Below are 67,181 nucleotides of genomic sequence, written 5' to 3' on the forward strand. Positions count from 1 at the left end.
GGATGTAGAGGTCCTTTCTAGGTGCTGATCCACCATCTGGTCTGGATACGTATTGGACCCAGGTGACTGCAGTGACCCTCTAATCTGGATACAGCCTGGATTTGGTGGCTACGGTGACCTCGGAATAAGAGAGTAACAGAATAATATTAGCGTAGATGCCATTCTTCTAATGATGTACATCAATAACAGCATAATATAAGATATTAGGATTTTGCGAATGAGACAGCCCTTTAAATGGCCAACTCCCTAAACAGTGCCCTGTCTACTGAACAAGGGAGCTGATTGAGATGCAAGAAAAGTGTTGCTAGTAGGTTTTAGTATGTTTCTAGCACATTGCCAGCATATTTAACACTTGCTGATGCTTTTTATTATGAGTCTTTACTCATTTTCAAGAAACAGCTAAAGACTCATCTTTTTCGCCTGCACTTAACCAACTAACACTAGCACTTTTCCTTTACTTGTCTTTTAATTAAAAAAAAAAAAACCTACCTATGCGTTCTATACTAGACTAACTGAGACTTGTCATGGCACTTGTATACTGTTGTTGTTCTCTTGTTGACCTGACTGCTTCTATTGTTCTCATTTGTAAGTCGCTTTGGATAAAATCGTCTGCTAAATGATTAAATGTAAATGTAAATTAAATGTTAACCATAACACTTCCTTTTACCAGGAGATGGCGCTATGACTATAACTGAATATGGGCATGGGTATGTGTTCAGGACTGAGCTCCTTTCAAACGTGTGAGGTTTGGAGCAGATTGGACATTGCTTGCCTGAGTTTGCACTTGTCAAATCTGCATCAGACTTCACATGTTTGATAAGAATCCTGTCCTGAAGACATCTACATGATCATATTCGGTAATAGTTATAGCGCCACCTACTGGCAAAAGGAAGTGACATGTTTGTGCTAAACATGCTATAAACATGCTTAAACACTGCTAGCAACACTTAGGGTGCATCTCAATAAGCTCCTTTGTTCAGTATTCAGGTCACTGATCAGGAAGTCTGCCATTTTAAGGGCTGTCTCAATTGCGAAATCCTTCCAATGCAATGGAATGTTTGCTCCCTGAAAAATCCGACAATGCACCTTAAAAACTAGGGAGCATCGGAGCTCACTATGCTCCCTTACTGGAATTAATGTTACATTTCTGAAGTGTAAAACATACAGTAAATCACACGAGCCAACTCGATAAATATAATGACACACTGTAGAAGATTTGAAAAGATCAACCCTTTTTTTGTATATTTCAACATAAACACACATCCCTATACAGGTAATGAATACAATTATTTAACATTTATAATTAATATTTGGTTGAAATGTTGTAAGGACGTTCTACTATGTTGTCCGTTGACGCTGTACATACATAGTCATGTCACTGGAATTTGAGTGATCACTGACCCAACATGCAGTGAGCCAGGGAACTTACCAGTGACCAAATTTGTGTACACAATCTATTGATTCACGAGTTTGGGAATTAGGAAGCTGATTGAGATGCACCCTTACTAAGTGCTAAAGCATGCTATTTATTTAATTAACAATAGGCTACATAATTGTCCTGTTGTATGCTATTTTGTAATGACAGCGAGGAGTGCTATAGGTGCACAATAATTCTTCTTTAAACCAAAACTATATATATATATATATATATATATACATGTTATAATAAAGATTTTAGCAATGATCAGTGATGCGCACTTACTTCAATATTATGGTGGACACAGCTGGATTCAGACCCAGCTAGCGGGGAATGTTCTCAGAACTTTGGCTAACATTCCGTAAAAGATTTGTAAATGTTTGAAAGAAAACATTTGAATGTAATGTTTAAATAATGTTCTAAGCATGTTTATAATTAAGAAAAAACCGTTCCTATAACGTTAAGTGAAAACTAAGCTAGAACATTCTTCCTGCAACATTTTGAGGATGTTTTGAGGATGTAGTTGAGGTAACAGATTATAAAATGTTCTCAAAAACATATTGGGACAATGTTAGTAGAACATTATAAGAACATCATTGATGCTTGAGGTGATGAAATGTTTTCATAAAATGTTCTTCTAATGTGACGGTTTAACAAACATAGAACATTTTATCCACAACATTTTGAGGATGTTTTGAGGATGCTGTTGAGGTAACAGATTATAAAATGTTCTCAAAAACACATTGGCACAATGTTTCAAGACAACAAATGAAGAACATTCTCTCAGCCACATTAGTAGAACGTTATACTGTAAGAACATCATTGAGGCTTGAGGTGATCAAATGTTTTGTTTAAAACGTTCTTCTAAGTGACGGTCTAACAAAGCTACAACATTTTATTTGCAACATTTTGAAGATGTTGTTGAGGTAACTGATTATACAATGTTCTCAAAAACACATTGGCACAATGTTTCAAGATAAAAAATGAAGAACATTATCTCAGCCACATTAGGAGAACGTTATATGAACATCGAGGCTCGAGGTGATGAAATGTTTTAATAAAACATTCTTCTAATATGATGGTTTAACGAAGAAAGAACATTTTACCTCCAACATTTTGAGGATGTTGTTCTGATAATAATAATTATACAATGTTTTCAATAACACATTGGCACAATGTTTCAAGAAACAATGTTCTTTTTAAAACACTTTGTCAGTGATGAGCCAAATCAGACAATTGTATTTACACTACAATAAATATGGGCCAATCTGTTTCCGCTAAAAATAGCTAAGAGATGTACAATAGCAAAACTGCATACATTTGAATTTAATTGTTTAAAACAATTGAAATACTATATGGCCAGTGTAAAATAATGCAATGAACTCTATTCTAAAATATATCTGAGAACAACTTTAAACCATTTTGTTTTAATGGATATTTTTATATATTTATTATAAAACATAACAAGGATACTGGATCATTTTTAGCTATAAAAATGAATGTGTATGCCACAAATGGCATTATAGTCCCCATCTCATATTTCCTTAATGTCTCGGTGTAAAATATGGTGTCGTGCATGTGAATATGCATGGAAATTATATGCATAGTGATTATGCACAGTGAAACAAGGCGTTGTGTTATTTTCCATATGTGGTTATTTCTGGGAGGAATTGGGGTGGAGATACACAGCCTTCCCCTGACTGGGATTTATAAATGGATTTTTGCTCAGGTTCTGGTGTATACATGGCTTTATAAATCTGAAAACTTTTGTGCGTACGCAAAATCTAGCTTTTGTACCTATGTACACTTTTAGGATGAAATCTACAGAGAGTTGTATAAATGAGACCCCTGGTCTGAACACAAGACCAATATTCTGTTATAATAATAGCGCCACTTCCTGGCAACAGGAAATTGCTTGTTTTACACTAACTTAAACATGCATGTCCAATCTGCACCAGACTTCACATGTTTGTTAAGAGTCCTGACCTGAAGTCATCTAAAGACCAATATTAAGTTATAATCATGTTGCCACCTGTCAGCAACAGGAAATGACTTGTTTTACACTAATTTAAATATACAATGTTCGAACTGCACCACACTTCACACTCATTGAATGTTGAATTTTCAATACAACTGAAATATTTGAGAGAACATGACATAAGATGACTTCATAAATAGATGTTGATTTTGCTAAATTGTGTTTGTTTTTTTCACCCTTACAATGACTAGCTTTCTGTTTGGTTGGGCACTTTGAACTTCATTTGGATTATTTTGGATTTATTTAGTTTACTTTTAGAAAGTGTTCTATCTTTGAATTAAATAAGTATTTCAACATAGACATGTGGGGGTGTGACAAGGCTTTTTAAGGGGGTGTGGACGAGTCTTAACTTTGATAAATATCTCTTGACTTCAGCCTTTGCAACTTACAGATCTTATATGACCCCTATAATTGAATTAAGGCAACAAGTTTGCACAATTGAATTAAGTAAACTCAACAAATTACTTTTAAAGTTAAGATTACTTAATTGAATTAAGGCAATGAGTTTGCACAATTGAATTAAGTAATCTTAAATTAGTAAGCTTTTTACAGTATACATATTCCTCCTATATTAACAATTTTAAATGTATATTGTCCACCTTTTGCTGTTTTCCTAAAGCCATCGGATGGTGGTAATGGCCGAGGAGAACTCCACAAAGAATGTAATGTACTTTCAAAGGCCTTTAAAGTTTGCTTCCTTTTTTAAATAGTGATAATATTGCTTCCAAAGTTTGGATCAAACCACTGGAGATAACCTTTCACATAACTTTTATGTCCTTTTGGGGGTTTGAAACTTTTGGACCCCCCTGACATTCACCACATGGACAAAAACACCTGAGAGTTCCTTTAAATATCTTGTTGTGTTTTGCAATAAAAAAAGCAATTAATTAAATGAATAAATCACAATAAAAATGCTTGACTCTTTAGATTAAGTAGAAATTAGAGGAAGTCATTTCCCTCTCATTTCTTTTTTGTGCTCTGACCCAAAATTACCTTTAGCTGTTAACCCTAAAACATCCTGACTGATGACTAAACTAGGTAGTTCTGCCTCAGTAACCTGCAGATATGACAGTTTCAGTCTAACTGTTAAGCAGTTGTGTGTGCATTTTTTGTGCATGTGTTGTTTGTCTGTGTCTTAGACCCTTGACTGATTTTAGTGTTCACTGGAAAATACGTTACATATCTGTGGTTTGGTCTAACATTTCCTTGAATCAACAGGCCTCTTCAGATGATGCATCAATGGTGTCACATATCTGAAGATCTGATGAGGGTTCTTGAGATGAGAGTTCAAAATGATGTGGGTATTAGTGCAGACCTTTACCACTGAAATCAGTTTACAGTGAAGTCCCAACAAAAGCCTCAAAAATCTAGATTATTACAACTCTGCGCAACTAATTCAGGTACAAATATGTTTAAAGTGATCAATTGGCAGTTTTTATGTTAATGCAGTGCTAATACTGGATTATAAGAGTATAACCATGTAATGGTGAAGCTTCAAGGCATGCCATGTAATCATTGTCATCCAAGCAATTTTGTGGATTTTTTTTTCTGCATTTATTTGTATTTTGGTATATATATTCATATAATTTAGTGATTATGTTTACTTTCAGTGGATACCAGCTGTAGCTAGAGCATTTGAAGGGTTATGTGAATGGTTTCTATGGTGTTGCTTTGTATTTCTAGATAGTAACTGGTTGCTTAAAAAGCTGATCGAAGCTGACCTTCTGATCTCAGGCTCAAGTCATCAGATACTACAATCTTGAATTTGATTCTTGCTTTGAAATGATCTGTATAAAGCTCCACATATGTATAGGTGACAACTATTGTATGTATTATTTTCTGTTGTTTTTTATTTAGTTAGTTATTCTATTTATTCAGCAGTGCATAGTTAGCAAATTAATGTAGTATAAATGTTCAATTTTGATCAGGAAAAATTGCACTGGTGTGACGTCGGTATCAGCAGGTTGCATTATCACTATTTGTGTTGGACATGAAATGAGTGCTGTTTGTGATCGCATCATTGTATACAAACCTTTTAAGTTCTATGTGAATGCATAGGTGAACAATTTGTAATCTAAACCAACCCTCTGCTAGCTGCCTAACGTCACAGAAGTCAGTTAATTCTCAGCACATAGAGACTCCTTCACCTAGATATCAAACTACAGAGACTGTGTCTGTTCCCCGAACTGGAAAATACAAAAAACAATGCAATACAGATAAACAAATGATAAAGCTTGACTTATTGAATATCAGGTCCCTTTCTACAAAAGTACTTTTTGTAAATGATATGATCACTGATCATAACCTAGATGTGTTCTGTTTGACAGAAACCTGGCTAAAACCTGATGATTACATTATTTTAAATGAGTCTACCCCCCAAGATTATTGTTACAACATACATATCCAGAGAAACAAATGTTAATGATAAAATCGGTGATGTTTATACTGGCTGCTGTATACAGGCCACCAGGGCACCATACAGACTTAATTAAAGAATTTTCTGATTTTAATATCCATGAAATTATAGACATTCTGAACTATATTGGGGTTAGACAACATGTCTCACGACCTACTCATTGTCGAAATCATACTCTATATTTAATACTGTCACATGGATATGCAGCCAAGTGATGATATCTCAGATCATTATTTAGTTTTGTGCAAACTTCACATAGCTAAAACTGTAAATTCTACTTTTTGTTACAAGTATGGTGGAACCATCACTTCTGCCACAAAAGACTGCTTTGTAAGTAATCTTCCTCATGAATCCCAATTCCTTAGCATATCCAAAACCTCAGAACAACTCGATGATGTAACAATAACCATGGACTCTCTCTTTTCTAGCATTTTAAATAAAGTTACTCCTTTACGCTTAAGGAAGATTAAGGAAAGCAGTCTGACACTGTGTTATAATGAGCACATTCCCACCCTAAAGAGAGCAGCCCAGAAAAAGATTGTATCAAAGCAGCTTCACAGAAACCACAGAAAAATAGCAGAATTAATGGAAACTCAACTATGGAGGCAGTTCAGATTCGGCTGTAAAGCGGATGTCAATGGTGTCAATATTAAGCACAAGTTTAGCATTAGTGGTGGTTTACTCCTGAACAAGGTTACAAGGAGAGTCATGTCTAGTCTTGAGATCATGAATGAATGAATGATCTTTTCTGAATTTGGAGTTTCAGAGCATGTGTTATAATGTAGAGATAATTATAAGTATTATAAGTGTAAAACCAGCTTTAGAAATGCTGGAAATATGGTTTGTAAATGACAGCTTGCTATAAAAATAGCAGGCTGATGTTTCTAACTGACGATGAAGACTTGACAGATAATCCATCAAGAGTTAAAGAGCATTTGAGATTATTTCATGTGGATGTTTTTGGTCTTAAAACCCCTGTTAAGTTAGAGGGAAGTGACTTTAGTTGAAGGTTGCTAGTCATCAATTTATATATATATATATATATATATATATATATATATATATATATATAGTACAGACAAAAAGTTTGGACACACCTTCTCATTCAAAGAGTTTTCTTTATTTTCATGACTGAAAATTGTAGATTCACACTGAAGGCATCAAAACTATGAATTAACACATGTGGAATTATACATGGAATTATATACATAACAAAAAAGTGTGAAACAACTGAAAATATGTCATATTCTAGGTTCTTCAAAGTAGCCACCTTTTGCTCTGATTACTGCTTTGCACACTCTTGGCATTCTCTTGATGAGCTTCAAGAGGTAGTCACCTGAAATGGTCTTCCAACAGTCTTGAAGGAGTTCCCCGAGAGATGCTTAGCACTTGTTGGTGCTAAACACCCTTTTGCCTTCTGTCTGCGGTCCAGCTCACCCCTAAACCATCTAGACTGGGTTCAGGTCCGGTGAATGTGGAGGCCAGGTCATCTGGCGCAGCACCCCATCACTATATATATATATATATATATACATACACACACACACACACACACAGGTGCTGGTCACATAATTAGAATATCATCAAAAGGTTGATTTATTTCACTAATTCCATTCAAAAAGTGAAACTTGTATATTATCGTTATTCCTCAAATAAAAACCGGGGCCTTTATTTACCTGAACTGCAGAAGGTAACAGGCTTTTATTAGAGGCAGGCCTTTATTTCTAATTCCATCTGTTTGATAAGTAATTGTTTAAAATAACCCGTTTTAAATTAAAAGCGATTCCAGTGGACAGAGATCATAACATTACCACAGAATCAGTTCAGAATCAATCATTAAAACAATCAGTTCGGTTCAGATGCTTGTGTGTCAGTCTGCTTCACGCTGAATCACGCATGCGCAGTATCATCAGCTCCTCGGTTCTCAATCAGATGCGTCCGACAGAAACAGTTCTCGGTTCAGTGTACAGCTAATTTGAAAACCGATGCAACCGGTTCTTGACTCGAGAACGAGAACCGCTCCGGCAGTGAGCGTGTACGTTCGTTATCTGGCTCTGCTCTTTATTTAAGACCAGCCTTTATTTGTCCGTGTTGACCATGCCCCCGGTAACTATCAGAGGCCCGGCGTTTATTTGACTACTGTTTTTACGGTATATTCATTCATTACACACAGACTGATATATTTCAAATGTTTACTTCTTTTAATTTTGATGGTTATAACTGACAACTAAGGGAAATTCCAAATTCAGTATCTCAGAAAATTTGAATATTGTGAAAAGGTTCAATATTGAACACCTGGTGCCACATTCTAATCAGCTAATTAACTCAAAACACATGCAATGGTCTTTAAATGGTCTCGCAGTCTAGTTCTGTAGGCTACACAATCATGGGGAAGACTGCTGACTTGACAGTTGTCCAGAAGACGACCACTGACACATTGCACAAGGAGGGCGAGACAGAAAAGGTCATTGCAAAAGAGGCTGGCTTTTCACAGAGCTCAATGTCCAAGCACATTAATAGAGAGGTGAAGGGAAGGAAAAGATGTGGTAGAAAAAAGTGTACAAGCAATAGGGATAACTGCACCCTGGAGAAGATTGTGAAACCCAAAACCCATTAAAAAATGTGGGGGAGATTCACAAAGAGTGGACTGCAGCTGGAGTCAGTGCTTCAAAAACCACTAGCCATAGACGTATGCAAGACATGGGTTTCAGCTGTCGCATTCCTTGTGTCAAGCCGCTCTTGAACAACAGACAGCGTCAGAAAGACAAAAAGGACTGGACTGCTGCTGAGTGGTCCAACGTTATGTTCTCTAATGAAAGTAAATTTTGCATTTAATTTGGAAATCAGGGCCCCAGTGTCTGGAGAAAGAGAGGAGAGGCACACAATCTAGTTTGCTTGAGGTCCAGTGTAAAGTTTACACAGTCAGTGATGGTTTGGGGTGCCATGTCATCTGATGATGGTGTTGGTCCACTTTGTTTTCTTGGGTCCAATGTCAACGCAGCCATATACCAGGAGGTTTTAGAGCACTTCATGTTTCCTGCTGCTGACCAACTTTATGGAGATGCAGATTTCATTTTCCAACAAGACTTGGCACCTGCGCACAGTGCCAAAGCTACCAGTACCTGGTTTAAGGACCATGGTATCCCTGTTCTTAATTGGCCAGCAAACTCGCCTGACCTTAACCCCATAGAAAATCTATGGGGTATTGTGAAGAGGAAGATGCGATATGCCAGACCCAAGAATGCAGAAGAGCTGAAGGCCACTATCAGAGCAACCTGGGCTCTCATAACACCTGAGCAGTGCCACAGACTGATCGACTCCATGCCACGCCGCATTGCTGCAGTAATTTAGGCAAAAGGAGCCCCAACTAAGTATTGAGTGCTGTACATGCTCATACTTTTCATGTTCATACTTTTCAGTTGGCCAAGATTTCTAAAAATCCTTTCTTTGTATTGGTCTTAAGTAATATTCTAATTTTCTGAGATACTGAATTTGGGATTTTCCTTAGTTGTCAGTTATAATGCCATTGATAGGATTGCAGTTGACTACATTCCGGCAACTTATTTTTAATAAGAGTATACCTATATTTTCACCATTTATTTATTCTCAAACAGGGGTATGTGAGCAGGTTCCAGGGCGTACACGAAATGATTTAGTTTTTTTTACTGTGTGTTTAGGGCTGTCCCATCATATAGGCAGAATATGCAAATGCTAGGAGTGCTGTGCATCCATTAGCAAGCAAATGAGTGACTATTTTAATACAATTAAACCATTATTTTCTCTGTTCTCACAGCATCATCCTAATCTGGCAGTCACTGCAAATGTGTCTATGTGATTTTGCATCGCTGAGTATTGTAGCTAATCACATGCATGTCTGTTGAATGTAATGGCCAATTAGAGGGGTTCAAGTTACCGGTAGTAAAAATCTGCTCGATATTCTTCAAAATGCTGAATGAGTTTCGGTTTAGCGCTGGTTTACTAAGTCTTAAACATGTACAAGTTCTCTTTTTATCTGTAACAAAGAGTAAACACAAGCTAAATAAGAGATTTAGGGCCAGATTTACTAAACAAGGTAAATTTCACTGATATGACTGAAACACTGTTAATCTATGACAGTTTGCAAATTAAAGAACACAGGCACAACATCTCATTTAATGACCAATTTACCAAGTACAGGTATGCTGAAAATTTGAGTACGGTCACAAACAAGCAGAGAGATTAAAGATAACATGGTTTGACAAACAGTATGTTCGGATAATGCCTTTTCATCGCTATTTTATTTCTTCATATATTTAGTTAATCCTGATCCGTGTTTCGAATAACGCCGTTTAAAAGAACGGCGTTAGGTAACGACGTTATTTTTTCAGTAACGGGGTAATCTAACTAATTACTTTTCCCGTCGTTACAACGCCGTTAACATTACTGGACGTTAAATGCGGTGCGTTACTATGCATTGATTGAATAAACTGTATAATCCGAACGCAACCCTGGCTCAAACAGTGAGTGAGGAGGTGGGTTAATAACGAGATAAGCGATTATGATTGGCTAAGGCAGAGTCATGTGTTTCATGCTAGCCAATCAAAGCCAGTGTTTTTACACACATGCCAGCACACATGCCAGCAGCGCCACACACACACACAAGCAACAGCTTCGCAGCAGCAGCAGAGATGGCGAGTCAGGAGCAATCCGATGAAAAGTTGACATTTTTAAAGTTGGAGATATAAGCACTACTTCAAATTCATTGTGGTCAAAGGCAAGAACGTACATGTAATGTACATTATGTCCATGAGCGAAGACTTTGTCGACATGCGTTGTAAGCAACTCTAATTTAATGAAGCATCTCACAACAACACACGCATCTACAAAGCTAGTGGCCAAAAACAATTTTCTTACAAAGATAATATTTGAAGTGCAGGATAAAACTCTTGCTGTCTGTTGACGTGCAATAAATATCGAAAGTTATGTACGAACACCTGTCTGTTCTACTCATTTCAACTGACTTGTTAAAACTGCTAAAAAAATACAAATTCTTTGACATATAGCAACTTTTCTTTTTTTAAACAGTAACGCAAATAGTTGCTTTACCTGGTAACGAGTTACTTTTATTATAGAGTAATTCAGTTACTAACTCAGTTACTTTTTGGAACAAGTAGTGAGTAACTATAACTAATTACTTTTTTAAAGTAACGTTCCCAACAGTGATCCTGATAGTATTTTTTTTAAACCATGAAAGGGTTTGCGCTGTTGCATCTGCTAGTGATTCTTATTATTAGATGCATAGCCCATGACTGATCTAATATATCCATATAGAAATTATGTTGCCCATTCTCAATGATAAAGTGCCAAGCAAAATTGCTCTAAAAAAGTTGACCAATTAAGTAAGAATTGCACTAGTACAATAACAAGTAAACTACTAGTATATTTAGTTTAGTATAACTATTAAATCAAATATATGTGGAAAATATACTTGAATATAAGTTTACTTAAAATAAACTTTAAGAGTATGCCTACTTATTTTTTGCACGAAAACACAATTTGGAGAGAATCACATTAAGTCCCTTTAAAGGAGTATTTATGTACTCAGAGCCTGTAATAAATAAATAAATAAATCAATAAATAAGTAAAGAAAGAAAGAAAGAAAGAAAGAAAGAAAGAAAGAAAGAAAGAAAGAAAAAAAAGAAAGAAAGAAAGAAAGAAAGAAAATGCATGATGATTCTAATATATATATACCAAGTTTTTTTTTTTATTATTATTATAATTTTTGGTAACACTTTAGTATAGGGTCCAATTCACACTGATAACTAGCTGCTTATTAGCATGTCTATTATTAACATATTGGCTGTTTATTAGTGCTTATAAAGTAAATATAATGCATGACATCCATAATCCTACCCAATTCACTAAACTTTACAACTACCTTATAAACTATAAGTAAGCATCAAATAAGGAATTAATTAAGGCAAAAGTTATAGTTAATGGTTAGTTAATAGTGTGAATTGGACCAAAATAAAGTGTGACCTATTTTTATTTAATACAGTTTAGAAGTTTTAAACCACAGTGAACCAGATGGTTTACTCAAATGGGGGTGTTATCTCATCTGTCTCCGACTAGGCCAGTTCCTCTGTGTAGATCATGAAACATAATTGACTGTCCGCAGAGAAAGAAAGAGTTAAAAGCTATGCAGCACTATGGATACAGGTGAAAGATGAAATAGATCTGATACTACTGTGGTTCTTCATGCATGTTCATTCTCAGACTGCTGCAAAATTCTCCCAGGAGCTCAAGGCTAAGGAAGGAAACAGTCACAAGCAGATGTGCCATTTCTGTCCACAACACACTTGACAAAGATGAAAAAAGTGAAAGAATAGAGAAGAGGAAAAAGGAACCATATAAAATGGTTAACATCCACCCACACACCGATTCTCAATGTTTTTAGTTCCTGACACTCACGTGACATGGGTATATCCGCTGTGTATACTACAGACAGGTCACACTGAAGCCTGCAGCTGCATACAGTGTGGTTCAATGAATAAGGAGGCACGATGACATCCAATAAAAACTTTAAAGCACCTTTAAAACAGCTGAGCAGCCTGGACAGCTACATAATCGAAAACTCTCAAAAGAAGAAAAACATACTGTGGCGACGGTGTTCATTCAACAGTACCAAAAATTCGAATACTGAGGAGATCAAAGATGGGACATTATCACGCAGAAAGGTGGGACAATCATTGATAAAATTTTGTTATATATGTTTATGGCAACATGAATGCTGAGAGATTATAATTATATAACCTGACAGGTGTAGGTCTAACATTCATTTGATCAAAATATTCTAAAGGAATGTTAATGGATTACAAAAAAAATCAGATGCAATTTTTGAAAACTTGTTCAGACATTAAAAACATGCATTCAAGCAGGTTCCTTGCAGTTTTAGAATTGCAGATGGTTTCTCATTAGTAGATTATTGATTTCATCTGAAAATTACTCTTTTGCAGCTGCACAGAACATACTCTGCATCTCTAGTGGATTACACTGATCCTCAGAGGTAAGAATGATTTACTGATTCACTTCATTGTGAATATCTGATGACCCTCATTCAAATTTTCAATGCATATTTCTCCTTTTGCACAGAACCGTGGTTATATTGGAGAAACAAGACAATGAAGCCTATGGATTCGAAGTTCAGGTATGTTTTATACCCATAACCAATGTTTCACACAGCATCAAATGTTTATTTATTTATTTATTTATTTATTTATTTATTTCACACAAGTGCAATTTCACATTAATAAGTAAACTTTTGTCTCATGAAGTATATGTAGGCTAATTTCTGAATTGAATTGCCATAGCAATATACCACAGAAATTATTTGCAAACAAATTACTTTCACAGAACAAATTTCTTGTTGCAATTGCCCTTTTATCTAGTGTCAATAATTTTAGTGGGTGTATAAAGTTTACATATTGTGTTCTAGCTGAAAACAATCACAGGTCTTATATCATTACATTACTCATCATTAACTGTGGACCTGATCCGCTAACTTAATGCTAAGACAAAATCCTTCTCTGTCCATTTTGAATGTTATATATTGTTTTTTTTTTTTTTTTTCAATATGTATGTTTTGTGTCATTTTTTTTAATGGTTTAATTGTCCACATATATTTTGGGGCAATTGTACATACACAACCACAATCAATATAACAGGCTAATTTTAAATGCTCCATTGGGATTTATGTCTCTTTGTGCAGACGTATGGTCTCAAGGTGAAGAACAGCAGTATTGTGGAGATGTGTACATTTGTTTGCAGTGTGCAGGATGGCAGTGCAGCCGAAACTGCAGGTTTGACTGCTGGTGAGCTGGTTTTCCGCTTCCTCTACTTAGAGTGTTACTCACTCCACCCATCTAACCTGACCCTGTTTACATGGCACTTTCCCACAAGCCTACATGCCATCTATATTTAACACAGCTGATGCATTGCTCTATTTGGTCTTTACTTACTGTTATTTCATGTTCTCTCATATATTAATTATTACTGAAAATAATATTTCTAATAGATAACACTATAATCTTTTCACTATTGTTTTTTTTTTTGGTTTTTTTTTTTTTTTTTACCTTGTTTTGGACCCTGTTTTAAACAGTCAACTCTCTTTTAAGACTATACTGTTGTTATTTCATATGTGATACTGTCATGAAAGTGTTGCTTACATTCACTTCTCCCATTGCTGAAAAGGTTGCAGTGCTGAGCAATGTGTCCATGTGTATGCATTACATTTGCATTGGTTTCTGTTCGTGCGTGTGTGTGTGTGTGTGGTGTGACGTTATTGGCAGCTCTAAGTATTAACTGATAGCTCTTTATTTATTTATGTTTATTGCTCTCCCTTGATAGGTGACATTATATTGTCAGTAAATGGAGTCAGTATTGAGGGGTCTACCCACCAGCACATTATTGAGTTGATTCGAGAATCCACTAACATGCTGAAGTGAGTAAAAGTATCAGAAATAGGATGTTTCTGCTATGGTCAAAAATGATGCCTTAAATAATGCAGCTTGTTAATAAGATATGTACTATTAAGTGATCAGACTCATGTAAGATAAAATAGATGGAAAACAAATTCCTAGGAAAACCTAGGTCCAGTGGCACAAATACCCATTATTTGTGAGTATAGTTAGAATCTATTTTAACAGGATAAACTGAAATACATGATATTTCAACATAACTTCTGCTCACAAATGTGTGGGCTGCATTGGATCATTGTAAAAAGGTAAGGTAAAAATCATATAGAAAAAATAAAGCTTGCACTACTAGCTATGGAAAATGTAGGTCAACTGTGATGTAACCAATATTAATAAAAATAAATAAATGGTAACACTTTAGTATAGGGTCACACTAATAACTAGTTGCTTATTAGCATGTCTATTATTAACATATTGGCTGTTTATTAGTGCTTATAAAGTACATATAATGCATGACATCCATAATCCTACCCAATACCCTAAACTTAACAACTACCTTATAAACTATTAATAAGCAGCAAATAAGGAGTTCATTGAGGCAAAAGTCATAGTTAATGGTTAGTTAATAGTGATAATTGGACTCTAAAATATAGTGACCAAATAAATAAATAAATAAAAAAAGTTACAAACTAGCTAGTATTTACTAACTCTCTACTGAGGAATTTACATTTACTTTTAATAAGAAATTACAAATGGCTGGTGCAACCCTGATCCATATCTAGAGACACAAATATCACTAAGACTAGAACTCTTTTGACTTGCCAACGTGACTTTTCCAAAGACTCGTTTTTCCAGTCACTTAGCAACCACCCAGAACACCCAGCAACCATCAATTAACAAATTACATATTTATTTTAATAATCCACTTTAGACATTCTATTAACTTAAGTAACTACATGTCAACTAGTAGTTAGTAGACTATTAGTAGACTGTCTGCTTAATATCTTCTAACACTTTCTTTGTCAACTTATTGTCAACTTATACTAAATCTAAACCTAACCTAACAGTCTACTCTGAGAGTTAGTAGACATGTAGTTGACATATAGTTACAAAGTTACTTATAGTTAGATTAATTTCTAAAGTGGACTATCGAAATAAAGTGTAACCAATTAAACAATTTATTTATATTATGTGTGGGTCTGATGTAACTAATATAACAGAACTGTAAAACATAAATAAAACGAAGAAACAAATAAATACCTTTTGACCCACTGCATGTTAATTTTAATTTTTCGTATGTTAATTTGTGTTTTTGTGTCAAGGCTGGAGACGGTCAGTGGGAATGTTGTGAAAAGAATTGAATTAGAGAAAAAGATGCGCTATCTTAAGGTGCGTATTTGTGCATAATTGTGTGTTTACCACATGTACACAAAGCTGAAACTTTACTTAGAAAAAATCTAAAGCATGTATTGTGTATAATAGTGTATGTGTTTCTATGAATGCTGAAACATCTAAATGAATGCTGATCAACATACTGTACATGCACGTTTACCAGAATGACTCATAGATGCTGATCTAGTTTCTGTGTTTTCTCTCGGCACAGCAAACTCTTCGTGAGAAATGGGTGGAACTGCAATCTCTCACACTTCAGGAAAAGCGTCTTACTCGAGGTGAGAAAAAAAGAAAGAAAAAAAAACCCTCTATACAGCTGTTTAGACAGTTAGACGCCAGTGTCTTACAGAAAAGTGTATATCCCCCTGAGAGAGTTAAAATTGGATTTACAACATGAATTTAAAACAAATTAATTTACATGAATAATACACAAATGAAAAATGTTTAAAGGTTTACATCCACTTGGTTCTATTTATGATGTTGCAAACAGTGATTATCCACAGTTTGTATGGTTTGTGATAGTTGTGCATGAGCTCCTGTTATGTTATAAACGTTGTTTAACAAACTGTTTAAACAAAGTTGTTAAGAAACCCTCACTGTGCCCATCTGTGTCCTTTGTCTGATACTCTGATGCTGAACAGGCTGAAGTTTTAGCTGATGTTGAATAACTCAGGTGTCTCTGTCTGTGTTCCAGGTAATCTGAATGAGAGTGCTCAACATCTGTCTGTTGACTCTCTGCTGTCTCTCTCATCTCCAACTGGCCACTCTGGGCATCGTTTTTCCAGTGACAGCAGTTGCCGCAGCATAATGACAGATGATAGTGAGGATGCAGCCTTCATGTCGTCAGTATTTGATGTCTCAAGTCCAATTAGCCCAACTGAGCCAAATGAAGACTTCTTCCGGCTGGAAGGGGGAGCATTGCGACCCTTGACAAGAACACACAGCATTAGCCTGACCAGCAGTAACAGTTCACTCTCTCCGAGCTGGGAAAATTCATCTTCATCCATGTTTGGGACAATGCCAAGGAGAGGCAGAAAAAGTAGCGTCCGCAAGCACATTCTAAAGTTCATACCTGGACTGAATCACTCCGTAGAGGAAGAAGAGGGTAGCTAAAACATAATTTCTACCACAACTGACTGTTGATCTGATGAATCCTTTGTAAGGACCTTCAGCGGTGGGAGATTCATACTAGTTTGAACTCTTCTGTTCTCAAAACATTCTAGAATTCATGCCATACAAGAAATCAAAAATTTCATGACTTTCTTGCTTAAAGTGTTCATGAAAAGAAGGGTTGAATCTCACTGAGCATTATGGACTGCATGGCAGCAATCTTTGTATTATTTTCTGCCTCTTTTTTTTGTCAAGGGACCAAAGCATTATGACTTCCCCCAAGAAATAAACAACTGGCATTAACCAAGCCTTGGAAAGTGTATGCTGGAAAGCAAATGCATTGAGAGAATTGTGCACATTGCGATTTAGATTTCAGTCCTGCAAGCTCATGAACGTGTCCTAGTTCCCACTTGATCTTGTAACTAATCAAGAACTTATAGTCTCATATCTAATATGTGTATTTCATACATATAGATCTGTTGTAGCATGCAAATGTGTGGTTTAAGATATACTTAAGGGTGGGAGGAAGCCCCAACTCTGCAAAGGCTTGATGCTTCTTAATGTAATTTTATAATACACTCCAAAATGTCTTAGACCTAACACAGTTCAAGCGTTCTTTACATTTGCAGTCTTCAAAAGCCAATTTTCTAATATGGATTTACTACAGTGTTGATGAAGCAAGAATCTGAAAATAGAAAATAGGCTACATGAATAGGCTACACATATTAACATATGTGGTTTACTACTGCCTATGGATTTCAATGAATACTCTGAACCCATTAATTTAAAACAGGACAGTGCATTGCAAGATATTTGAAGATAACTCCGAGATTTGTTACAACAACATCAACATATAAATGAATGTTATGTATATCAGGGAGTCCTTCAGAACATATTTCTGCAAAATATGTTTGTAGCTTAAGTGTCTACAAAATGACAAGTAACCATTATGATTCATTATGCCTGCATGCTTACTCTGCCTAGTAACCAGATTTTACAGCTACTGTAGGTTTAGTGTTAAGTTTAAAGCGTCTTGCATTCATCTTGCAAAGTTAATGCAATCTTATCGATCTCAGTCAAGTATTTTTAGGTAGTTAATATTAAGGTTTGACAGTGTTGTTTAAGGACCAACAGAAATTTTCAAAGTCCATAAATTTTTCACCAAAAACAGAGACAGTAAAATTACACGACAATTGAATAATGCACAACATTATTTTGCTGCACATAAAAATATCATAATTAGAACAATAAATTATATAACATATTAAGACAATTTATAGTCAATGCTCTCACAGAGTATATATTTTTATTTATTTATACTCTTTCAGAATTTAATCCTAATCCTAATCTCAGATTAGATTAGATAAAATTTTTAATCATTGACTGCATGAAAAAAAGACTGCTCTGTAGTGAGTGTGTTACATTACGTGCTGACTTGAAAAGACTGTGATGGCATGAGAGACAGAGCTCCAAACCACAGCAGGTATAGAGAAATGAATAACAGGATGTGGTCTGATGGAGGTGCTACCATACCACCCTTTTTTTTACTTTCGTTCTTAAGTGATCCCTGTAACAGAAAATTTTATTTAAACTAAATTTAAATTAAATAATACAAATAAGTATTAATAAATAATATATTTAAACTAAATTTGAATATATATAAAAAAATGTTAATTATTTTCAATACATAATAAATGTGAAAACCAATGTATGGCATGTGTTTTTCTTTCTTCTTTCTCTTTTCTTTCTTTCCTTTTATTTATTTACCTTTATCGTATTGAGGGGCATTCTCTTTAAAAAAAAAAAAAAAAAAAAACACCTCTCTTGATGCTGCTGCTTTCACCTGCATATAACATAGGAAATGTGCTTGAAACAGAAAGACTTCTTTATTCTCTATTTTGTTTAATTTTTTATTATTTTTTTTTTATTGAATTTCAGCATTATGTTGTCCACATTTAATTAGTTGGCAAGTTTTTTATTTTTATTTTATTAGAATCAATAATCAAATTACATATTTGTATTTTCACAGTTCTCTCATGTTTAAGGTCTGCACAAGCTCAGCTGCCACTCTAGGCAAAACACAGCCATGCCACTCCCACTTTACATTCAAAATGAAATGTGCAAGTGGAGGCCTGAAGTGGCCATTGGAAGATTTTGGGAAAATTCCTGGTAAGCAGCTCGACATAAGTGCTGTTCAGTATGCGGAAAGCACAAGCCTTTGTAGCTCATTTTCAAAAAGAGAAATAGAAATCTGTTCGTCTATATGCAATTGGACCACCTGTGGACCCCCTTGAACTCAACCTGTTAACCAGCACCCCCCATTATGGGACTCACAGCTGAAAGTGCCCTACCTAACCTCAAAGTTGCAACAGTTCCTTACTTCAGTGTGTTACACACATAATCTTAATAAAGAAGACCCTTTGGGCTTTACTTTTCATCATCCAGAGTTGATAATGCTCAAAAAGATTAAAAGTTATAGACACTGAAGTGCCTTGAAAAAAAACTGTATCACACTGATTTTTTTTTTCTATTTGATATAAAAATACATGAAATCAGTCCTGGAGCTAGCTAGAAAAGTAATGGGTTGAAAGTCACATGTGCCATGAGTTTATATTTCAAATCTGAAGAAGATACCATGAAAAATGAGATTCCTGCAACCATTTTTCCAAAACTATGTCTAGTCCCCCCCTCCCCAAAATATAAAAAAAATTTACCGACTATTTTAGTCATTAAACATACCACTGCATAGTTTTTCAATTATAAAAAAAAAGAATCTTAAGACTTCATATAAGTGATAGCACTAGAAAAATACAATAAGAAAAAAATGATTAATAAAAATAAATAAGAAAGAAATATATATATTTTTTAAACTATGTATGCCAATTACAGAACATCCTGAGATTGCTAGAAATGCAGTATTTACAGTTTTCTGCATATATAGTCAATTATCACGTGCTGACATGCTGATGGCCATTTATAGAGATGGTAATTATACAAATGATGCTGTTGCCTCTGGATTGCTTAGTTGGGGTCATTTCATCTTCAGCAATATCGTTGATTTGATTGCAAATTAATGCAAAGACACTATTTAAACTGAACAGAGATGACATCACTGAATTCAATGATGAACTGCCTTTAACTGTCATTTTGCATTATTGCACTGTTTTCCTAATGAATGCTGTTCAGTTGCTTTGATGCAATGTATTTTGTTTAAAGCACTATATAAATAAAGGTGACTTGACTTGACTTGACAAATGTGCCATAAAGTTCATAATCACATTGATAGATGTGATTACACAGTAATAGCATGCTGATTTGAGCTCAAACAAATGGTAATCATGCAGATGCAGCCACATTCCCCATAAAAGACACTTCTCCTTCTAGCCTGATGGGGGCCGTGTTGTTGTTGTTGACTTTGACGATCTTCCTCTTCCCTTTGTGTATAATGAGTCCAAGGCTTGCTGAATGAGTTGCGATGATATTGGTCTTCTCCTGCATTTGTTGCTGGGTGTGGGAAAGAAGTGCCAGGTCATCAGCAAAGTCGAGGTCATCCAATTGTGTCCAAGGTGTCCATTGGATGCCGTTTCTCTTCTGGGTAGTTGATGTCTTCATTACCCAATCTATTGCCAACAGGAAAAGGAAGGGTGACAATAGGCATCCTTGTCTCACCCCTGTTCGCACTTTGAGGCTTAGATCTTTATAATGATATATAGTTTGTCAAGATTAATTTCGTCCCGTTTCATTTAATCTATTCGTAAACATTGACACGTGCAAAGAGCTCAGTGTGTGGGCGTCCAGGTGCGGGTTAACAGGTTAAAAGACTGTAAAGCTAGATACCAATGGGTGATCTGCGCATTGGTATCCTTCATATGGTGGAGCCACTGGTGGGGTGCATGGTCCAAACAGAGAGTGAATTCCTATACACACCCCTGGAATCTTTTGTGTGTTTTTGTCCCTGTGACTCAGTTTCTGTCTCCCGTGTTTGGCTGATTAGTTCCCAGGTGTGTCTAGTTTCCTTCCCCATGTTTTCCATATCCCCGTTAATTAAGTAATTCCTTGCACCTGTCTGCCCTTAATTATCCTGACTTAATAAGCCTTGTCCTTGCAGTCTGTGTTTGTTGGGTCTACAAGTTACATGCATGTGTCTTCCTCCTGTTTCCACGTTGGATTTACCGTGTTGGATTTACCACTGTGTTGGATTATCCCCTGTGTTGGATTTACCCCCGTGTTGGATTAATAAATTCTTATTTCATTTATCCTCGGCTCAGTGTTCCTTCTGGGCAGCATAGCGTAACAGAAGACCCGACCACAAAGATGAGCAAAGGATGAGGGTGAGAAAATATGGAGGGCTGAAAGGGCCAAAAGGAGGAGGTGGATTTTATAGACTGAGACTCTGATCTGGAGGATGAACTACCCCCCCATCCCCCCCACCCCTCCGACATCTCGTCTGGTCCCGTCCAGCCTTCATCCTTTGTTTCCTCATCCAGCCCCTCTTCGTTTCCTGTGCACCCCGAGTTAAGCCCACGGCAGGCTCCTGTTCCTGAGTTAGTCCCACGGCGGGTGTAAAAAAGGTGTAAAAAGTACTCAAAAATGTTACTCAAGTGAAAGTAGAAGTATCAGGTCAAAATCATACATGAGTAAAAGTAAAAAAGTACAACTTTTAATTGTACTCAAGTATTAAAAAAATATAGAAGTACTTTTTTTCTGACAGAAGAATGGTTAAAGGGAGAGAACAAAAAACAATGCAATGGCACAGATCAAACATGAATATATTTAGTTCAACATCAACAATTAAAATGAAACACAGCGGAACACCCAAAAAAAAATAAAAATACAGGGAAAGGGATTAAAAGTAAACTCCATCATTTCCACCCTCATGCCATACTATATGACTTTCATTTATCAGATGAACACAAACTAAGAGTTTTAGAGAAAAAAAAAAAATCTTTATATAATGCAAGTGTATGGGACATCCAAAAATGGCACTTCAAGAACTATACACAAAGAGAATATGACAGTAACTCATGCAACCCCTGTTAATGAATCACTGTCTTCTTAAGTGAAACGATATATAACGCATATGTAAGAAAAATACAAATAACAATATTTTAATCTTGACCATCAAGTTCACTTTGTGTGGTTTCTGAAGTGGTCCTGTCCCTTTGCAGGGCCGGCCCTGACCAATTTGCTGCCCTAGGCAAGATTTTACCTGGCGCTCCATGCATCACAGCCCATTTCACCCTGTCATTGTGTTCATGATTTAGCATATATATATATACACACACACACACACACACACACACACATTACAGCAGAACTGTTTCCAACACTCATAATAAATCATCATATTAGAATGATTTCTCAAGGATCATGTGATAGACCGGATGTCACATGTGACACTGAAGAATGGAGTAATGATGCTGAAAATTCAGCTTTGCATCACAGAAATAAATGATAATTTAAAAGTATAATAAATTGAAAACAAATTATTTTAAATTGTAATAATATATCACAATATTACATTTTTTTCTGTATTTTTGATCAAATAAATGCAGGCTTGATGAGCAGAAGAAACTTCTTTCAAAAACATTAAAAATAGTAATGTTTCCAAACTTTTGGCCTGTACTGTATCCCCCCAAAACTGCACAACTGTAGAGTAAAACATTAATAAAAAAGTGATAATAAAAAATGCGTCTTAAAACTGACATGATTGTACAAAATCACAGTCTGGGGACTCAGAACTCAGAACAACTGCTAACTTTAAGTTTAAGGTAAAAATAACTGCCATGAAATTATAGTATCTTACTCCTATGCAATAAATTGTTCTTTTGTAGAAAATACAAAAAACGTCCAAACCAAGTTAAGATTAACAATTTAATTGAGGTTCAACAAATAAAACAGATGCAATATGGATAAACAAATGATAAAGCTTGGCTTATTGAATATCAGATCCCTTTCTACGAAAACACTTTTTGTAAATAATATGATCACTGATCATAATATAGATGTACTCTGTTTGACAGAAACCTGGCTAAAGCCTGATGATTACATTATTTTAAATGAGTCCACCCCCCCAAGATTACTGTTATAAACATGAGCCGCGTCTAAAAGGCAAACGGGGAGGTGTTGCTTCAATTTATAACACCGATTTCAGGATTTCTCAGAGTGCAGTCTTCAAGTATAACTCGTTTGAAGTAATGGTGCTTCATATAACATTATCCAGAGAAACAAATGTTAATGATAAATCCCCTGTTATGTTTGTACTGGCTACTGTATACAGGCCACCAGGGCACCATACAGACTTCATTAAAGAGTTTGGTGATTTTACATCTGAGTTAGTTCTGGCTGCAGATAAAGTTTTAATAGTTGGTGATTTTAATATCCATGTTGATAATGAAAAAGATGCATTGGGATCAGCATTTATAGACATTCTGAACTCTATTGGGGCTAGACAACACGTTTCAGGACCTATTCATTGTCGAAATCATACTCTAGATTTAATACTGTCATATGAAATTGATGTTGATAGTGTTGAAATTATTCAGCCAAGTGATGATATCTCAGATCATTATTTAGTTCTGTGCAAACTTCATATAGCCAAAATTTTAAATTCTACTTCTTGTTACAAGTAAGGAAGATCCATCACTTCTACCACAAAAGACTGCTTTTTAAGTTATCTTCCTGATGTATCCAAATTCCTTAGCATATCCAAAACCTCAGAACAACTTGATGATGTAACAGAAACTATGGAATCTCTCTTTTCTAGCACTTTAAATACAGTTGCTCCTTAACGCTTAAGGAAGGTTGAGGAAAACAGTCTGACACCATGGTATAATGAGCATACTCGCACCCTAAAGAGAGCACCCCGAAAAATGCAGCGCAGCTGGAGGAAAACAAAACTAGAGGTATTTCGTATTGCTTGGCGGGAAAGTAACATATCCTACAGAAAAGCATTAAAAACTGCTAGATCTGATTACTTTTCTTCTCTTTTAGAAGAAAACAAACATAACCCCAGGTATTTATTCAATACAGTGTCTAAATTAATGAAAAATAAAGCCTCAACAAGTGTTGACATTTCCCAACACCACAGCAGTAATGACTTTATGAACTTCTTTACTTCTAAAATCGATACTATTAGAGATAAAATTGCAACCATTCAGCCGTCAGCTACAGTATCACATCAGACAGTGCACTATAGACCCCCTGAGGAACAGTTCCACTCATTCTCTACTATAGGAGAGGAAGAACTGTATAAACTTGGTAAATCATCTAAACCAACGACATGTATGTTAGACCCTATACCATCTAAGCTCCTAAAAGAGGTGCTTCCAGAAGTCATAGATCCTCTTCTGACTATTATTAATTCCTCATTGTCATTAGGATATGTCCCCAAAACCTTGGCTGTTATTAAGCCTCTCATCAAAAAACCACAACTTGACCCCAAAGAACTAGTTAATTATAGACCAATCTCGAATCTCCCTTTTCTGTCCAAGATACTAGAAAAGGTGGTATCCTCACAATTATATTCCTTCTTAGAGAAAAATGGTATATGTGAGGTTTTCTAGTCAGGATTTAGACCATATCATAGTACTGAGACTGTTCTCCTTAGAGTTACAAATGATCTGCTCTTATCATCTGGTCGTGGGTGTATCTCTCTATTAGTTTTATTGGATCTTAGTGCTGCGTTTGACACAATTGACCACAACATTCTTTTGCATAGACTTAAACACTTTGTTGGCATCAGTGGAAGTGCATTAGCATGGTTTAAATCATACTTATTTGACCGCCATCAGTTCGTAGCAGTGAATGAATATGTATCATATCGATCACAAGTGCAGTATGGAGTACCTCAAGGCTCAGTACTAGGGCCGCTACTCTTCACGCTTTATATGTTACCCTTGGGAGATATCATCAGGAAACATGGTGTTAACTTTCACTGTTATGCTGATGATACTCAGCTCTATATTTCTTCGTGGCCCGGTGAAACACACCAATTTGAAAAACTAATGGAATGCATAGTCGATATAAAAAACTGGATGACGAGTAAATTCTTACTGCTAAATTCTGCAAAAACAGAGGTGTTAATTATAGGACCTAAAAACTCTGCTTGTAATAACCTAGAACACTGTCTAAGACTTGATGGTTGCTCTGTCAATTCTTCGTTGGTTAGGAACCTAGGTGTGCTATTTGATCGCAACGTTTCTAGCATTTGTAAAACATACTCGGTTACTAACGTAACCTCGGTTCTCTCTAGAAGAGGGAACGAGTACTGCGTCTTAGCTAAGACGCTACGGGAAAAGTCTCTTTTCACGAAATACTGAAGCAAAAAATTATCCTTAATTTTGAATTTTTGTAAAGCGCATTTGCAGCAGTACACAGCCATAGGCGAGACGGCTTGCTCGCTCATTGGCTGCTCTGCGGCAACTGCACAGCCTATCGAGCACAGGCTGATGCAACGCTTCACGCCCTTAATGCCACTTCCCGCCGAAACGGGTGTGGCCCAACCCTATAAAAGGAGCTCGAAAAGGCTGACTCACCTGATTTATTTCATCGCCAAAGCGAACCAGAGTGAATCGTACGCACGGCAGAGAACGCAGTACTCGTTCCCTCTTCTAGAGAGAACCGAGGTTACGTTAGTAACCGAGTACGTTCTCTTACGAGAGTTCTCTCGTACTGCGTCTTAGCTAAGACGCTACGGGAACCCCATGTAAAACGCCGTGCGTGCAGGGATCACACACCAATAAACCTGAGGCGACGCCCAGGATTTACAGTGCACAGTCACCCGAGGGACTCCCAGAGAGTCCAGGAAAGGGGGGGGGGGGCCCTCCGTCCCATATCTAGCAGCACCCGTAGATGCGGCAATATGACATCACACAGTCGAGGCAAGGCCTGACCAATGTGGCAATGCGAGTCTTACGCAATACTGCCCATATAACAGTCGGCAGCGCATAATGCTCATGAACTCATAATTCCCATCAGGGCCCTGATTCGACTATACCGACAGCAGCCTTGCTTGCAAGGCGGGAACCTCCAGGTTATAGAACCTGATAAATGTAGATGGCGAGGCCCAACCTGCCACCATACATATATCCTGCAAGGAGATCCCAGTAGACCACGCCCACGACGAGGCGACGCCCCTTGTGGAGTGTGCTCTGATGCCCAGTGGGCACTGAAGGCCCCTGGAAGCGTAAGCTAACGCTATGGCGTCAACTATCCATCTGGATAGAGTCTGTCTCGAAACAGCCATTCCCTTGGAACGTCCACTGAACGAGACAAACAGCTGCTCAGTCTGTCAAAAAACAGCGGAGCGGGACACACAAGCTCTTAAAACCCTAACAGGGCAAAGAAGACTCGAGTCTCCATCCTCTCCTGACACCGACAGGGCAGACAGGGCAATAACCTGAGCCCGAAACGGTGTGTTGAGGGACTTCGGCACATAACCGTGCCTAGGTTTGAGTATGACCCTTGAGTCATTAGGCCCAAACTCCAAGCACGACTGGCTCACCGAGAGCGCGTGCAGGTCACCCACACGCTTCACTGAAGTGAGAGCCAACAAGAATACTGTCTTGAACGACAGATGCTGGAGGCTAATCGATTGGATAGGCTCAAAAGGGGGACCATTCATGGCCTCCAAAACCGCCGCGAGGTCCCATGTAGGGACTGACAGAGGTCTGGGAGGATTCAGCCTCCTAGCTCCTCTAAGGAAGCGGATGACCAAATCGTTCCTTCCTATTGACTGACCGAGCGCTGTTTCAGAAAACGTACGATGGCCGCCACATAAACTTTGAGCGTGGATGGGGCTCTGCCCTTATCCAACAGCTCCTGTAGGAAGGAGAGAACCTCCGTCACATCACAACTAAGGGGTGAACATCCCGAGCTGTGCACCAGCTGAAGAACATCGACCACTTCGAGGCATACAGCCGTCGTGTCGACGGAGCTCTAGCCTGAGTGATGGTATTTAGCACTCCCACTAAGAGATCAGCGGGTAACCGTTGAGCGCCCACACATGGAGGGACCACAACTCCGGTTGAGAGTGCCAAATCGAGCCCCTGGCCTGCGAGAGGATGTCCCTCCTCAACGGCACTGGCCACGGGGCGATGACTGCTAACTACATCAAATCTGGGAACCATGGTTGGTTCTTCCAAAAAGGTGCTACAAGCAGTATTGAACATCTCGTTTCTCTCACCCGTTCTATCACCTGCGGAAGGAGGGAGATGGGAGGGAAAGCATAAAGCGGGCAGCACGGCCATCTCCGTGACAGCGCGCTTTCGTTCTTGGAAAAGAATGCGGGGCAGTGAGCGTTTTCCTGGGACGCGAAGAGGTCCACCTCCGCCCTGCCAAATCTCTCCCACAACAGCCGGACTGTTTGCGGGTGTAGAGACCATTTACCCGTGGGAATGTTGTTTCTGGACAGAGTGTCTGGACCCAGATTCTGTAGCCCAGGCACATGAACTGCCCTCAGCGAGCACAAGTTTCGCTGAGCCCAAACCAGGAGGCGTTCCGTCAGCCTGTACAGGTTTCGGGACCCGAGACCGCCCTGGCGATTTATGTAGGACACCACAGACATGTTGTCCGAATGGACTAAGACGTGGTGGCCCTTGATTCGTGGACAAAAGCGCATCAGTGCGTTCTCCACTGCCAGCATTTGCAGACAGTTGATATGTTGGAGCTTTTCCCGTTCTGACCACAGGCCAAAGGACGGTCTGCCCTCGTGCAGCGCTCCCCATCCCGAAGTGGAGGCGTCCGTCGACACCATCTTCACTTTCGAGGAAGTCCCCAGACTCACACCTGATTGGTACCAGTCGTTTGCTGTCCAGGGTTTCAGAGCTGTAACGCAGCCCTGCTCGACCTTGAGACGCAGTCGACCAGATACCCGCGCTTTCAGCCAGAACTGCAGGGGGCGCATGCGGAGCAGGCCCAACTGCAGAACTGGAGATGCTGAGGCCATGAGACCCAGCATCTTCTGACATTCTCTGAGCGAAACGGTCGCGCCGCAGCGGAGAGAACTCGCTGCGCGCTGAATGGCCAACGCACGCTGTGGTGACAGCCGCGCCGTCATGGAACGTGAGTCCAGAGCTATACCCAAAAACAGTATCGTCTGACTGGGGTTCAGCGAACTCTTCGTCCAGTTGATACTGAGACCGAGTTTCTCGAGGTGATCGAGTATGAGCTCCGCTCGTGATTGAGCCAGAATCAGCCAGTCGTCCAAATAGTTCAGCACTCGCATGCCTCTGAGTCTGAGAGGAGCGAGCGCTGCGTCCATGCACCTCGTAAACGTACGAGGAGCTACGGACAAGCCGAACGGCAGGACTGTAAACTGGTATGCCTGGCCCTCAAAGGCGAATCTCAAATATCGCCTGTGACTTGACGCTATCTGTATTTGAAAATACGCGTCCTTCAGATCTATTGACATGAACCAGTCTCCTCTGCGAATATGAGCGAGGAGCTTCCTGGTCGTAAGCATTCTGAAACTCCGTTTCACCAATGCTTTGTTCAGCTGTCTTAGATCCAGTATGGGCCTGAGACCCCCGTCTTTCTTGGGCACTAGAAAGTATCTGCTGTACAGCCCCACCTCGCTTTGAGCTCGAGACACAGGCTCTACAGCCCCTTTGCTCAACAGTTTTGATATTTCGGCCCGAAGTATGTGTGCTACTTCTGTTTTGACCGTAGTTTCGACGCGCGCTAAAAAGCGCGGAGGGCATCGAAAAAAACTGTAGCGAGTAGCCTCTCTTTATAATGCCTAGCACCCAATCCGAAACCCCTGGAAGCGCTGACCATGCATCTGCATGAATGGCTAAGGGCTGGATGCGAAGCGCGCTCTGTTGACTGGGCAACGGCGGCGCTTGGGTGCACTGCACCATGGGCGTTACGCCTGTGGCATTTGAGGCGGGGAGCGCGCTGATCACAGCGGGCAGATCGCTCCTCCTCGACCCCGTCCCGGCGCTTAACCGATTGAGGGAGGCTGAGCGGGTCCCGTGGGACTCGTGATGTCTGCGAGTAACTGTGGGCTGCAAGTGTGCACATTTACCGCTTTCGACTCGCTGTCTGCCTGGGCAGAGCGTACGTGCACGGGTTTCGTTTTTACAGAAACCACGTGCCGTGTGTGACATAGTGTTTGTTGGCACTGAGGAGTGGGCACGTTTACTATGTGGCGCGCGCATCTTATGGGCGCGAGCCCTCTGTGCAGGGCTGTGCTTACATGTGGAGATGGGCACTGAGGAGTGGGCATCGTCACTACATTTATGGCAACATCGGCCGTGGCCGGAACACCAGAAATAACACTCTTTTCGGGAAATATCTGGGTAGCCGTGATAACGGCTTTTGTGTGCAGGCAAGCGGGCACTCGTGCAGGCTTGCGCGTTGCAGAAGACGCTGAGACAGTCACAATTCTTGGAACTGCAACAGCGGTGCGCTTGGGTGAGAGCTCGGCCGCAGCGGAACTCGTACACCGGCGCTTTCCTAGCAGTGCTAGGATGACTTTGGGGCTTCCGGCTTCACCGTAATCCTCTGCCGCGGCTCCCGCGGCGCGGGGCGACGGCTGGAAGAGCGAGAACGGGGTCCCGAGCTGCGTGCGTTGCTGACGCTGTCGCGATGAAGCAGCTGGAGTCGGTGGGTGTGACTGAGAGCTTTTTGTCGCTGCAGAACCGGAGCACTTTGGCAGGAAGTGCTTAAGCGCTTGTGACGCTTTCTGATCCTCGACGAATCTCTCGACAAACTCGTTGACAGACGATCCAATGAGGCCAGCAGGACTCAGCGGCGCGTCGAGGAACACAGCGCGCTCAGACTCTGCGATGTCCGAAAGCGTTAGCCACAAATGCCTCTCAGCCACCGTAGCGGAAGCCATAACCCGTCCCATGGCCTGTGCAGCGGACTTAGTAGCGCGGAGGGAGAGATCCGAAGCACTCCTCAGATCCGCGAGACAGATCGCTTCAGGTCCCATCTCATCCAGCTTGCGGAGGAGATCGCCCTGGAAAATCTGCAGCGTGGCCATGGTGTGTAGCGCAGACGCAGCCTGCCGAGCAGCAGAGAATATCCGTGCGAGAAGCAATGACGTCATGCGGCAGGCTTTAGATGGCAACGCCGCCTACGTCCGGCAGAGGGCGGGCAAAGGTGCGTTGCTATAGCCTGTTCCACCGGCGGAAGTAAATGGTAGCCTCTGTTTTTAGCATCGTCCAGTGTGGATAATGCTGGTGAAACAGATAAACGAATTCTCGCCGAGAATGGAGCGTTCCAAGCTTTCGCCACTTCTTCATGAAGCTCAGGAAGAAACGGGGCGTGCTTCGAGCTGGGAGAAAGACGCTCATCCAGGAGAAAGCTACCATCCAGCCGAGAATGAGAAGGGGGCGCTGGTGCAGACCACTCGAGGCCGTGGCTCGCCGCGGCCAGCGTGAGCACTCGCATCAGCTCCTTGTCGATATCAGCCCATCTGCTGGGCCTCTGAGCAGAAGGCGCGAGATCCGCGGAGCTCGCCCAACTGCCCGAAGCTAGCAGAGAGCACGTGTCCTCTTCCTCCGACGCGGCCCTGAGATCCACTTCCTCGGAGGACGTGGCAGCAGACTGCGGGTGCTGACCATCGGGAAGCGATGCAGGGGAGGCCGGTGAAGCGGGGAGAACCGGCGAGCTCGGTAGAGCTGGAGGCGGTTCCGGTAAACGCTTAGAACGGCGCTTTTTACGGCGCTACGGCGCAGCGGAGGATGCAGGCTTGGAGAAGAATGCCAGGCGAGTCCTCAGAGTCACCATCGGCAGTAGCTCGCAGTGAGGGCAGCCGCCATCAGCGAGCGCGAGCGCTGCATGATCCTCACCCAGGCAGGAGACAGAGATGACGTGACGGTCTCCTTCGCTGAGCGGGGCTCTGCACAAGCCGCACGAGGGCATTTTTAAAAAGACGCAGCTCTTTTACGAGTGTGCGTCGCAGGGCGAACACACACAAGGATACAAAAAGGATATAGGTGCCGGAGAGCGCAGCAGGAACGGCAGTGGAAGGCGGCGAAGGCCAGCAGCTTCAGAAGTGGCTCGTCCCGCTGAGAGACGATCAGAAAAAAAGAGACTTTTCCCGTAGCGTCTTAGCTAAGACGCAGTACGAGAGAACTCTCGTAAGAGAACTGCATTTTTCCATCTCAAAAATATATCTAAATTATGGCCTATGCTCTCAATGTCAAATGCAGAAATGTTAATCCATGCATTTATGACCTCAAGGTTAGATTATTGTAATGCTTTATTGGGTGGTTGTTCTGGACGCTTAGTAAACAAACTACAGCTAGTCCAAAATGCAGCAGCAAGAGTTCTTACTAGAACCAGGAAGTATGACCATATTAGCCCGGTCCTGTCAACACTGCACTGGCTCCCTATCAAACATCGTATAGATTTTAAAATATTGCTTATTACTTATAAAGCCCTGAATGGTTTTGCACCTCGGTATTTGAATGAGCTCCTTTTACATTATAATCCTCTATGTCCGCTACGTTCTCAAAACTCAGGCAATTTGATAATACCTAGAATATCAAAATCAACTGCGGGCGGCAGATCCTTTTCCTATTTGGCGCCTAAACTCTGGAATAACCTACCTTACATTGTTCGGGAGGCAGACACACTCTTGCTGTTTAAATCTAGATTAAAGACCCATCTCTTTAACCTGGCTTACACATAACATACTAATATGCTTTTAATATCCAAATCCGTTAAAGGATTTTTAGGCTGCATTAATTAGGTAAACCGGAACTGGAAACACTTCCCATAACAACCTATGTACTTGCTACATCATTAGAAGAATGGCATCTACGCTAATATTTGTCTTTTTGTCTCTTATTCCGAGGTCACCGTAGCCACCAGATCCAGTCTGTATCCAGATCAGAAGGTCACTGCAGTCACCCGGATCCAGTACGTATCCGGACCAGATGGTGGATCAGCACCTAGAAAGGACCTCTACTGCCCTGAAAGACAGCCGAGACCAGGACTAGAGCCCCAGATACAGATCCCCTGTAAAGACCTTGTCTCAGAGGAGCACCAGGACAAGACCACAGGAAACAGATGATTCTTCTGCACAATCTGACTTTGCTGCTGTCACACACCTGGACTCATTTTGTGTGTTTTTCCCCCTGTGACCCAGTTTCTGTCTTCCGTGTCTGGTTTGATTAGTTTCCAGGTGTGTCTCTTCATTTTCCCATGTGTTCCATGTCCCTGTTAATTTAGTCATGCCATCCACCTGTGTTTCCCCAATTATCCCTTCTACTTAAGCCTTGTCCTTGCAGTTCTGTTTTGTCGGGTCTACTCGTCTAAATGTCAACTTGTCTACTTGTCACCTGTTACTTGCCACTTGCCTCTTGCCACCTGTTATTTACGACTTACCTTGTTTATGTTTTATTTAATAAATCCTTGTTTCGTTTATCCCTCGGCTCCGTGTTCCTTCCAGCAGCATAAACCGTGACAGAAGACCCGACCTGAAAAAGTTAAAAACTGCGTGTTTTCCCTCCGTTTTGTTTTCCGTTTTTTTTTCACAGTCTTTTTTCTTTCCGTAGTGTTTCATGGATCCCCTCTATCGCCCCGAATACCTCCTCCTCCCGCTGGAGCAGGAGGGACTGTCTCTCGAGGACCATACCAGACGGTTTCTCTGGCTAGCTAATGCCACCAGCTACCCGGACCACGCGCTCTGCACCTTTTATCACGCTAGCCTGAACCCTAGGTGCAGAGCGTTGTCGCCCGAAGATGGTCCTCGGGAGGATTTTGCCGCATTTATAGAGTGGAATCTGGTGAGAAATGGGTCCCCTCTCACGGTCGGCCCAATGGAGGATCTCGCCAGGTCCACTCTGGACCCAGAGCCCAGCCTACAATCTCCCCACGGTACGAGGCATAAGCCCGAGCCCACCGATGACGGAGAGCCAGAGAGCATCCCGTCAGACCAGGTGCGAGAGCCGGCGACACTGCCCACCACGAGGGAGCAAAATATGGAGCGCCAAATGGGTCAAAATGAGGGGGGTTCCAATTCACCTATGCCTGATCCTCCGTTAAGCCCAGGACGGGCTCCTGATCCTCCGTTAAGCCCAGGACGGGCTCCTGATCCTCCTGTAAGCCCAGGACGGGCTCCTGATCCTCCTGTAAGCCCAGGACGGGCTCCTGATCCTCCTGTAAGCCCAGGATGGGCTCCTGATCCTCTGTTAAGCCCAGGAAGGGCTCCTGATTCCCCGTTAAGCCCAGGACGGGCTCCTGTTCCCCCGTTAAGCCCAGGACGGGCTCCTGATCCTCCTGTAAGCCCAGGATGGGCTCCTGATCCTCTGTTAAGCCCAGGATGGGCTCCTGATTCCCCGTTAAGCCCAGGACGGGCTCCTGTTCCCCCGTTAAGCCCAGGACGGGCTCCTGATCCTCCTTTAAGCCCAGGACGGGCTCCTGATCCTCCGTTAAGCCCAGGACGGGCTCCTGATCCTCCGTTAAGCCCAGGACGGGCTCCTGATCTTCCGTTAAGCCCAGGAAGGGCTCCTGATCTTCCGTTAAGCCCAGGACGGGCTCCTGATCCTCCTTTAAGCCCAGGACGGGCTCCTGAACCCCCGTTAAGCCCAGGACGGGCTCCTGAACCCCCGTTAAGCCCAGGACGGGCTCCTGATCTTCCGTTAAGCCCAGGACGGGCTCCTGATCCCCCGTTAAGCCGAGGACGAGCTCCTGAACCCCCGTTAAGCCCAGGACGCGCTCCTGAACCCCCGTTAAGCCCAGGACGGGCTCCTGATCCTCCGTTAAGCCCAGGACGGGCTCCTGATCCTCCGTTAAGCCCAGGAAGGGCTCCAGCCCCAGAGCTTACTCCAATGCCTGCTCCTCCAAAATTCCCACCCTCCCACCCACTCCTGCCTCCTCCTCCGCTGTCGTCTGGCTGCCCCTCTGCTCGCCCTCAGCCTACCATCATTGTGGTGCGAGCTCAGCGGGACCGCCATCCTCCAGCGACGCCTTGGTCGGCGTCTCCCTCACCTCCGCCTCCAGCCTCTGAGGCCTGGACTCCGCCTCGGCCCGTTGACCCGTCGGCTCCATCATGGCTCCTAGCTCCTTCCTCTCCGCCGTGGCCCGGCAGTCCGCAGGCTCTGCCTGGCTCCCTCGTCCCTCCGGCTCCGCCTTGGTCTGGCGTCGTCCATCCTATGCCTCGGGACTCCACTCCTCCGGCTTCGCCTCATCCCTCCGTCCCTCCGGCTCCGTCAGGCTCCTTCATCCCCTCGGCTACACCTCAGTCCTCGGTCACTCTGGCCTCACCGCGGCCTTCCGGATCCACATCGCCGCGTCAGTCACCAGAGCCATCTGTTCCGCCTAGGACCTCCGGCTCCTCCCCGTCACCCTGGCTCTTCGGCTCTCCGTCTCCGCCTCGGGCTCCTCCTCCACTTGCTCCGTTGCCGTGGGTCGAGTCCCTGGAGTCAGTGACCATTCCTCCTCCATGGCTCCTTCCACCGTCGGCCCCACCTTGGGCCGTTATGGCTGTGGCCTGGGTCCTGCTGGGTACCTCCTGCTTCACATCCTTCCTGGCTCCTCCCTCCGTCATCTCCTCCCTGGCTCCTTCCTCTGTAGTCCCTGTCTGCTGGCCCCCTCCTGGGAGGCTGTCCTCCACCGGAACCTCCTCCCAAGTTCCCACCCACGCCTCCCTTTGTTGTTTCTACGGTGCGAGGACGCACCTACCGGGAGGGGGGAGTACTGTCACACACCTGGACTCATTTTGTGTGTTTTTCCCCCTGTGACCCAGTTTCTGTCTTCCGTGTCTGGTTTGATTAGTTTCCAGGTGTGTCTCTTCATTTCCCCATGTGTTCCATGTCCCTGTTAATTTAGTCATGCCATCCACCTGTGTTTCCCCAATTATCCCTTCTACTTAAGCCTTGTCCTTGCAGTTCTGTTTTGTCGGGTCTACTCGTCTAAATGTCAACTTGTCTACTTGTCACCTGTTACTTGCCACTTGCCTCTTGCCACCTGTTATTTACGACTTACCTTGTTTATGTTTTATTTAATAAATCCTTGTTTCGTTTATCCCTCGGCTCCGTGTTCCTTCCAGCAGCATAAGCCGTGACAGCTGCAGCCTGGAATTGAACTACTGGTTTCGTCTGGTCAGAGGAGAACTGGCCCCCCAACTGAGCCTGGTTTCTCCCAAGGTTTTTTTCTCCATTCTGTCACCGATGGAATTTTGGTTCCTTGTCACTGTCGCCTCTGGATTGCTTAGTTGGGGTTAATTCATCTACAGCGATATCGTTGACTTGATTGCAAATAAATGCACAGACACTATTTAACTGAAAAGAGATGACATCACTGAATTCAATGATGAACTGCCTTTAACTATCATTTAGCATTATTGACACTCTGTTTCTAATGAATGTTGTTCAGTTGCTTTGAGGCAATGTATTTTGTTTAAAGCGCTATATAAATAAAGGTGTCTTGACTTGACTTGACCCTCTGATCTGGATACAGACTGGATCTGGTGGCTACGGTGACCTCGGAATAAGAGAGAAACAGACTAATATTAGCGTAGATGCCATTCTTCTAATGATGTAGCAAGTACATCGGGTGTTATGGGAAGTGTTCCCGGTTCCGGTTTACCTAATTAATACAGCCTAATATTATATTAAAATGACAAAACTCAACCCAGTCTCTTTTTGTTACATTTCAGTTTTATCAATATTAGCCATTATAAAAGTATAAGTAAAAAGTATAAGAAGCTATACAAATAAAGCAAACAATTCAGTTAAACATACAAAGTCAGCGCTCTAGTCTAACCATACATCGGTAAAGTTAAATAGCTTATAAAGTTATGAAACTTCCCCTCAGCCAAAACGATTGCCCAGGGAAAAAATTATAGATTTACGAGACCAAAAATCGCCCATATACACAAGATGAATTATATCTCATGTTTAACCTCTACAGAGACGCCAGAGTCCGCGGCATTGGCGGAAAACTTTAGAAGGTCTAGCCGAGGAAAGACTGCTTCAGGCGGGGTACATGAACGCCGAGCGCCCGGTCATCGCTGGATCAACTGGATAAAAATTTCATAAATCTTTAAATAAACCACAGATTTGAGCTTTAAACAACTACATTCTCGCCTGAAAACCTCTTAAAACTACATTTCATGATACAGAAACAGTAGTATTATATGTCAACTGTATTAAAAAATGGCACTTCTTGTTGTCATTCTCCGTGGCGCTGCCTTGTCAGCTGTCAATCAAGCTGTCACTCAAAGTTAACCACACCCTTATTGTCATATATTTTATATCTAAATACGATCTAAACTAACGAGTTAGAAAAAAAATCACACCCCTCACAGTTGTCAGGCACTCGGAAGCTATCGAAAAATACAATAAAAGTCCATGGGACCAACTTGTAAAAACATGAATTTATGCTGTGAAAACGGACATTTTAACATGGGGGCTATGGACATTTGCTCCCTTTTGGGACCTTCCCCTGGCGGATTTTTGATGTATTGCAGTTTTTCGCACTTCCGGGTAAGCTTCATTTTTCAGATCAGAATGTTGCCGCTTGGTTATTACATGCAGAGTTTTTAGGTCCTGTAATTAACACCTCTGTTTTTTCAGAATTTAGCAGTAAGAAATTACTCGTCATCCAGTTTTTTATATCGACTATGCATTCCATTAGTTTTTCAAATTGGTGTGTTTCACCGGGCCGTAAAGAAATATAGAGCTGAGTATCATCAGCATAACAGTGAAAGCTAACACCATGTTTCCTGATGATATCTCCCAAGGGTAACATATAAAGCGTGAAGAGTAGCGGCCCTAGTACTGAGCATTGAGGTACTCAATACTGCACTTGTGATCGATATGATACATCTTCATTCATTGCTACGAACTGATGGCGGTCATATAAGTATGATTTAAACCATGCTAATGCACTTCCATTAATGCCAACAAAGTGTTCAAGTCTATGCAAAAGAATGTTGTGGTCAATTGTGTCAAACGCAGCACTAAGATCCAATGAAACTAATTGAGAAATACAACCACGATCAGATGATAAGAGCAGATAATTTGTAACTCTAAGGAGAGCAGTCTCAGTACTAGGATACGGTCTAAATCCTGACTGGAAATCCTCACATATACCATTTTTCTCTAAGAAGGAATATAATTGTTAGGATACCACCTTTTCTTGTATCTTGGACAGAAAAGGGAGATTCGAGATTGGTCTATAATTAACTAGTTCTTTGGGGTCAAGTTGTGGTTTTTTGATGAGAGGTTTAATAACAGCCAGTTTGAAGGTTTTGGGGACATATCCTAATGACAATGAGGAATTAATAATAGTCAGAAGAGGATCTATGACTTATGGAAGCACCTCTTTTAGGAGCTTAGATGGTATAGGGTCTAACATACATGTTGTTGGTTTAGATGATTTAACAAGTTTATACAATTCGTCCTCACCTATAGTAGTGATTGAGTGGAACTGTTCCTTAGGGGGTCTATAGTGCACTGTCTGATGCGATATTGTAGCTGACGGCTGAATGGTTGCAATTTTATCTCTAATAGTATCGATTTTAGAAGTAAAGTAGTTCATAAAGTCATTACTGCTGTGATGTTGGGAGATGTCAACACTACACAGAAAAGTAATCGGATCTAGCAGTTAATAATGCTTTTCTGTAGGATAGGTTACTTTCCCGCCAAGCAATACAAAAATACCTCTAGTTTTGTTTTGCTCCAGCTGCGCTCCATTTTTGAGCTGCTCTCTTTAGGGTGCGAGTATGCTCATTATACCATGGTGTCATACTGGTTTCCTTAACCTTCCTTAAGCGCAAAGGAGCAACTCTATTTAAAATGCTAGAAAAAAGAGAGTTTGTAGTTTCTATTACATCATCAAGTTGTTCTGAGGTTTTGGATATGCTAAGGAATTTGGATACATCAGGAAGATAACTTAAAAATCAGTATTTTGTGGTAGAAGTGATGGTCCTTCCATACTTGTAGCAAGATGTAGAATTTACAATTTTGGCTATATGAAGTTTGCACAAAACTAAATAATGATCTGAAATATCAATACTTGGCTGCATAATTTCAACACTATCAACATCAATTCCATGTGACAGTATTACATCTAGAGTATTATTTCGACAATAAGTAGGTCGTGAAACGTGTTGTCTAACCCCAATAGAGTTCAGAATTTCTATAAATGCTGATCCCAATGCATTTGTGATAATTTGTGACCAATTAGATTAATTAATGAGAAAAGCATGTGATTATTAAGATTAAAAAATATTCACTGACAGACATAGTCTTGGAAAAATGGTTGCAGGAATCTCATTTTTCATGGTATCTCCTTCAGATTTGAAATAGAAACTCATGAGACATGTGACTTTCAACCCACTTTTCTAGATTGTTCCAGGACTGATTTCATCTTCTCAAAGAAAAAAATAATAATAAGTGTGGTGAAAAAAAAAATCAAGGCATTTCAGTGTCCATAACTTTTAATCTTTTTGAGCATTATCAACTCTGGTTGATAAAAAGTACAGCCCAATGGGTCTTCTTTCCAAAGAGACCACAATTATGTGTGTAACACACTGTTAGGTAGGGCACTTTCAGCTGTGAGTCCTATAATTGGGGGTGCTGGCTAACAGGTTAATTAAGTTATTCCTTGCATCTGTCTGCCCTTCGTTATCCTGTATTTATAAGCCTTGTCATTTCAGTCTGTGGTTGTTGGGTCTACAAGTTACATACTGTGTCTTCCTCCTGTTTCCACATTGGATTTACCCCTGTGTTGGATTTACTCTTATGTTGGATTTACCCTTGTGTTGGATTTAGCCCTGTGTTGAATTAATAAATTCTTATTTAATTTATCCTAGGCTCCGTGTTTCTACCGGGCAGCACATCGTAACACTAGGAAGGTGTAACAGTGGCCCACTGCACAGGGCTGCCTTTTCCTTGGTTAGGGCCTCTTGGCACAGCTCAGTCCCCTGGACCAGCTCTGGTGCTTCCTTTAAAGTGAGTTCAGTCAGCTGGCTGGTGAGCTCCAAATTATTAGGAATAATCCTTCTATAATATCCTGTAAGCCTCAGGAACACCTCCTTTTTGGTCTTGAAACTTGGACAGACCGCAATCGCAGGCGTCTTATCGATTTGGGGATGCACCTGCCCATGTCCAAAGTGGAAGTCCAGATACCGTACCTCCACACTCCCAATTACACTCTTGTGCGGGTAGGACAGACATTTCTCTCGTTGATAGCAGAGGAGCAGATCCAGTGAGAGCTTGACGGGGTGACACGGAATGAAAAGGTTTTACTGGAGTTGCACAAGTGGAGACTGCACAACTATAGCGACCACTCTAAAGTGGCACTAAACTGCTGTGGAAACACAAACCATGTAAACCCAGTAGAGGCTTTTGGAAACTCCCGGATCATGAACAACAGATGCTTGAGCCATTTATCCTAATTTATGGCATCCTCCTTTACAAACTTATGGACCATGTATTTTAATGTGCAATTAAATCATTCCACCAGGCCATCTGTTTGTGGGTGATAGACCCTGGTGCGAATCGATTTAATGCCCTAAAGTTTGTATAGTTTTGTATGTGACATAAACGCTGTGCACAGATCAGTGAGAATTTCTTTATGGATTCCCACTCGGGAGACGCCTCGAAACAGCAGGGCAACTGGGTGACCGTGACATAGTCGTGGGTCAAAACACCGCTCTACTGTTCCGATCAAAACCTTAAAACAGGTTCTCCCCACTCAGTGATGCACCCACTGAGAAACCTGATGAAAATGCTCTAGTTATTGGCGATTCTATTGTATGAAACGTGAATATAGAGACACCAGCCACCAGCCACCATAGTCAAATGTTTACCGGGAGCCAGAGCATCTGACATCTTGGCAAATTTAAAAGTGCTGGCTAACGCTAAACATAATTACAGTAAGATTGTTATTCTTGCCGGTGTAAATGTTGTTCGACTTTGCCGGTTGGAGATCACTAAAAATAACATTAAAGAAATGTGTGAACTTGCAAGCATGATGTCAGACACTGTAATATGCTCTGGTCCACTCCCTGCTTACCGTGGTGACGAGATGCATAGCAGATTGTCATCACTCAATGGCTGGATGTCTAAGTGGTGCCCGCAGAATAACATAGGTTTCATAGACAATTGGACAAACGTTTGGGACAGACCTGACCTGTTGAAAAGAGATGGTCTTCATCCCTCCTGGGGTGGCGCCACTCTTCTCTCTAGAAATATGGCACATAGTCTTAGAGTTTATACTTGACTAAATGTGGCCCAGGTCAGGAAGCAGACAGACTGGCTAAACCAACCGTCTGCTAGCTGTCTCACGTCACAGAGGTCAGTTAATTCTAAGCACATAGAGTCCTAGATATCACACTATTGAGACTGTGTCTGTAACTAGAAAATACAAAAAACGTCAAAAACCAATTTAATTGAGGTTCAACAAATAAAAAACAGATGCAATACGGATAAACAAATGATAAAGCTTGGCTTATTGAATATCAGTTCCCTTTCTACAAAAGCGCTTCTTGTAAATAATATGATCACTGGTCATAATTTAGATGTGCTCTGTTTGACAGAAACCTGGCTAAAACCTGATGATTACATTATTTTAAATGAGTCCACCCCCCAAGATTATGGTTATAAACATGAGCCGCGTCCAAAAGGTAAAGGGGGAGGTGTTGCTTCAATTTATAACAATGTTTTCAGGATTTCTCAGAGGGCAGGCTTCAAGTATGACTCGTTTGAAGTAATGGTGCTTCATATAACATTATCCAGAGAAACATATGTTAAAGATAAATCCCCTGTGATGTTTGTACTGGCTACTGTATACAGGCCACCAGGGCACCATACAGACTTTATTAAAGAGTTTGCTGATTTTACATCCGAGTTAGTTCTGGCTGCAGATAAAGTTTTAATAGTTGGTGATTTTAATATCCATGTTGATAATGAAAAATATGCATTGGGATCAGCATATATAGACATTCTGAACTTTATTGGGGTTAGACAACACGACTCAGGACCTACTCATTGTCGAACTCATACTCTAGATTTAATACTGTCACATGGAATTGATGTTGATGGTGTTGAAATTATGCAGCCAAGTGATGATATCTCAGATCATTATTTAGTTTTGTGCAAACTTCATATGGCCAAAATTGTAGATTCTAATTCTTGTTACAAGTATGGTAGAACCATCACTTCTACCATAAAATACTTCTTTGTAAGTAATATTCCTGATGTATCTCAATTTCTTAGCATATCCAAAACCTCAGAACGACTTGATGATGTAACAAAACTATGGATTCTCTTTTCTAGCATTTTAAATACAGTTGCTCCTTTACGATTAAGGAAGGTTAAGGAATACAGTCTGACACCATGGTATAATGAGCATACTTGCACCCTAAAGAGAGCAGCTGGAGGAAAACAAAACGTCTCTAGGCTATCTATGTAACACTAGTTCCTCGAGGGAATGAGACGCTGCGTCGAAAACGCTTTGGGGAACGCGCCTAGTTTGAGCCACTCTGAATGTTGTGTGTAATCAATGGAAGAGCGTGACGTCACAGGCGGGGTGACGTAAGTGACCAGTAAGCTATAAAAGCACATGCCGCGCAGCTGGCGTTAGCTTCGAGTACCAGCACACGCCGACAGGGGTGCTAGGGGTATGGCCTCGAGACGCATGGCCTCTTCAGGAACTCTAGCTGCTTCGAAAACGCTTTGGGGAATGAGTACCAACGCTGCCAGACTACCAAACCCCTGCCTAGTGTGTATCTGAAGAGCACAGCTAAGGACGAGAGGACTGAAGCGCCTGGAGTGACTGGCATGTCTAAGACATAGAATTTTACGAAAGTAGAAGGCGTGGACCACCCCGCAGCATTGCAGATGTCCAGCATGGACACACCTGCTAGGAAGGCCTTGGAGGCCGCCATACCCCGAGTAGAGTGAGCCTTGGCTCCCGACAGCGGGGGACGAACAGAGGACTCATAGGTGGCGTTGATAGCCTTGACTCCAGTCCCCTCTGGCCGGCATTGCCCCCCCTAACATCAGACGATCCATCATCGCCCAAGACGAGCGGAGAGCACAGGAGTTTGACACCAGGCACCCCCTGCATGGAAACATAGCACCCCCACCCCATTTGAAATCGAGAGCCAGTTTCCTACTGACAGTCCCACTTCTCCAGACAACCAAAGAAATAGCAAGGACCAACATTTGGAAAGATGACTGGAAGCAGCTAACTACACAAGCCCAGGATTGGATGGAGAGAGGAATCACCCCGACTGAATGTCTCGCCAGCGGGCACGACCTCCCATGGCTAACCTGGATGACCCTCAACAGACTACGAGTGGAACAGGGGAGGTGCAAAGCACTTATGAAAACTTGGAACCACCAGACAGACGACACATGTAGTTGTGGAGCAGTTCAAACAATGTCTCACCTACTGGAGTGTGGAAACGCCCCCCAGGGCAGCCCCCAGGATCTGGCTGAACTGACTCCATCAGCGGTGACCTGCGCCAGATACTGGCAGAACGACATCTGAAATTGCAACGGATTCGAAGAAGAAGAATCCTCGACTATCCAACGACTAATAGTCTGCTTAGAAGCAGGAGAACCCCTCATGGGGGGACCGTAGCATACAAGCAATTGGTCTGTTTTTCTCCACAGGGCAGCTCGGTGGACGTATGCGTCCAGTGCTCGCACTGGACACATACAATTTAGCTTCTCTTGGTCGTGCTCCCGAAAGGGAGGAGCAAAATCAAGAGGCCTGCAAGTCTCCTACTCTCCTCAGAGAGGTAATGGCCAACATAAAGGCAGTTATAAGAGTCATATGTCTGTCTGAAATATCTTGAATGGGCTCAAACGGAGATTTGCACAGAGCCTCTAACACCACAACCAAGTCCCATGGGGGAATACGGGACTGTACTGGTGGTCTCAGCCTCAGCGCACCGCGGAGGAAACGTGTAACTTAGGGGTGTCTTCCCAAAGACTGACCATGAAGAAGGGCATAACCTTCAGCGTGGAGTTGGTCAACCCTGCAGAGAGCCTGGCCTGTAGGAACTCCAGAACTGTACCAACTGGGCAGTTTGCTGGGTCTAGCTGGCGGTCTCTGCACCATGAGGTGAAGAGTTTCCACCTCAGGGCGCACAGTTTCCTCGTTGAGGGAACTCTGGATTGGAGAAGGGTCTCAACAACCTCAGTTGAGAGACCGGATGCTATTAGTTGTGCCCCCTCAGGGGCCACACCCACAGCTTCCACAACTCCGGGCAAGGGAGAACACCGGGCCCTGATTCAAGAACCAAGGTTTCTTCCACATGTCTAAGGCACGGAGGCAGTGCCACGTGACCTTGATAGTACAAAGTGGATTGCCCCTCGGGGAAAATCCCTTGGTCTTGAGCCACCACTGTAGGGGTCTCATGTACAGCAGGCCGAGAGGTATCACGTTGGACGCAGCTGCCATCAGACCCAACAATCTCTGAAATTGTTTGACAGTGAGTGACTGGCCTTCTTTGACTCTCTCGACTGAGATGAGGATCGACTCGATACGAGCAGGGGACAATCGTGCCTGCATCGCGGTCGAATCTTCTGAACTGGAGAAAGTACACTCTTCTTGGCGTTCAGTCTCAAACCCAGCTCCCCCATATGTGCGAGAACGACAGCTCGACTGAGCTAAAATCAATCAATATAGTCGATATAGTTGAGAATGCGGATGCCCTGCATGCGCAGGGGGACCAGAGCCACATCTACACATTTTGTGTACGTGCGGTGTGAGGGGGGAAGGCCGAAGGGAAGTACTCGATATTGGTAAGCTTTGCCCCCGAAAGCGAACCTCAGAAACTTCCTGTGTTGTGTAAGGATGGATATGTGGATGTATGCATCTTTGAGATCTATTGTGACAAACCAGTCCTCGGACCTGATCTGAGCTACAACATGCTTGATAGTGAGCATTATGAACTTCAGTTAGATAACTGATCGATTTAAGGCCTGCAGATCTATGATCGGACGCAACCCCCTATCCTTCTTTGGAACTATGAAATACCGGCTGTAAAACCCGGATTCCCTGTCTTGAGGAGGGACCACCTCGATGGCCTCCTTCTCTAATAGGGTTTTCACTTCCTGTTCCATAACCAGGCCCTAGCTGGGGGCCCACTATCGTTGGAGTAACCCTGTTGAACATCGCCGGTGCAGAGCCGAACTGAATACGGTAGCCTTTTTCTACTGTGTGCAGGACCCATTGAGATAGATTCGGCAGTAGTTTCCACCGTGTACTGCGGTGGACGCCACTCTACCCCAGCAGAGGCTGCCCTATAAAGCCCTGAGCTTCTGGCATCAGGGCTTCTTGGCTGAGGACTTCTTGGCTTCAATAACTGCCCTTAGATCTTGTTTGCACCTAGAAGACCTCGGCCGAGAGCGTTTTTGGGCCTCGCAGTACGAGAAGCTAGGGTGCGGCTGGGGCACCTCCCGCCCAGATGCTAGAAATCTAGATAACAGACCCATCTCAGCTTACACATAACACAGTAATACACTTCTAATATCCAAATCCGTTTAAGGATTTTTTGGCTGAGTTAATTAAGTAAACCGGAACCAGTTATACTTCCCATAACACCCAGTGTACTTGCTACATCGTTAGAAGAATGCCATCTATGCTAATATTAGTCTGTTTCTCTCTTATTCTGAGTTCACCGTAGCCACCAGATCTAGTCTGTATCCAAATCAGAGGGTAATGCAGACCAGATATCAAGACCAGATGGTAGATCAGCACCTAGAAACGACCTCTACAGCCCTGAAAGACAGCGGAGACTAGGACAACTAGAGTAAAGTCAAGTCAAGTCACCTTTATTTATATAGCGCTTTAAACAAAATACATTGCGTTAAAGCAACTGAACAACATTCGTTAAGAAAACAGTGTGTCAATAATGCAAAATGATAGTTAAAGGCAGTTCATCATTGAATTCAGTGATGTCATCTCTGTTCAGTTAAATAGTGTCTGTGCATTTATTTGCAATCAAGTCAACGATATCGCTGTAGATGAAGTGACCCCAACTAAGCAAGCCAGAGGTGACAGCGGCAAGGAACCGAAACTCCATCGGTGACAGAATGGAGAAAAAAACCTTGGGAGAAACCAGGTTCAGTTCGGGGGTCAGATCTCCTCTGACCAAACGAAACCTGTAGTTCAATTCCAGGCTGATGCAAAGTAAGATTGTGCAGAAGAATCATCTGTTTCCTGTGGTCTTGTCCTTGTGGTCATCTGAGACAAGAGCCCCAGACACAGATCCCCTGTAAAAATCTTGTCTCAGATGACCACCGGGAAACTGCTGTTTTTTTCTGGTCAGAGGAGAACTGGCCCCCTGACTGAGCCTGGTTTCTCCCTTTTTTTTATTCTGTCACCGATGGAGTTTTGGTTCCTTGCCGCTGTTGGTTCCTTGCCACAGTCACCTCTGGTTTGCTTGGTTGGGGACACTTTATTTACAGTGATATCGTTGACTTGATTGCAAATGATTGCACAGATCCTATTTAAACTGAACTGAGATGATAACATCACTGAATTCAATGATTAACTGCTTTTAACTGTCATTTTTCATTATTGACTCACTGTTTTCTTAATTAATGTTGTTCAGTTGCTTTGACACAATATTTATATATATATATATATATATATATATATATATATATATATATATATAAATAAAGGTGACTTGACTATATATCTCTATGTATATGCAACTTTGGACTATAAACCTTTATTGATGCAGTTCATTGAATCTATCCAAATACAAATAAATCACTGCAGACGTGTCTGAATATGAATGCGTGGTGAATTTATATTCTAAAAATGACTCCTACAGATTTATTATTTTACACTCCTAAAATAAATTACTGTCACTGCAACGTTTTATCAAAACAGTGGTCAATTGTCAAAGCTAGTATCTTTAAACTTTCTACTGATGCACAGTTCGTCCAGATCAAGTAAGAGAGTGTGATGTTTAACGTGCTGTTAAAGTAAAACAACAATAATCTGAAGCTGATGACGATTTTTGAACCGCAAAGGGGTTAAGAAAGTCATTCTGCTGGATCCTCTCTCTCCAGAGCTCCGCTTTGACATTACTATTGTAGTCTCACATAGTCAGACCTTCAGACTGATTGCGGGGTTGATTAATATCACCACAATAACAGACTGGTGAGATTTCACGGCGGAATGGTAAAGATCGTAACACACAAGTTGCCCGGAAATCCTGTATAATTCAACCAATCCGATGATGACTTTGAAATTCGTGAAGTGTTTCCACTTTTGTGTCCGTGGGCATGACGTCTTAGGCTGAGACTAGTACTATTGGTATGTAGGCTCCTTTTGTGAGCCTCACTAACTGTCTCTAGTGCTGAGTGTTGTCAGGTCTCCTCTTCCACTCAGCTAATGACCAACGACTTGCCAACAACCTGAATGAGTTTTACTGTTGCTTTGAAAGACCAAGGGACAGTACCAATACAATCCTCTGTGACACCAGCCTTCAGCTTGAACATGAAAATCAGCTCATCAGCTTCACCACAGCAGGAGCTGAGGCCTCTTCACAGCTCCATGCCTCAATGGCTCCCTTCCCATCCAGCCCCATCACAGGAATGTAAACAGAGTCTTCAAGAAACAGAACCCTTGTAAAGCAGCCAAACCAGACTCTGTTTCTCAATCCACCCTGAAGTACCGTGCTGACCAGCTGTCTCCAGTATTTACCAATACCTCAAATCCATCACAGACCCTCTCCTTGACCCCCTGCAGTTGGACTACAGAGCCAACATGTCTTTAGATGGTGCAGTTAACATTGGCCTCCATTTTATCCTTGAGCACCTGGACTCCTCAGGATTCTATGCCAGGATCTTGTTTGTGGAACTTATCTGTGCATTTCAATACAATCATACCGGCTCTGCTACAGGACAAGCTTTGCCAGCTGAATGTGCCTGATTCTACCTGTAGGTGGGTCTTAGACTTTCTGTCTGACAGGAAGCAGCATGTGAGAATGGAAAAACTTGTTTCTGACCCCCGAACCATCAGTACTGGCTCCCCTCAAGGCTGCTCTTTCTCCTCTCCTCTTCTTCCAACAGCTGACACCACCCTTATTGGGCTCATCTCTGTTGGGGATGAGTCTGCCTGTAGGTCGGAGATTGACCATCTGGTGACCTGGTGCAATCAGCACAACCTGGAGCTGAATGCTGTAAAAACGGTGGAGATGGTGATTGACTTCAGAAAGAACCCAGCCCCACCTGCTCCCATTATCCTTTGTAAGTCCTCAGTAGAAACTATGGATTCTGTCAGCTTCCTGGGTACCATAATCACCCAGGACCTCAAGTGGGAGTTTAACATCAGCTCTATAATTTAAAAAAAGCACAGCAGAGGATGTACTTCCTGAGGCAGCTGAAGAAGTTTAACCTGCCAAAGACAATGATGGTACACTTCTACACATCCATCATTGAGTCCATTCTCACAACCTCCATCAGCATCATGTATACTGCCGCCACTGACAAGGACAAAGTCCAACTGCAACGTGTCATCTGCTCTGTTGAGAATGCAACCTTCCATTTCTTCAGGTCCTGTACACTTACAAGACCATAAAGTTGGCAGTTAAGATTGTGGCTGACACTTATCACCCTGGACACAAAGTTTTTGATGCACTCCCATCTGGTAGAAGACTGGGGTCCATCAGGATCAGGACCTCACGCCACAAAAACAGTTTATTTCCTTCCGCAACTGTTCAAACTGAAATTTGTCAAAACAAAAAGCTTGAGACTATGATTCCTTTGGTCCAGATCTATCTAGGATATGCAACATTACAGAATTCATATCTGCACCTGTAATGGGTTGAGAAAATGCCTTTATGAGTTTACTGAAAACCGTGACCCCCCTCAATATATGTGTATTTGTGTGTACCGGTTGTATTTTTACAAAATAAAAACTTTTCTAATTACATTACACTGCCATGCCAATAGATGGCACATCAGGCACTGGTGAAAGATGCAAGAGATTTACTTCCACTTGGTTGGCGGGCTCACTCAGTAATAAACTGACTGCTGCTGTAGAAAGACATAACTTTTGTCCCCTCGTGTTTTTTCACATGTATGAATATATTTCATTCAAATGTTTAATTAATTGTACTTGTTTAATCGAAATGTGTAATACAAAAAGCTTGAGTGAGTTTTGAAGTGTATCTAATCTAAAAAAAGTGTCTCAATCCACTGATGATTATTAAAGCAGCTGAAGAGTGAGTTTAATCGTGTTCCATGAAGGATTTATGTTGACTGAGATATTGATATCCCCTACGAAAGGAAAATATATTTACCAATATATTTCTTAAAATATATTGTGATATATTGTAATATATTATTTTCCCTTTTTATTTTCTAATATATATTTCATAAGGGATACTGAGCTATTGAGATACTGAGATATACTGAAATATTGAGTCTTTGCCATATGTTATATTGTTTAATAGTGTTTTAAGAATTACTTTTCTTCATGTATGTTGTATTCTCGGTTCAGTTGACATTTTGAGTGTTCAGCACATGCGTTGTTTCAGTGTGTGCATGTGCATGAGTTAAGTGGAAAACGAGAAAAGAATTACATCAAATTAATACTTCTAGTGCAATGAAATATAAAGTATTTATCATGTGAAATCTGGTCTTTAAGACTTACTGGTATCTTGATAATTGGTGTTTGCATTTTTAATACTCTTTTTTTGCACTGTCATTGTAAACTATCTGATAGTTATTAGAAATCTATGTATGTATCTACTTAAGATTATATATATATAATATATAATATATATATTATATATAGATATATATATATATATATATAATCTTAAGTAGATACATCCATAGATTTCTAATAACTATCAGATAGTTTACAATGACTGCAAAAAAATATATACACACACACACACACACACACACACACACACACACACTATATATATATATATATATACACACACACACTATATATATATATATATATATATATACACACACACACTATATATATATATATACATATATATATATATATATATATATAATGTATGTATATGGGTTTTTTATATAAGTATATACTATATAATTATTAAAAGGTATATTTTGCACACTCTTATCAAGTGTATTAATGGATTTGTTGTTTGTTTAAATTGTATTTCACAGAATGCACTTTGAGAGTGTTGAGTTTTGAAATGTTGAATGTTTTTAAGAATTTAAAGAAAAAATATTAAACTGACTGCAACTGTAGAAAGACGTTACTTTTGTCCCCTCATGTTTTTTTCACAGTTTATTCATCGATCCACAGTGCATAACGTCTGTGTATCATTTGCTTGCCCAGATATCCCTTAGGTCTGAGGCAGGTAACAATTGGGAGCTCGTCGTCCGGGATCCAGTACATCTCGTCCAGGAAGTTTTTCATTGCAACAGTGGGATCCTGTGCCCAGTATTTCAGGGAAGATTGCTGTGTCAAATGTCATACAGAGAACAACTCCCAAAGGTGATCAAATGTCAAAATGACTACCTTTAGCCTACGCCGGGTACTGATCTTCAAGATCCAAAATAAACCCTTACGAAAGGAAAATATATTTACCAATATATTTCTTAAAATATATTGTGATATATTGTAATATATTATTTTCCTTTTTTATTTTCTAATATATTATATATTTGAATACATTTAATAATATATTGATGATACATATATTACATAATACATTGCAAAATATACAACTGATTGCCGCTTTCAATATATTGCAATATATTGGAAAAAATAAATATATATAAGAATATATGCCTAATATATTACATGATATTTTCCAATATACTGCAATATATTTTTGTGTCATAAGGGAACTTTCAGATTTGAATCTAGTTGTTTCATGGCAGAGATACCTCATCAATGGCGGGTGTGCCTAGCCACATCGATGCTGCTCCTTTGGGTAGGATGAACTCATCATCTAACATTTCTGATCATGTTGTAAGATTGTCTGATATTTCAGCTTTGTTACCATGCAAAGAATTTAAGTTACATGGTGGTCAAATCTCTAATGCAGGTTCTGATATCTCTTACAACAGTTTGTGTAAACAAAAGGATGAGGGGCTGCAGGAAGGTTTTAGCGAGTCAGAAATGATCAGAACTGTCCTCAAGATAACAAAACCGGGTACTTTCAGGGAGATGCTGAGCAATAAAGAAGCCCTTACCGTAGACAGTTTGAAGAGATTTCTTCTGTCACATATCAGGGACAAGAATGTAACTGAGCTTTTTCAAGAACTGAGTAACGCTAGGCAGCAAGACCCTTCCTTTCAGACATGCAGGTTAGTGATGATTTCCTACTGGAACAGTTATCTAAGTCTACCTCTGAGGAAGAGAGACATTTAAAACAACTGAGCACAGTAGCTAAAACAAGACCAGTAACTGTGAATTCAGTCAACCAGTTCCGAGCCCCAGATAAAAGCCAGAATGCCAAGACATCCACAGTCTAAACCACAATGTCAGGTGGACACAAATCGATGAGTAATTGGAAAGCGGTGTATGGTTTCAGCTTCAATAATGGTGTACCTCTGCAAATGTTGCTTTGTGCCGGTGCTCATGTGACAATGGTAGGAAAGGTGTGGATGGAGAGAGAATTACCTACTGTTAAAATACAGCCCCTTGAATCTCTCTTTGCTAGTCTTTCCCTGGAAATAACTGCAGTTAATGGCACTGAGGTACCTCTTGAAGGTTGGGCTGAAATTGACCTCCAGATCTGTAGCCAGAATCATGGACACATGTCTATCAAAGACCGCTTTTAATCAGTCGAAACTGTAGCTGTCCTGTTTTAGGTAGTAATGTCATAGCCAAGGTCATTAAAGAAAATGCCAGTGAGAACGAAAAAGTTGATGTTTCTACTATCCTGGAAGAAACTTTAGGCATCAATGCAGCTACTGTAGAAGCATTAGTGTTGGCTTTCCAGCAGGTAACTCTGGCTGAGACATAACAGCACCATGTCCGCACTGGAAAGAAGGGTGAAACAATACCCGCTGGACAGATTCGGGAAATTAACTGTCTGATCCAGGGATGGTCAGGTGGTGGGACAATGTTGTTTCAGCCTATGGTGGAGAATGACTGCATTGAAGGTTTAGAATTGTTTCCAGCATTAGTGGATGTTCCTGGGGGATTGTAAAAATGTGTCAAAGTTCCAGTCCAGAACTAAACATGCTGTCTACCCACCACAGAGAACAATTCTTGGCATGCTTGAAAATGTTGTCGAGCTAAAACCCATGCAACAGTCCACTCCCATTTCTGAGTTAAGGACTGATGATCTGCAAAACTTTGAAAAAAAAAAGGAATTCTTCTGTGCATCCAAATAAAGTTAAATGGCACCTTCCAGTTGATTTATCACATCTGGCTGAGGATGACCAGAAAATCGTCAGAGAGATGCTTTTTGATCAGTCTGATGTATTTGCTAAGAATTACACAGATATTGGTTGCATTCCTGACCTGCAACTCAAAATCTGCTTAAAAGATGATACACCAGTCCATATTAGACCAAGGCAGTGCATATCACCAGGGCTTTGTCGAATAAAACTCTAGGCATCTGACAGCTTTCAGCATGCCTTGGGGTTTTTATGAGTGGAACCGCCTTCCCTTTGGCCTTACTAATGCACTGCCAACTTTCCTAAGGTGTATGGAAGGTGTGCTGAATGGTCTGAGGGATGAGTGCTGTTTCCCATACTTAGACAATGTTCTGTGCTTTTCCAAAACATTTCAGGACCACGTCAAAGACTTCAAGATAGTTTTTTGCCGTTTACGTGAACATGGTGTGAAATTACGCCCAAAGAAAGGTGTATTATTTAAACATCAGGTGAGATATGTGGGGCGTTTAGTTACAAGTGAGGGCATTCAAGTTGATCCCAAAGACCTGAAAGCAGTGCTGCAATGGAAGGAGCGGGAACCAAAGAATGTTGGAGAAGTTAGAGCTCTATTGGGCTTTTTGGGCTACTATCGTTCGTTTATTCAAGATTTTTCAAGAATAGCCAGGCCACTGTTCAAGCTTCAAGAGAGTCCTAGTGAGAATGGGGAGAAGCCTGTCAAAACCAGGCCAACCAAACTGGGTGTAAAAAGAGGTCAGTTACTATCCAAGACACCAGTTCAGTGGACCTCTGAATACAGTGCTTTGGTTGCCTGGCTTGTCGACATGTTGACTTCCTCTCCTATCTTGGCATACCCAGACTTTTTTACCTTTTGTCCTTCACACCTACGCATCTAATGAGGGTCTGGGGGCTGTACTCTATCAGGAACAGGGGGGTAAACTGCATGTAATCGCCTATGGCTCTAGGTCGCTCTCACCTGCTGAAAATAATTATCATCTCCATTCCAACAAGCTTGAGTTCCTTGTCCTAAAATGGGCCATCTGCGATAAATTTCGTGATTACTTTTACTATGTTCCCACATTCACAGTATTCACAATAATAACCCCCTTACCTATATCCTGGGTTCTGCCAAGTTGAGTAATTGGGCATTGTTGGGTGGGTGAATTGGCTGACTTTTATTTTACCATAAAATACAGGCCAGGCAAAGCCAACCCCGATGCCGACAGCCTATCACAGTTAGGGTTCAGGACAACATCAGATAATACTCAGAGGCTTTACCTCCATATGATATTACTGCAATATAGCAGGGAGATAAAGCTAAGCAAGAAAAAGAAGTGCCATGGGTTGCGGCCCTTCAGCTGGGCTACCGTGATAATAATATTCTTCTTGCCAGCATACCCATGTTTCCTTCTGAAGTCATTTGATCTGCCCAAAAAGAAGATACTCCCATCTCTGAGGTAATAACATTGAAAGAGAGAGGATGGAACCCCAGCAACAAAGACAAGAGACTGTCCATTGACTATCTCCATCTTGAACCAAGTAAGGAAGGCTATGAGTACATCTTAGTTCTTGTAGATCACTTCACTCGCTTTGCCCAGGCCTACCCAACACGGAACAAATCAGAAAAACAGGCGCTGAAAAGATTTTCTATGATTTTATACCACGCTTTGGGTATCCACAATAGCTTCATCATGATCAGGGCCGGGTGTTTGAGAATAACTTATTCCAACAACTTCAGCAACTGGCTGGCATTACTCATTCTCGAACAACCCCCTATCACCCCCAGAGGAATCCCGTTGAGCGTCAGTGTCTGAATAGAACACTGCTTCAAATGCTTCAAACACAGAGGAAAAAGAAGTTTGAGTGGAAAGACCACTTTCCACACATAGTACATGAATATAGTTGTTCAAGGCATGAAGCCACAGGCTATTCACCATTTTTTCTTCTCTTTGGAAGGGCCCACGGTTACCCATTGATTTGCTTTTTAATCTTGAACCTGAACCACAGCCTGAGACCCATCAGGAATATGTGCAGAAGTGGGCTTCCCGGATGCAGGAGCTATATAATAATATCGCCTCTGAAAATAACAAGATAACAAGGGAAAAAGATACTATGATCGTAGTGTCAGAGGGATTGTGCTTCAGCCAGGTGATTGCGTTCTTGTTCGCAACCTATCTCAGAGAGGCGGGCCTGGTAAACTCTGTCCTTACTGGGAGAACAAAGTTCACCGGGTTGTGGAAAGGATTGGAGATGGTCCTGTATATCAAATTCAAGCTGAAACTGGTGACCGCACCCTCTGTATACTGCACCGTAACCTCGTTTTACCTGTGAATGATCTGCCACTTGAACATGATGGTCAAGACAATCAAACCCAGAAACAACGAGGACAGAAACAACACCGCCTGAACAACCGGCCTCACATGTCTGATCCCTTGGAGATTGAAGCCAGTGATTCCGGAGATGAGGAAGGGTATGCATGTAATCCCATAATGTATGTATTTCTATACAAGTATATACTATATAAAGATGTCAATGTCACCTTTATTTTATATAGCGCTTTAAACAAAATACATTGCGTCAAAGCAACTGAACAACATTCATTAGGAAAACAGTGTCAATAATGCAAAAATGAGAGTTAAAGGCAGTTCATCATTGGATTCAGTTATGTCATCTCTGTTCAGTTAAATAGTGTCTGTGCATTTATTTGCAATCAAGTCAACGATATCGCTGTAGATGAAGTGTCCCCAACTAAGCAAGCCAGAGGCGACAGCGACAAGGAACCGAAACTCCATCGGTGACAGAATGGAGAAAAAAACCTTGGGAGAAACCAGGCTCAGTTGGGAGGCCAGTTCTCCTCTGACCAGACGAAACCAGTAGTTCAATTCCAGGCTGCAGCAAAGTCAGATTGTGCAGAAGAATCATCTGTTTCCTGTGGTCTTGTCCTGGTGCTCCTCTGAGACAAGGTCTTTACAGGGGATCTGTATCTGGGGCTCTAGTTGTCCTGGTCTCCGCTGTCTTTCAGGGATGTAGAGGTCCTTTCTAGGTGCTGATCCACCATCTGGTCTGGATACGTACTGGATCCGGGTGACTGCAGTGACCCTCTGATCTGGACACAGACTGGATCTGGCCACGGTGACCTCGGAACAAGAGAGAAACAGACAAATATTAGCGTAGATGCCATTCTTCTAATGATGTAGCAAGTACATAGGTTGTTATGGGAAGTGTTTCCGGTTCCGGTTTACCTAATTAATGCAGCCTAAAAATCCTTTAACGGATTTGGATAATAAAAGCATATTAGTATGTTATGTGTATGCCAGGTTAAAGAGATGGGTCTTTAATCTAGATTTAAACTGCAAGAGTGTGTCTGCCTCCCGAACAATGTTAGGTAGGTTATTCCAGAGTTTGGGCGCCAAATAGGAAAAGGATCTGCCGCCTGCAGTTGATTTTGATATTCTAGGTATTATCAAATTGCCTGAGATTTGAGAACATAGCGGACGTAGAGGATTATAATGTAAAAGGAGCTCATTCAAATACTGAGGTGCTAAACCATTCAGGGCTTTATAAGTAATAAGCAATATTTTAAAATCTATGCGATGCTTGATAGGGAGCCAGTGCAGTGTTGACAGGACCGGGCTAATATGGTCATACTTCCTGGTTCTAGTAAGAACTCTTGCTGCTGCATTTTGGACTAGCTGTAGTTTGTTTACTAAGCGTGCAGAACAACCACCCAATAAAGCATTACAATAATCTAACCTTGAGGTCATAAATGCATGGATTAACATTTCTGCATTTGACATTGAGAGCATAGGCCGTAATTTAGATATATTTTTGAGATGGAAAAATGCAGTTTTACAAATGCTAGAAACGTGGCTATCTAAGGAAAGATTGCGATCAAGTAGCACACCTAGGTTCCTAACTGATGACGAAGAATTGACAGAGCAACCATCAAGTCTTAGACAGTGTTCCAGGTTATTACAAGCAGAGTTTTTAGGTCCTATAATTAACACCTCTGTTTTTTCAGAATTTAGCAGTAAGAAATTACTCGTCATCCAGTTTTTTATATCGACTATGCAATCCATTAGTTTTTCAAATTGGTGTGTTTCACCGGGCTGCGAAGAAAAATAGAGCTGAGTATCATCAGCATAACAGTGAAAGCTAACACCATGTTTCCTGATGATATCTCCCAAGGGTAACATATAAAGCGTGAAGAGTAGCGGCCCTAGTACTGAGCCTTGAGGTACTCCATACTGCACTTGTGATCGATAGGATACATCTTCATTCACTGCTACGAACTGATGGCGGTCATATAAGTACGATTTAAACCATGCTAATGCACTTCCACTGATGCCAACAAAGTATTCAAGTCTATGCAAATGAATGTTGTGGTCAATTGTGTCAAACGCAGCACTAAGATCCAATAAAACTAATAGAGAGATACACCCACGATCAGATGATAAGAGCAGATCATTTGTAACTCTAAGAAGAGCAGTCTCAGTACTATGATACGGTCTAAATCCTGACTGGAAATCCTCACATAAAACATTTTTCTCTAAGAAGGAATATAATTGTGTGGATACCACCTTTTCTAGTATCTTGGACAGAAAAGGGAGATTCGAGATTGGTCTATAATTAACTAGTTCTTTGGGGTCAAGTTGTGGTTTTTTGATGAGAGGCTTAATAACAGCCAGTTTGAAGGTTTTGGGGACATGTCCTAATGACAATGAGGAATTAATAATAGTCAGAAGAGGATCTATGACTTCTGGAAGCACCTCTTCCAGGAGCTTAGATGGTATAGGGTCTAACATACATGTTGTTGGTTTAGATGATTTAACAAGTTTATACAATTCTTCCTCTCCTATAGTAGAGAATGAGTGGAACTGTTCCTCAGGGGATCTATAGTGCACTGTCTGAAGTGATACTGTAGCTGACGGTTGAATGGTTGCAATTTTATCTCTAATAGTATTGATTTTAGAAGTAAAGTAGTTCATAAAGTCATTACTGCTGTGGTGTTGGGAAATGTCAACACTTGTTGAGGCTTTATTTTTCGTTAATTTAGCCACTGTATTGAATAAATACCTGGGGTTATGTTTGTTTTCTTCTAAAAGAGAAGAAAAGTAATCAGATCTAGCAGTTTTTAATGCTTTTCTGTAGGATATGTTACTTTCCCGCCAAGCAATACGAAATACCTCTAGTTTTGTTTTCCTCCAGCTGCGCTCCATTTTTCGGGCTGCTCTCTTTAGGGTGCGAGTATGCTCATTATACCATGGTGTCAAACTGTTTTCCTTAACCTTCCTTAAGCGTAAAGGAGCAACTTTATTTAAAGTGCTAGAAAAGAGAGAGTCCATAGTTTCTGTTACATCATCAAGTTGTTCTGAGGTTTTGGATATGCTAAGGAATTTGGATACATTAGGAAGATAACTTAAAAAGCAGTCTTTTGTGTTAGAAGTGATGGTTCTTCCATACTTGTAACAAGAAGTAGAATTTACAATTTTGGCTATATGAATTTTGCAAAGAACTAAATAATGATCTGAGATATCATCACTTGGCTGAATAATTTCAACACCATCAACATCTATTCCATGTGACAGTATTAAATCTAGAGTATGATTTCGACAATGAGTAGGTCCTGAAACGTGTTGTCTAACACCAATAGAGTTCAGAATGTCTATAAATGCTGATCCCAATGCATCGTTTTCATTATCAACATGGATATTAAAATCACCAACTATTAAAACTTTATCTGCAGCCAGAACTAACTCGGATGTAAAATCACCAAACTCTTTAATAAAGTCTGTATGGTGCCCTGGTGGCCTGTATACAGTAGCCAGTACAAACATAACAGGGGATTTATCATTAACATTTGTTTCTTTGGATAATGTTATATGAAGTACCATTACTTCAAATGAGTTATACTTGAAGCCTGCCCTCTGAGAAATCCTGAAAACGTTGTTATAAATTGAAGCAACACCTCCACCTTTGCCTTTTAGACGTGGCTCATGTTTATAACAGTAATCTTGGGGGGTGGACTCATTTAAAATAATGTAATCATCAGGTTTTAGCCAGGTTTATTTCAAACAGAGTACATCTATATTATGATCGGTGATCATATTATTTACAAAAAGTGTTTTCGTAGAAAGGGATCTGATATTCAATAAGCCAAGCTTTATCATTTGTTTATCCATATTGCTTCTGTTTTTTATTTGTTGAACCTCAATTAAATTGTTAATCTTAACTTGGTTTGGACGTTTTTTGTATTTTCTAGTTCGGGGAACAGACACAGTCTCTATAGTGTGATATCTAGGTGAAAAAGTCTCTATGTGCTGAGAATTAACTGACCTCTGTGACGGGAGGCAGCTAGCAGACGGTCGGTTTAGCCAGTCTGTCTGCTTCCTGACCTGGGCCCCAGTTAGTCAAGTATAAACACTAAGACTATTTGCCATATTTCTAGAGAGAAGAGTGGCGCCACCCCAGGAGGGATGAAGACCATCTCTTTTAAACAGGTCAGGTCTGCCCCAAAAGCTCGTCCAATTGTCTATGAAACCTATGTTATTCTGTGGGCACCACTTAGACATCCAGCCATTGAGTGATGACAATCTGCTATGCATCTCATCACCACGGTAAGCAGGGAGGGGACCAGAGCATATTACAGTGTCTGACATCGTGCTTGCAAGTTCACACACCTCTTTAATGTTATGTTTAGTGATCTCCGACTGGCGAAGTCGAACATCATTAGCGCCGGCATGAATAACAATCTTACTGTATTTACGTTTAGCATTAGCCAGCACTTTTAAATTTGCCAAGATGTCAGGCGCTCTGGCTCCCGGTAAACATTTGACTATGGTGGCTGGTGTCTCTATATTCACGTTCCGTACAATAGAATCACCAATAACTAGAGCACTTTCATCAGGTTTCTCAGTGGGTGCATCACTGAGTGGGGAGAACCTGTTTAATGTTTTGATCGGAACAGAAGAGTGGTGTTTTGACCCACGACTATGCTGCCTCACCGTCACCCAGTTGCCCTGCTGCTGGGGCTCTGTTTCCGGAACCGAACAATGTACAGGAATCCCTGAGCTAGACGCATCCAAAGCCGTATCTAGAGCCCAAACATTCTTACTGTCCTCAATTAAAGTTTGGATGCGTGTCTCTAATTCTGAAATCTTCTCTGTCAGCCTAACTATTTCCCTGCATTTATCACATGTGAATCCCTCATCAGCGACAGAGATAGATAAACTGTACATGTGGCAAGAGGTGCAAGAAACAATGATAGGAGAAGCCATTACTCACCGTGCTTGATGAAAATTCTTACTGCGGTTGTTTGATGAACTTGTGAAAAACTAGAGCGAGGGAGAGGAGAAAAGAAAACAGCGATAGGTTCGAATGAAAACGCTAATGACAAGCTAACGAGTGCTAACGCTTTGCAGGTGTACTGCACTCACGTAAATAAAATAAAAGTGAACGATCAAAGTTAATCTGATAAGATTGATTGATAATATCAGAAATATGGTGTGAATTAAGTTATATTTTACCACTTTAAAAAACAGAGAGTGATAGTAAGATAAAGATTCTAGAGAAAAAAATAAAATAAAAACAGCTACACGGAGCTACAATTTGCTACAGAAGGCCAACAGGAAGTAGAGAAAACACTGTCCAACCTGAATATACCTGAAACCTGAAAATAAAGATCAAAAGGTATATTTTGCATACTCTTATCAAGTGTACTAATGGGTTTGTTGTTTGTTTAAATTGTATTTCACAGAATGCACTTTGAGAGTGTTGAGTTTTGAAATGTTGATTGTTTTTGAAAATTTTAATGAAAAATTATTGCAGTAGTAAACTTACTGCCGCTGTAGAAAGAAGTAACTTTTGCCCTCTTGTGTTTTTCACAGTGTATTCATCGATCCACAGTGCATAACACCTGTGTATCATTTGCTGCTTGCTCAGATATCCACTAGGTCTGAGGCCGGTAACACACCCAATTCAATTTCAAAATCTGAAAATTTCAAGAGATAGGTTGACAAACAGAAAAAATGGGGTCAGGAGAACAATGGGCATAAACTGAAAGAAATACAATATTCCTATTCTCCACTATTGTTTTTATACAGTACAGACCAAAAGTTTGGACACACCTTCTAATTCAAAGAGTTTTCTTTATTTTCATGACTATGAAAATTGTAGAGTCACACTGAAGGCTTCAAGGGCTATTTGACCAAGAAGGAGAGTGATGGGTGCTGTGCCAGATGACCTGGCCTCCACAGTCACCGGACCTGAACCCAATCGAGATGGTTTAGGGGTGAGCTGGACCGCAGAGTGAAGGCAAAAGGGCCAACAAGTGTTAAGCATCTCTCGGGGAACTCCTTCAAGACTGTTGGAAGACCATTTCAGGTGACTACCTCTTGAAGCTCATCAAGAGAATGCCAAGAGTGTGCAAAGCAGTAATCAAAGCAAAAGGTGGCTACTTTGAAGAACCTAGAATATAATGTACTTTCAGTTTTTCACACTTTTTTGTTATGTTTATAATTCCATATATAATTCCACATGTGTTAATTCATAGTTTTGATGCCTTCAGTGTGAATCTACAATTTTCATAGTCATGAAAATGAAAAACTCTTTGAATGGGAAGGTGTGTCCAAACTTTTGGTCTGTACTGTATGTGTTATTCTACCATCTGTATCACAACCTTTCTCTAAAAAAATAATATTTAAGTCCTCTACAACAATATTAAGACACCTTTGGTTTTAGTAACCGAAGATGAGTGCGATACCACTTCATAAAACTTATTAATACACCTATGTACATGCTCCTCTTTCAATTGGGATTCTTGAACTATTCTTGAACTAACACTATCTTTCTTCTTCCCCCAAAAGTTTTCTTCCCCCAGAAAACCTGTACATTCGTGAGGGCCATTTAGGCCATTAATATTCCAACTCAGAATATTAAGGTCAGTCATAGGTATCAAACAGAATTACTGCATAATAAGACAAAATATAATTATGAAAGTAAAACCAGTTGAGTCTACCATTAAACGAGTCCCACCCTTCCCATCACTTTTCAAAAAAACAAAAACATTTCCAAGAACTATGTCAGATCAAACCAAGAATAAACCTTGACCTGCCAGCCCCCCTTAATATGATCTGTAGCATCAATAAAAACCTGCACATTGCTGGATCACCAACAGTATCCCTATAGTCACATAATGACTAGGTAGTATTTCTATAAAAAAGGAAGAAACATATAAATAACATAAAACAAAATAACAAACAATAAAAGGCAATGAATCTGAAAAACTCTACAAACTGACAGAAACCAGAGCACATAACGTCATAATCAGTAAATGATACTTTATGTACAATGAAAGCTTCTAATAACTATGAATTGAGAAGTGAACTTTAAAGTGAACAGTGAAAGACTGATACAGTCACCTAACCATTTAGAGCATCTCTTCTCCGATTAGACAGCAAATGTCCAACTGAAGTTCACTGAGAGTTGACACCAATGACACCAATGCTCCATCAGATGTTTTCCCAAGGACATGAACTTTGGCATCCCACAGACAACCACAACAGTTTAAAGAGGACAAACTGTGGTTTTGTTCGATCTGAGGAGAGCCTTGTGTACACACAATGCAGTTGTCCCACTTCAATCTCTTTGCCTGCCAGAGATGGGAGCCACGTCGGTAGCGATCTTTACAAAAAGCCCATAGTCGTCCTTTTCGGAAACTTCGGGCAATCCAACCAGACGCAGATTTCTGCGCCTTTTGCAATCCTGTAAGTCCTGATTTTTACAGTATAGTGTCCCCTTCACTACACTGGGGCGTTAGGACACACACTGACTGCAGGGTGAGCAGCTCCTTCTGGCCTCACTAACACCTCTTCCAGCAACCTAGTTTTCCCAGGTCTCCCATCCAGGTACTCACCAGACTCAACCCTGCTTAGATTCAGTGGGCTGCAGGGTGATATGGGTGCTTTTGCTCTCTCATCTTCCCTGTAAGAAGATCCAGTTTAGAGCATAGCGACTGACCAACGGACAAGTAAGAAGCGAACTAGTTCCGCATCGCTGTCTACTCATTTCTTAGAATGTCCTCAAGGTTTGCAACAGTGTTCAGTGGCTTGGATTTCTTCTAAATAGGAGAAACCGTTGGAGAGAACTCCTGCTGTTTCTGATTGTGTGCCATCTGGGAAAACATTATTAATGAATACAACTTGAAATAAAAAATAAAACATCTGCAAAAAGGTGCCAGATGTTCGGAGCTCCACTCAAGTGAGACTAGGTTCATGAGCACATAATGTTCGATCTATAGTTCTCTAAAAGAGGGTGGGTTTTACAAGTAGTGAGGTTATACAAGACTGTTTAAATGCTGAGGGAAAAACACTAGTGTCAAGGGATATGTTAATGATGTGAGTGAGTGCAGTTACATCTGCAGGAGAAATGCCTTGAAGGAGATGAGATGGAATAGAATCAAGCGGACAAGTAAGTCCGCATAAGTAATGCATTTTTAAGTTCATTTAAATCATCCATTTTTAAGTGATGTTTTATAAACAGATTTCAAAAGGAGTATGCACAGTTAATTAACATGCCCAATTCACCATTAGTGATTACACCATTTATCCAATCAGCACAAGAGAAAACTTCTATAAATAACCAAGTACATCCTACCTTTTATTATCTCTCGACTTTGAGCATCCCTCCACCACAGTTTTTGATTCACCACAGAATATAAATTTAAAACTGTAATGCCACTTTTTCTTAATGTGATATGAATCCTCTCCACTGACCTACACAAAGCCACACTGCATTAAGAAGTGACTTTCAGATCTGCCTAAATTCTGTTATGTAAGGTTATAACATTTGATCCTTTAAGAGATACACAGTACACACAATTCATGATACAGGCTTTCCAGTACTAGCTTTAGCTAGTGAATTGGCTTAAGATAACTTAGAATGTCTAGGATCTAAGGGAATTTCCATTTAGGACAACATCGACCAATCTAAACAGGGTGATGTCTAACTCTGATTATTGTAATGTTTTTCTGCTGTAGATAAGTGTATATATGGGAATCAATGGCATGATTATGTAAAGCTGCTATTAAAAAAGTAACATTGGTCTAGTTTGCAAACATTAGTAGTTGTGACCAGTAATGGTCATTGCAAACAGAAGTCTAAGTCAATTAGTTTGTGACCGTGTGATCCACATACACAGATAATCTTAAGTGAAGGTAATTGCATAATTAAAAAAATGTCAAGATAACTAATATGACCAATAATTAAATGGAGTTCCAAACCAAATTCAAGGTCATGATAAAATAGAGTCAGAAAGTAATTTATTAATTAGAATGAAATACCTTAAACTGCAAAACCTAAGTGTTATTAACAGTAGTGCACATAAAGGACAGAAAATGTCTCTCATGCAATTGGATAGGGTCATCTGGCCTATAGGGGAACATTAGGGATGGTAAGATTCATTGCATTGGTACATCAGCATAAAAGCCTACAATGCAATGCGTCGATTTAAATAAGCGTGCATCGAATACAGTTGGCATTTGTATCGCGATGCATCGTTTCTAACATATCTGCATCTGTAAAAAACGATTTATTCATATATAATTATTAGTATATGCGCTATTCTTTTACTTTTTATAAAGCGACCAATATTTTGTTATGTAACTTTTAGATTGATTTCTCCTTTCTGAACTGCTACGAAAGCGCGTTCTCTCATCACCACTGCAGCTGCTACGTGATTATGACGTATCACAACAACACTACGGAGACCGAGAGGTGTCCTCCTGAGAGTTACCCAGGGGGGCAGGGTTTCATATTTTATTGAAGCATCCCTGGGCGCCGCCATAGGCTAGCAGACCCCCACCTGCTGTTAGCATTCCATTGACTCCCATTCATTTTTGTGTCACTTTGACAGCGAATAACTTTACATCTGAGGCGTTTAAAGACTCCATTTGTCCATTCATTATTTCTAAAGAAACATGAACATGTATAAAATGCCCCATTACCTTGTATCTTACGTTGTGGCCATAGGCGGAAATCGCAGGGGGGTCGGGGGGGTCTTGACATATTGAAATATGTGTATTGTAAATAATATAATGATATATAGTTAAACTAATTGTGTAAGTAGTAAAACAATACAAATGCAAACGGAGCAACAACAAAAAAAGTTTTAAACATCTCGAGTTCCCCCTGCTTTGCCTCACATTGCTTTGGTCCATTGCCTGCTCCCCTTTTACCTCACCACCACCGACACACACACAGTCCGGTTGCGAGAAAATAACTTGTCGTGTTTCAGTAGTTGTGGAACTGTAATAAGTCAAGCTTACTTTATTCACATTAAACATCGGATGACATGATTGTTTTCTCTTTAAAATAGATGATGCTGAGTCATTAATAAATCTTGTCCAAAAAATATTATTGTGTACCAATTTACTTTTGTCACCGATGTAGTCTGCGCTGTTAGCGATTATAACGTTTACCCTTGTTTTATACAGGCGTTTACCTAGCTTGTTTAATAACGTCTTACACACGCCCATAGTGTACGCATATACAAGTCTTGTACGTTAGATTAGACTATTGCGGGTGCGCATTTAGATTTTCCCTTGTTCACTATGATTTAGTCGGTTTCAGTGCCGGCTCGTCGGGTGAGGCAAGGGGAGGCACAGTTTCCCCCAAATTTTGAGGTGAAAATGAGGAAGATTTAATGTTAATAAAATTCACTATTCATTTCAGATCATGTTTTAGAATGTATATATTTTTGTTTGTAATTTCACAGTTAATACCATTTCATCAAAGCTCCGCTTTTCTATCGCGAATGTGCCGAATCTGCTAATGTAATTACAACCGCTAAGTGAAAGAGAAGAGGAGGGGGAGGCCAGGAGAACCAATCAGCATCGAGTGTTCTCTTTCAGCGCTGAGGAGTGCTGAGAAAAGTAACATCATAGAGGATGCTAGCCTCCCTTCTGGAATATCAACCAACCATCATAGAGACGTAAATTACGTGCTATTAGTTTGAACCTGTTTTTATACAGTCTATGGTTTGAACGTCTCCCTGAGCGATTGGGCTGATAATTTACCAAGTATTTATAATGAGTAGCGATATTGAAAATATTTTCTTTACGGTTTCTGACTAAAAGCCGCCAAAAAGCCATTTTAAAGTGGTTTAGCAAATAATAATAATAACAATCGGCAGGGATCCCCAGACCAATACAATTAACGTTAGTGTGCCTCTATTTTAAAATCCACGAGCCACCACTGGTCGGTTTATTTCATTTTATGTTAGTTAATCTAATATAACATCGTACTAAGAGTGCAGTTGTTCTCCAGATATTAGCATAACAAATGCGATTTTGATTTTTATAAAAATTGAATAAACAAGAAGTTAATATTAAGTGCATTTTAGGCACCACATTGCCTGTTTTAGCTCTATTTCACCGACGAAAAAAGTTGAAAACTAAGCTACAGCAGTAACAGCACTAATTGCGTCTTTGAGAAACACTGAGGAGGTGTTTCCTAACTGAATGAATCCACTTTTTGAACAAATCAGTCATTGACATAACAAATTATTATGTTTTTGTTTTTTCCTGTCTTTCACGCCTATACAATCTCACTATACAGTTGTGTGAGGGTGTATGTCTAAGAGAGTGTATGCCTTCATTTTGCTAGGCATGACAAATGTTTTTATATATGCATGTTTTAATTATAAACATGTGAAGCAACAACACTGCTATTAAATGTGCTATATAAATAAATACAAGTTGAAGTTAAGTTAAAATTCCATTGTATTTTGGTGGCTTGGTTGTGTAAACAACTTCAAAAAAATTGCAACAACAACAAAAAAAAAATGTTTTGAAGAATGTTTTGGTCAATTTAGTCAGCTTTTTGATTGAATCAGAAAAAAACTTTGAGAAGAAGGATAATGGAACGGTCTCCATGCAATAGTAAGGCTTTCCTCTCTGTACACATATCCTGAAGTACAATTTTGCCTATTTTATTGCTGTCCCCTTCAAAACTTGCTCGTGAGAAATGTTATGTTTATTGTCCCCGCCAACATTTAGATGAGATTTTCGCCCCTGGTTGTGGCCCTGTAGAAGCAGTTTTTGTAAAAATAGGCTTACGATTGCGTCATAACCTGAGACTCTCTGTCGCACAGTAGAGGAATTACCGTATGGACAAGAGGAGAAGCTCGCAGGCAATCTTTTACAGTCTATGCGGCTATCAGGGGGACATGGAAGCATAAAGTCAAGGGAGAAGCCCATAGAGAGTCCATAAAAGCAATGGGACAAAATTATTCAACAACGTCTGCAAGATTCGGTGGGTGATTCAGATTTCTTTTGGCACAGCGATTAGAGGACTTACAATTGTCAGACAGGTTGCTCACGTGACATTTATGTCATCAAGCGCAGTTTGAGTCTGCGCAGTACGCTCGACCCCCAGGAAGTGCGTGCTTCTAATTGACTTCACTTGTCTCCGTTGAATCCAATGGGGTCGCTGTGTCCATTTTTTTTACTGTCTATGGAGTTACCACCTAGAACAGATTAACATGGCAGACTCGGAACTCTTTCTTTCACCAAGTAATTTTAAATCCAGTGTTTGGAAACACTTTGGGTTTTATAAGTGAGATGGAAATCTATATATACAGGCAATATGACTAATTTAACCTTTTTGTAACACTGTAATTCAGCCTTACAGCGTTACAGAGAACAAGTGATTCCAGTACCTCCTCCACGTCTTGGAGCCAAGGTACCACATACCAAATAGAAAGCTCTTTACTGAGAAACAAATCCCTGCTTTGTATGACACTATGCCTCAGCCCTTGATCCACGCTTCAAAGACCTGGATTTCCTGGATGACAATGACACCAAGGACATGATATTCACAAAACTAATAGGAGAGGTGGTGAAGATAGATGAAAAGCTAAGAATATACTCAGTATACTATGTCTGTCTCCCTCTCTCTCTCGTACCCATTTGTTACTTGTATTTATTTGTGTCTTAAATTATGTCTATTTTAAGAAAATCTAACAGTCTTTGGATTATAATAATTATTTTCAGGCAGGGAGCACAATGAATGAGGACCAGACAGCTGAAACAGGTGGTAACAGGAACTCCCACAGAGAGGAAGAGACAGGTTTGCTATGTTCTGATAGGAAGTTAGGAACTGTTGCAAAAGTTATATACTCAGTATACTGTTTGTTGATTTGAAGATTCATGTGTTATTATGGTCTAGTATTGTATGTCACATTTTTTTGTAGTATAGTATTGACTGTTATAATATTTCTGAACATCCCCTCTTCTCTTCTGCTCCTAGATGATGTTCCTCCCAAGAAGAAAACGGCCTTGGACCAGATGTTTGGCGATTTCCACACTGAGAGACTACAGACGACAAAGAACGCAAGGGAGAGAGCTAAGGAGGAAATTTTAAAGTACAGAGAGAAGGATTCTTTAAGTCTGAGTGGTGTCGTGTTGCAGTGGTGGAAAAAAACAAGTGGATCTTCCTCTGCTTTCAGCACTGGCAAAGAGCTATCTCTCCATCCCAGCTACAAGCGTTCCCTCTGAAAGAGTGTTTAGCACAGCTGGAGACATAGTTGCTTCATCCTGATCATGTAGATCAACTGATTTTCCCAAAGAAAAACCTTAAAGTAGGACATTTAAGCTAATTTGGTTTACAGCAGTCTGTGACTGCCAATACTAGGTTTTCTTCTATATATATTAACATTTTTGTTTACCTGTTTGTGAAATGTTTTTATTTGTATTGCTTATGTAAAAAAAAAAAACAAAAAAAAAAAACACCTGCTTTCTCCTCACTGAGTTCAGCCTTGTGAAATCACATTAGCCTGCTGGCAAGTTACAGAACATTTCTTTATTATTTATCCCTGAGCAGCATTCTTAAATTGTTTCACCTGTTAAATGTGTGAGCTGTTAAAAGTAACTAGAGACAAGACAGGAAAAGAATGTCTGTTTTTATTTAATCTTCTGGTTTTGTAAAAAAACTAATCTTTTGTTTGTAAAAGAGCCATGTGTAAAAAGTCAGATGGCACTTAAGATACTTTAAGATAAGATTT

The 67,181-nt window shown here is 40.7% G+C and overlaps 1 protein-coding gene across 1 annotated transcript; it reads left to right on the top strand.

Moving 5' to 3' along the window:
* Positions 1-12,346: 12,346 nt before the first annotated feature.
* LOC132094837 (cytohesin-interacting protein-like) lies at positions 12,347-18,527 on the top strand. The gene is made up of 8 exons (XM_059499462.1): positions 12,347-12,587; positions 12,867-12,916; positions 13,003-13,057; positions 13,619-13,721; positions 14,257-14,350; positions 15,647-15,713; positions 15,928-15,994; positions 16,411-18,527. The coding sequence occupies exons 1-8, from the start codon at positions 12,414-12,416 to the stop codon at positions 16,827-16,829; spliced, it is 1,029 nt and encodes a 342-aa protein (XP_059355445.1). The 5' UTR covers positions 12,347-12,413; the 3' UTR covers positions 16,830-18,527.
* Positions 18,528-67,181: the final 48,654 nt, after the last annotated feature.

Source organism: Carassius carassius, chromosome 19, assembly GCF_963082965.1.
Source record: "Carassius carassius chromosome 19, fCarCar2.1, whole genome shotgun sequence".
In the NCBI taxonomy this organism is placed as follows: domain Eukaryota; kingdom Metazoa; phylum Chordata; class Actinopteri; order Cypriniformes; family Cyprinidae; genus Carassius; species Carassius carassius.

Excerpts from the sequence above, each read along its gene's own strand:
- LOC132094837 (XM_059499462.1), top strand. The coding sequence starts at position 12,414 with ATGACATCCAATAAAAACTTTAAAGCACCTTTAAAACAGCTGAGCAGC. Across the intron at positions 14,351-15,646 it reads GAATCCACTAACATGCTGAA|GCTGGAGACGGTCAGTGGGA; the intron begins GTGAGTAAAAGT and ends TTTTGTGTCAAG. Across the intron at positions 15,714-15,927 it reads AAAAGATGCGCTATCTTAAG|CAAACTCTTCGTGAGAAATG; the intron begins GTGCGTATTTGT and ends CTCTCGGCACAG.